Source organism: Seriola dumerili, unplaced genomic scaffold (assembly GCF_002260705.1).
Source record: "Seriola dumerili isolate Sdu_G_001 unplaced genomic scaffold, Sdu_1.0 BDQW01000068.1, whole genome shotgun sequence".
Classification (NCBI taxonomy): Eukaryota; Metazoa; Chordata; class Actinopteri; order Carangiformes; family Carangidae; genus Seriola; species Seriola dumerili.
In genome coordinates, this window is record NW_019174323.1 from 10680250 (window position 1) to 10741197 (window position 60948).

Below are 60948 nucleotides of genomic sequence, written 5' to 3' on the forward strand. Positions count from 1 at the left end.
AACAATTGCACAACCACACAGTATTTACATTTTCCTTTCTTTTTTTCTTTTCTTTTTTTTTATAAAAGAGACATTGTGTAGTAGAAAAGAAATGAAGCTGTGGTTAAAATCCTAGATACTGGGGACTGGCTAATTTGAGTAAAATCCATGCTGCAAACAAAAAGTGCTGGAGAGACTGTACAGTAAACAAGACTGGAGTCTGAATGTAAACCCACAAAACTTCATAGAAAAATAACTATGTGGCCATCCCTCTCTGTAACAATGTTTCTAAATGTATTAGTTGGCCGGGCCTTGTGTCACTCAGAAAGCAGTCAGCCAATCAGAAAACAAGACTCATTAGACAGACACTAGAACTAGAGCTCCAGAGGCATGAGGAAGGATATGTCAAACTATATTGAGACAGTTTTTGAAGCTCAAATATAACTTTTTATGGATATCAAAACTTGTGTAGTGGAAAATAGGGAACCTTTAATAGTAGTTAAGATTGATGAAGTATTTGACATGTGTCTTGCTTATCCTTAAGAGGATTTTTTGATTTTCTCTCAAGGCTCAATGACATTTCCAGGAAGGTAAACACCCAGACAGGTACAATGTGTCTGTTCCTTTTTTTTTTTTTTTCCTTCCTTGCAGGAGTCAGGAAAGAAAGAGAATGAGAGAGAGAGAGAGCGAGCGATAGAAAAGCAGACATAAAGGAGAGGTGAGATGGAGGTTGTCCATGGTTGTAGATGTAATGGTCATTATTGTAAAGTCAATGTTTCGATCTCCCACAACAGCCATTTTCTGCTATGTCCTTGAACAAGACACTGAACCCTGCTCGCCTCACTTTTAGTCACTTTTAACCATGGTGCCTGCTACACACCTTTGATAATGGTGATGATGGACAAAGGCGGACAGAAATGACTATTATCCAGCTTCAGTATTGAAAGCTCTATGGCAAAATCTGGCAGAGAGAGAAAGATAACAGTAATTAGTGCAAGGTGAATGCAAATACTCCGCTAATCATGGCTGGCAACATGGCCAAATATTATCAACAAACAAGGCCCAGCGATTGCATGAATTTAAGAGGGAGGATCCTCCAATCAGAACAAAACCAACCGTTTCATTTTCTGAGTTGTTGGCAACATCAAAGTAGCATCCTGGACTCTTTGATGAAAAGATGTTGATTAGGACCCAGAAAGCCAGGCCTGCAGTAATTCCAGAAGCAGGGAAGGGGCTGGTGCTGCCATCACCCATTTAACCACAGAGTTTTGGTTTTATGGATCTTTTCAAAAAAGTTTCAACTTCCCATGAGTGGATCCCACAGGCCAGTTTACCTGTGATATTACAACATGAAATTTTTCCAATTTCAAAAAGAATAAAAGGTATATCATTTATCTATCTAAGTCTATGTGTTCATGTGAAAATCACCTGTTTGTTTGTTTCATCATCACCCTTGTGGGGAGCCAGTTAACTCAGCCTCAGGCTAGATGTCTTTGCAAGGAAGACAGTCCATCAAGATGACTGACAAGTGTGTGGGATACGTAGATAGCATAGCCTTGCTCCTGCTACTGTTTCTGCAATGTGTTTGGTAACTACTGGATGATCCTGCAAAACCGTGAATTAAATTATGTGAGGACACTTTTGAATGTGCACTGCTAACATTTTAAAATAATTGTTTAAAGCCACTCTGCAGAAAATTTGATATATCAACTTTGGTGCCCCCCAGTGGTAATAGACAGCAAAACATATCAGTGTTGGCCATTGCCCTTCCCCCCCAGTAATCTGACCCAGGGTCAAATGATCTGAAACGATCTCAATGATCTGAAACAAACCCGGAGGATAAAAAGGGCCTCCACAGTGGACAGAGAGAAACAAAGAAAGTCAGAAACAAACAGACACATATAAAAGAAAAGAAAAGAACATACTCCTTATCAATTATCATCTAATCCACTGATTATTGAGGCTGAATGCAAAAGATAGACTGATATTTAACGGCCTAATAATTCCTCTGCACTTTTTAGAAGTATTTACTCTATATTTGGAGACTGTGATGACTTATTTGACAGTTGTGCCTGTCGAGAAGAATTGAGTTGAGTTTAGATAAAGAAATGCATAAGTGACAGAGAATGAGAAAAGGACAAAACAATAAACTGAAAGAAAAATCTGAGAGACAGTGAGTCAGAGAAACTGAAAGACAAGAGTCAGCAGAGAGAAAGAGAGATGCAGAGATTGTCGCTCATTCATCCAATCTCGCAAACAACGGAGTTACAGACACTGAGACAGACGAGGGAGATGGGGAAGAAGAAGAGAAAGCGAGGCAAAGCGAGGAGGATCTTGTTCGGCAGAGAGATCACAGCAATACAGATCTATTTACAGATTAAAAACGGTTCTGACTGTGTGTGTTTGTGTGTGTGTGTGTGTGTGTGTGTGTGTGTGTGTGTGTGTGTGTGTGTGTGTGTGTGTGTGTGTGTGTGTACTGCAGGCACCAACACATTCACACACAGGCACACACAATTACACATACACACACATGATTGCACAATCACACCTACACACACACACATACAAACACACACACACAAACACGCACAAACAGCAAACATAGGCTACCTTTGGCTCCTCATCCCCTGAGCAGAGAGCAACAAATTGCCACACTGCAGTTTGTTTGGATGGAACAGTGGTGTGTTTTATTATAGTAGGTGTTTTTGCACCATCTACAGGCCTGGGTCTGAACATATGACATTCACTTATCATAATTGCATATATAATGTTACTAATGTGTAGAGTAATCAAAAAATGACATGCATTCCTCAAAAAACAAGATGACTGATATGGTATCTGGAATGAAAAAGCCTGGAGCACACAATTGTAAATAAGGTGCAGTAAATAATGTTTTTACATAATACTTTTCTTCCTGTTTAATTTGGAGCACTGTGTTGAAGAGGAGGCAGCAGCAGTCAAGACATTTAAATAGTCTGAGCCCAGGCAGCTGTCACTCATAGGACAAACAGGTTGTGGGTCTGTGTAGAAACATCGATCATAGAAACACAGATGAAAGCCAACAGTGCTAAACAACGAGGTTACCCTGAAATTAACATCATGTCATCGATGTGGCCGGGCAGGGGCAGGTAGCCTAGCAACTCTAAATCCAGATGTTTGTTCTGGAGATGACAGCTGTGCCCCTGTAACACAGGGCTGAGACACAACATGTAGAAAACTGAGCAAAAGCAGTTGTCTTTCATCTCTTTCAGGTGAACAAAAGATTCACACTGACATCCTTTCTCTTGGTGTCGGCCCAAAGTGTGCATTGAAAGTTGTATGATTAAGGGAGAAAAACAGTCATTATTAGTACTAAATATTGTATTTGTAGGAGATTATCAATTGTGTTGCCTGTTTTTGTGTTGTTTTTGCTATTGACTGTTTACATGTTGACATTATATATGTAAAAGCCCAAATAGGGACAGGAGTCAAGAAGAAGCATCATCTCTGTCAAATAAATGAATAAACTCAAAAAAATGGACTAAAAACCAAACTACAACGTGGTCAGAACAGCCAAGAGTGAATGTCTCATCTTAATAACAGCTGCGCCCTGAGTAATTTAAAGTTAAGGTTTATGGTCACATCAGAAACACCTTGACTATTGTAGATAAGAAATGCCAAGAGGAATGGATTTGATCAGCATCAAATATGTATTACCTAAGGAATTATCATGTTTAAACAGGTGGACAATCAATATTACAAGAAATACACAAAAAATGTTGAACCTGAAAAGTAACAATCAACAGTGGCTACGTTTGTATCATTTTTGCGAGTGGCGGGAGTCACATTTATAGGCCTTTGAGGATTTTTAAACAGTCATACTGTTTTCATTCCTGTTACGTTTTCACCTGTGTCTGTTTATTTGTCAGCAGGATTATTCAAAAAGTATCTGCACCAAGGATGGGGCATGGGCTGTGGAAGAACCCATGAATTTGAGTTGTTTTCTCTGAAGTCTGGTGCTTGTTGTTTGACATTGGTATTGGTAGAAGTCTGTGTACTCTGAGTGCCTTCCTGGTTTTTTCATTCATTCAACCAGCAGCTAAAGGAGACTCTACACTGGCAGCTAAGCTGCTAAACTACTTGTTTTACCATGCTTTTTATATTGTATGTCAACTTGTTGTCTTTAGCCTTTTTTTTTACCTAATAGCTCTAAGCCTTGATCCTCACTCACTTCCTTCTGGAACCCATTCAGTGACATCACAGTGTTCTACACACCAATGTGACATCACCAGTTTTTACAGATTGCATTGTAACGTTCCAGTCTGTCTCAGTCAGTCTTAGCCTACTGAACGTCTATGTGGACACAACTTCCATTTGTTAGACATGCATAGACAAACTCAAACAAACAACATGGTGGGAAAAATGCAGAAAAGCAAGAATCTCACCTTCATGCCAGTTCCCCTGACAGCAGGGGAGAAGAGAGATATTTATCGGAGGCTCAGTGAACAGGAGCCGGTGGTTTTTGTGGAGCCTTCAGCCTCCAAAAGGAAGAAAACAGATTCATCAAATCTGAGGAGCCGAACAACAGGGTTCACTCTGAATAAGTCGATCGTCTTCCTGAACTCTGCCTACCACAAAAAGCAACCAGACGCCAACGTTGCGTTCGGATTTTTATCCACCGAGAAGAGGCAGAGGACAGGCCTCAAAGAGAGCAACGCTGCCGTTTCGTTCAACTCTTCAGCCTCCTGCAATAAAGAAGCATCCACACGTCCCACCAACATCAGGAGGACGAAGAAGGTGCCCGAACAGAGGGAGTGCAAAAATACAGCTCCCTCTGAGGAACCTGAGAAGCAGCAGGTGAAACCGAAAGACCTCATCAGCTACGTTACCAACATCATCCACAGGCTGACTCCTGAAAGCTTTCAGGATTCACTAAGACAACTGAAGGACCTGAACATTGAGGCAGAGGAGAGTCTCAAGTCAGTGATCAGCATCATCTTTGAGAGGGCCTTGCTGAGACCTAACTCATCTGCCCTCTATGCCAGCTTGTGCCAGTGCATCTCAAAGGTTAGGCATGCGACTATGATGGATGCTAATTTTTCTCTTATCAACTTAACTTGCTTTTTCCCCCCAGTTTTTTTAACACTTTTTTTGCTCTTTCTGACCTTAATTATGAGTTCACAGGGAGTTTCCAGTGCTGATAAAGCAGAACACACCGATCACTTTCCAAATAGATATCACTATGTTTTCCAAAGAATGTGAGTTGAACTTGTCTTAACAAGGCTTCCTTCTGGTTTTCTCCTCTTCAGATCCAAGTGTCAAGTACAGCTGACCCAACAGCCTCTGTCAGCTTCCGAACCTCACTCATGAGACACTGCCGGGCAGAGTTTGAACGAAACCATGGAAAAAATTACATCTTTGAGAGGAGGCAGAGACGGCTGGAGACCGCCAAGGATGTAAGAATTATGTTCTTTTTGTTGAATTATCACAAAGTTTTTATAAAAACATATTTTCTAACATGAAGAGTAAAGAATAATAAAAATAATTTGTGTTGACCTTGACGAAGTGTACAGTTCAACATGTATGTTTTTTGTAACATGTCAACAGGAAGAAGAGCTCGAGCAAATGAGGAAGGAGCTGGATGAGGCCAAAGCTTCCCGTCGCTCGATCAACAACATCAGGTTCATCGGAGAGCTCTTCAAGACAAAGATCCTGAGCGCAGCTGTCATGCACAGCTGCATCACGACTTTATTAAAGAACCGAGACGAGGAGTCTCTGGAGTGCCTCTGTGAGCTCTTCAGGAAAGTCGGTAAGGACCTGGAGGTGGCCACTGCGAAGCGGGACATGGACTTGCACTTCAACCGAATGGAGACCATCGGAAAGGAAGGGAAGACATCGTCTAGGGTTTGTCTCCTACTTAAGGACACCGTGGACTTGAGAGAGAGAAACTGGTCGTCTGACTTCAGTGTGACCTGCATTATGGGTAAGGGCACTGACAACCAGCCCTCAGCCTCAGCCGCACAGACAGCTGATCCTGTAACGTCCCCAGGACAGACTGGCTGCAGAGAGCCTCAGACTGAGGATGCAGACTCAGGCTCTGCCGCTCAACCCCATCTCACTGTGGTTGAAAAGTCACAGCTCACTCTGGACAAAAAAGAGGATGGAGACAAGCAGCTACAGCATAAGAAAAAGAAGGCTGTCCCCACTGACACCATTCCTTTGAAACACTCACAGACAAAGGACGACATGGAGAACATCTCTGAGGATATCATCAATGAATACATTATTACGAATAACTTGGAAGAAGCCCTGCACCAAGTGACAGAGCAGACCAGCCCCTCTCTGCTGCATGTGTTTGTCAGGTCTGCAGTGGACTTGACATTCGAGTGCAGCAGTGACATCCGGAGGAATATGGGTCTGCTGCTGCTGGAGATGCACAAATCAGGACTCCTGCCAGCAGCCCAGATCTTCAAAGGTCTCCAGGAGATCTTGGAAGTGGCAGACTACATCGCTGAAGACTTGCCTGAAGTCTGGCTCAGCCTCGCAGAACTCATCAGCCCCATGCTGCATTGGGGAGGCGTCTCCATGTCAGAGCTCCATGGAAATATCCAGGCTCTTGTGCCTCTCCCACAGGCTAGTGTGCTGCAGGGACACATCGTCTCTCTGCTGCCCAACAACAGTGCATCTTCTACCCCCCCACCTCCCTACCCCACCCCCCCACACCCACCTGAACCCCCATTAACCCCCAGCTTCCCCAGTCACGTCCAGTGGGGAACTTGTAAAACTTGCCACTAACCCCCCCCTTTCCTCACCTCTTTCACCCCCTCCTCTCTCTATATCTCCCCCCTCCCCACCCTCTTTCCTCCCCTCTCTCCCCCCTTCCCTCCTCTCTCCCCCCTCTTCCCTCTCAGTCCCTCTCTCTTCTTCTCTCAACCCAGCCGGCCGAGGCAGACGGCCGCCCCCCATGAGTCCGGTTCTGTGTGAGTGCTTGCTCATGGTGGTAATTGTTGGGTCTATACGAAAACCTCTGTTAATCTTTGGCCTTGTATAATTAAAAAATCACTCTCATTCCATTTCATTTTCTTGTCTTTTTTTTTTGTATAAGTTTAAAAAGGAGCCCAGACAGTTCAGTTTTGAGAGTAGATAGATATCTATGATTATGTTGTAAATTTCAGTAGTAATCAGTGGATTTAATGCCAGTCAGTGAAGTATGATAGTAATCATCATGCTCAAATCATTAATACATTCAACTTTATTTACCTATCTTCTCAGCAAAATGGGTGAATTCATTTCCACCTGACAACAAACCAGCAAACCCGAGTGATTCTTCAGGTAGCTCATGAGAGCCTCAGAACAGTTGTAAGATTAAATTTTAATAACCACTCGGAGAAGTCTTTTTCAGATTCACAGCAGAAATTGGACACAGCCACAACAAAACACAACTGAATGCTTGATATAGACATGGACGTAGAAATACAGTATATGAGAAGCTGCATCAGCTCACCAGAGATGTGCTGTGTGCTGTTCAATTGGAAATTTCATTTAGTCTTCATCCTCTGCCTCGCTGCTGCCCCGAGGGTGTGCAGCTGAGCCAGCTGTGTCACCAGTTCAGTCATCCCGCCTGCATCCCAAGTCTTGGGGCTGGAAAGAAAAGTGCACTGACCACGAATAATTGGTCGAGCATGTTGTGCGCTACATTGTGTTGAAACACCTGAGCCTCAAGAGGAACGTGCTCTCTGCCCTCTCTTCTCTTGCCCTCTGCCTCTTTATTGTCAGATCAACAGTTGTTTATGAGCTTTAGCAGGTATACAGGTTATAGGTCTGCACTGGTTCCACTACTACACCTTGAATGGTGTCAGGTGTTGCTAGCATCCTTTTCCTGTTGACATTAAGCGTCCAGTGGCAGGATAATACCACAGTAGAACCATGAAGTAGAGACAAAAACAGCTCCAGGCTGCACTTTGAAAATGAAAAAACAAAATGAAGGCCACATGAACTGTATATTTCAGCTAAAAAGGGATCAAAAGAGATTGAACCATTTTTAGCACAAATGGTTATACTGAATAATATGGCGCAAGTACTAAGTACTCTTGGGGATGCTCCCCAAATGAATCCAAGCAGCATGTAACAGACTCTGCTGGGACTCCAGTAAACTTTCTTTTGGGTATACAGAGGATGCACAATGCAAGAGCTGTCACAATTATTATTAGCAACAGTGCTATGAATGATCAGCAGGGAGAAGCCATGAGCTGTTGGATCATTTGGTCCAACTAACAAACTAACTTGTTTGAATACAACTGGCAATCGAATGAGCTGCCAAACAGTGATTTTTTTTAATATAGTTAGTTTAGGTAATCACAGGGGAAGACTGTGGTATGGTTTAATGCAGAAAAACGTCACTGTGACCTCAAAACCATAATGTGGTCTCGCAACATATACTTACACACAGATCTTCTTACTACTACTACAACTTCATCACAGGAACATAAACGTATAAATAGTGAATTGAATTTGTCGGCTGAATTGGATTTTAATTCTATTTTGAGTAAGTATTATTTTATCATTTTTACTGAAAGAATCTTGTCTTGTCTATTAAAGGTGGTCAGTCTAAATTATTGGTCTGATGTGAAGCCGTTTCAGAGAAAATAAATATGTAGATCATCAGTATTTAAAGCGACTGTTGTTCTGCTGTGTAGCTATTGTTAGATTAAGAAAGCATCTTGTTGAGAAAAACAAGTGAAAATTAAATACATGTAACCCTGTGTATAATTTTTACTTTGTTGTTTAGCTTTTCCTCATCATTACTATATAATGAAACACATCATAAATGATCAGTTAAAAGGTTACATTTGTTCTTGTGTGGAATAATCCTCAACAACTTGACAATGAGTCTATGGTGAAATTGCTGAGCTGCTGTTAACATACTAATACTGAACATGGATAATGATCATCCAGTCCACAAGATATAATGCTCTGGAAAAAAAGGGCTGGTTTTCAAATAGAACAATGTATGGGAACTCTGCAATTAGACAACCTCAGCCAATTAAATCTGCTCCCTGGATCAAGCCGCTATAAGCTTTAATCTGCTGCAGGGCTTCCAGCAGCTGTCTGACATATGAAGACCGTGAGAAGTTATATTTAATTGTTAGTATTGTTCTCAGTTATCTATCTGCTGGGTGGGAGTTGGGCTTGGTAACTGAGGCGGCGACTCTCCTCCCCTAGCTGCTCGTTGAGATAAGAGCTGAAAAACCACAAATGTGACAGAAAACACCCCAGTTCATCCTCAGCTTCAAGGACTTGCACTTATTTACGATGACTGATTCAAACTCTTTGTAAGTACACCGGTCTTCTCTGTCCTCACTACAATTGACTGGATATCTGAATATCTAGATTGAACACAGGAATTATCGTCGCATGAATATGTCTTTTAGTGATAAGATGCTGACAGAGGATGATGGTGGCAGTCTAAAAAAGAGCAAAAAGAAGCAAAAGGAAGATGCCTGGAGACCAGAGGGACCCAAAGACCCATTTGCCATGGTTAGTGTCTTTGTACGAGTGTGAGTGTTAATATTCAGTGATGTAGTCATTTTGATTTGTGTGTCCGCACTCAGAAACTACTACTTAGTTGGATGTTCTTTATAGCAATGACACATGAAAAAAGTTAAAAGTGTCTTTTTTAACTGTCGGCATCTGTATTCAAATGTCAGTCGTCATCCTGTCCTTTCCCTGTGCTGTTCTGTCCTAGCTGGACTCTCTGCCAGAAAAGAAGCAGCAGGAGATCCAGAGAGCCCTCCACCTCTTCTCCTTGGGCCCAAGTCTGCCCAAGACCCTGCAGGAGGCCAAGAGACATACCTACCGCTTCTGGGAGACACAGCCTGTTCCCAGACTGGGTGAGCAGTAATTCCTCCTCCAGAAATACTAAAAAAAAAAAAAAGAAGTTTGACATTTTGGATTAGTCTTCCTTTGAGTATGACATGGCAAGTTTAGAGGAGCTAGCAGGTCAGAGCCATGCTAGCAGTTTGCTAGCAGTCTTTATGCTAAGCTAAGCTAACCGGCTGCTGGCAGAGGCCTTATATCTAACAGACAGAGATGACAGTGGTATCAACCTTAACTCTCTGCCAGATTATGAACAGGCATATTTCCCCCAAATGTAAACTTCTCCTTGAACTATTAAATGTGCTTTTCACTTTGAAGAAATATTGAAAGTCAAAACTTTTGCAAACCTTTTCTTGTGTATATTTTGAAACCTATTTTTACAACCACTTAGGGGCTACTTCTGCCATCTTATTAGCACATTCCTCCCTTTACCACCACATTACCACCAACAGCATAAATCGATATCATATCACCCTGTGTTGGTAATAATTGTCTACAAGCTTTTATGTTCAATTTCCCTGTAAGTTATGCTTTTTATATAAAATGGTAAAGAAGCCCTGAAATGCTCTGTTAGCACTGTCATATGGAAAAGTGTACATTTGAAAAAGTCATTACTCAGAGTACATACATCATTCACTATGATTAAAATGTTGAGAATCAATTTATCTGTATTGGTTTTTGATATATAAAAATCTCTTTTTCTTTATACTTATGTCCTCAGATGACAATATTACAACTCATGGCCCAATAGTAGAGGATGAGATCAGTGCCCGTAAGGAGCCCTACTCTCTGCCTGAAGGTTTTTCCTGGGATAGTCTGGACCTGAGCAGCTGTACAGTGGTAAATTAATAACTCATGTTGCAAACTTTTCTCTGCATGGAGTTCAGGAAAAATCGACTCAAATTTACTGTCAGATTCAAAGCTTTTCCATCTGTCATTTCAGCTGAAAGAACTATGCACTCTACTGAATGAGAACTACATGGAAGACGATGACAACACCATCAGATTTAACTTCACTGTGGAGTATCTGCAATGGTAAGAACACAGGTGCATTTAGTCACGTTTGATCTCTAGATTTTTGGTATTTGTATCTTTTTTTTAACCTTTTATTAACCATTTTATTCATCTAGTGGAGACTGAGCCACTGAAGGAATTAAAGCAATGAGTGTCTTTAAAGCAGAATATAATTTTCCCACTTTAGTTTCCAGTCTGACCCTCCAACATATTTTATCAGTACAAGCTTTCAACTCTAATCTCTTTGCTGCTGCATTTTTTCTCTGTGATCTGCATAAACTGTATCTCCACCTTTAGGGAACACTTACATAAAAACATAATAACATTTACTTTGAAACTAATAATTAACATTCCTGGAACTGGCACAAGTTCCTAGCCCCAGGGTTAACAGGACCTGCTCTATTCATTCAGCTTAGTCGACTCATGCTAAAATTCTTTTATTGGAATTGTGATTAATCAGAGTTTATTGAGCTACTCTTACATTTACATTCTTTTCCTGTTTAGGGCTTTACAGCCTCCTAACTGGCTGGCCCAGTGGCACTGTGCTGTACGAGTAGACACCAATAAGAAGTTAGTTGGCTTCATTGCTGCTGTTCCTGCTGATGTGCGTGTGTATGAGACGTGAGTATAGCTCATAAATATATGCATAGTTATGTCTTTATGTGAACCCCGATGAGTAATCTTAGTATTCAGAGCACTCAACAAATCTGTAGCAATTTTCCTGCAAATGTCTCAAAGCAAATGCTCAAAACGTGTTCTGCAGGCAGAAGCGGATGGTACAGGTCAAATTCCTGTGTGTTCATAAGAAGCTGCGCCTCAAGCGGATGACTCCAGTTCTGATCCGGGAGCTCACCAGACGGGTCAACCAGCAGGGCCTCCGCCAGGCTGTCTACACAGCTGGCATAGTGCTGCCCACTCCTCTCAGCTCCTGCAGGTAGTCGCTGCTGCACAGGGTTGATTCACATTTGATTTAAAGGGGAACTGGAGCCACAATTATCAGCATGTCACTATGAGCAACCGGCTTTCCACTCACATAATAAGCCAAAGTTCAAAAAAGAATGTTTTTTTTCAACATGACAGATTTCTGTTTTCACTTGTTTCAAGCAGCACTGTGCATTTGGAGAAAAGTTATATCAAACACCGCATTCAGCAACATTTTAAATCCAAGTGCCAATAATAAACATTTCCACCCAAACTTTAAATTTATTTCTTACTTATTCATGACTATTCAAAGCTATTAAAAAAAGTCTTTCATTTAAACCAAGTTTTCAGGGGCTTTAACACAATGAGGAATTAAATGAAGACAAGCTTCAAACAAATATCTAACAATGGAGGCCACAAATTCTCTTCAGATAGATATAGCTGTATATTTTTGATATTTGTCTTTTGAAGCAATGTCTACCTTCGCTGCTCCTGTCAAATAAACAGACTTATTATTTTAGATTCTGGCATCGCCCTCTGAATCCCCGAAAGCTGATGGAGGTCAGCTACCCGGGTCTCAGACAAAACATGAACCTGCAGAGAGCTGTCAAGTTCAACCGCCTGCCTGAGGTTAGTTTGTGCTGCCACCTAAAGGCAGAAACCTATTAGTGCCAGTACAGTTTGACTTAGGCCCAAAAACAATGACAAAAATATTGGACTGGGAAAAATATGGATACAAAATATCAAAAGATACAGATTTTAACCCTCAGGAATTTTTACCGCTTATCGTTTTTCATCTGTCCTGCTATTTCTTTCCTCCAAGGTGACAATGACCAAAGGTTTGCGCCCTATGACCAAAAAAGATGTTGTGGGTATACACTCACTACTCCAGACAAACAGCAGCAGGTTTCACCTCAGCCCCGTCTTGACTCTACAGGAAGTAGAGCACTGGCTGTTGCCACGGGAGAAAGTGATTGACACATATGTGGTTGAGGTCTGACTTTACACTTTTGCAAGTTACAGTGTTGATATCACCACCACCATTTTCTGAAGAAAAAACACCACATATTACGCAACAGTCGCTACAATAAGAATTCACTCACCTCTGCTCTCCGCACACAGGGTGATGACGGCACACTCACAGATGTGGTGAGCTTCTATAGCGTCTCCTGCAAGGTGCTAAATCACCCAGTGCACACTGACCTGAGAGCAGCTCATCTCCTTTACATCGCATCCTCTGCCACAGACCTGGCTGAACTCATGAAGGACACAGTGGTCCTCGCTAAATCTGTGAGTTATCTGTTTATTTTGGATTTATCTTCGTCCATGATTTGGCCTACTGACATAACGATTTTTCTTAGATAAGAAACTTTGGTTTTGTGTGCGTGTAGTGACAAAATAAATGCTCTTTTCTCTCACTGACAGAAAGCTTTCGACATCTTCTTCGCTCTGGATGTGATGGATAACAAGGATTTCCTGGAGAAGCTAAAGTTCAGCGCCAGTGACAAGAGCCTTCATTACTACCTGTACAACTGGGCGTGTCCTAATATGAGCCCAGACAAGGTACTGATTCCTACAACGTCATCATCTGTCAAGTCACAGTCATGCTATATATACAGCACAAAGTCCCGCCAGATGTAATGCCTTTTGCCAAATAACTATGAATTCAACCCTTAAAGTGGAATGAAATTCTTGGATTCAAAAAGGATGTTAGAAGACTGTAATCCTGTTTGGAAAACTAACATGCATATTAAATCATTGGTTATTTAAACACTTTTTTGAAATATATATCTGAAAATACCTTACTTACCTAACACGCCTAGGAAAAAAACATGCTTGAAAATGCTTTGAGATAGATTTTATTATGTGCCAAATTTAGAAAGGATATGGATACATGAAGAAAAGATGCTAAAATGCACCGATTTATAATGCTTTCTGTTATTTCCACACAATAAGGCTGGTGGAAGTGATCTCATTACAGCTGAAAAATCACTGATACCCGCAGCAAATTGTGACCTTTACTGAAACTGTAAACACAGACAACACAGCTGGACTACAAAGTGCAGCAGCAACATATAAACATTCGTGGAGTACAAGTTTTCAACCTCATAAATTTTGCACTCAGTGAGGATGATTATTGCATTTGATAGCTGTCAGTCATCAGTGATTCTTCCTGATGGGTGTGTGTTTTACAGGTGGGCTTAGTGTTTCCCAACTGACCTGCCGTTGAGAGACCGAGGACAGTGGGGAAGATGAAGGAAGATGAAAGGACCACGGTGATTGGCAGGGCAGTGGACATCAAACTGCATCAACAGCATGAATTAGGGTTCAAAAACAGCAAAAAACACACACAAATCTATGAAAGAAATAAAGAAATAAAGATAAAATTCCATTTTTCAATACATTCATCATGTGGCTGTCAGTTACTCACTGGGTTAAGCACTTCTGCAAAAGGAAAACATCATTTCTGACATGAAAAATTGAGTAAACAAATTCATGCAGTTCAGAAAATGCTCCATGTGTATGCAAACCCCAGTTTTTGTGTGTGTGAGACAGAGAGAGAGAGAGAGAGAGCGAGAGAGCACTAGTCTCTGGGTATTTCAACAGTCAATTCACATAACCATGAGTGACATGACACGTAATATTAGTGGGACCAATACACAAATTTTATTCGTGGACACAATCATTAATCATTCTCACACACACACTCATGTGAGAACACACTCACGCACACATGCCCATACAATCCAATGTGAGTGTGCATGCAGCAGTTACATAATGTCAGGTGCAAATGCAATCAAATTAAATCTCATCTAGACATGAAATTGATTCAAGATGTTTATGAGAGATCTGTTCCCACGGGTTTAACAAAGATACAGTATGAACCAATGAAAATGCTATATTGTAATTTATGCAAACTCCATGTCTCACGCTGTCAGAAAACATGAAAAAGAAGGAAAAAAAGTTGTTCACAGCCATTTGTTTATCATTGACTTAACCCACCTTCTTGTGTTTTAGAGAAAGCAGGCATTTTATTCTTTTTTTTTTTTCTTTGGTTTTGACCATGCAATAGCCACTGATTACTACTACCAGGCATACATATACTATACTGGAAAGACAGCGTTCAACGAAACCATGAGGTACATACATTGTCAAGATATGAACAGCAGGAGGCGCTGCAACATTAGCATGAACCTTTTCAAGCAGCAACTACAGAGGCACGGAAGGTGCAGTCATCACCTGCTTTGGTGTGGAAACACTGGCATGCTGCACAAATTAAGTTAATTTGGGGGATTTGGGGATTATTTCGAATGGAAATCTTTGTGCTCTAAATATGAACTGACTGAAAAAGCAGCGTAATAATGAGTACTAATAATGAGTACTTAACTGTTGCCCTTTGAATTGTGGTGCATTAGGAGTAAACAGGAATGGAAAGTAACTAAATATATTTATGCAACTACTGTACTACTTTACTTAAGTATTTCCATTTCCGTGTTAGTTCATATGCAAATATTGTACATTTTCCTTCACTACTTGTATTTGATAACTTCAGTTACTAGTTACGCAGATTCAGATTAATAATTCAGACAATAATCAATAAACAAATTATGATTTACTTTAATAGGTGAAGGCAAGATTAAGGTTAAGACTTGATCCCAGGGGAAATTCAGTTACAAGTTACCCAGCAGTATATACTGCCAATACAAATTCTTATTTTGAGTACTGATACAAGTGTCAACACAATCCAGACCACAGAAAAAAAGAAATAATAATGATAAAACAACATCCTGGACACATGAACACTCTTTTTAAATGCTGCAATATCTTCAGCTCTGCTGCTGATGTGCGCCTGTGCACAGTGATGACCTCTTTAGTTCAGAGAATTCACAGAATGAACATTTGTAATTTACCATTCAAGACTGTCTTCTGTTTAAACATGCATGTGATTTCGTAATTAACAGAGAATAGAAATGCCTCATGTTTGGCCTATTAATAATGCATTCACCTCATAAATCATGACATTTCTCCCCCTTACATGATAGTACATTAACTGCCTTTAACAATAAAATAACATTGTTATTGGTATATTGATATTGGTATTGATATTGACAACCCTGGCCCTGGTATTACTTGGTATTGGACTGAAACCAAATTCAAATTCAAATTCAAATTCACCAAAATCACCCATCCAATTTAGATTAGCTCCATCTTTCTCAGCTGCAACATTAAAGAAAAATAATCATCAATGCAAATTTTTTTCTAACTTTTTTCCTTGCTTTATTCCAAAGACAGAAACCGTGTTGTTGTTGGTCTGGTTGTTTCTGTTTGTGTGGGGAGAACTTGGGTAGTAATTTTTGGAAATAGGCAGTACCTTTTTTCTAATGCATCCTTCTGATGTTATTTTTCAAAATAAAAAAGAAATCTGAGTGAGTAACTTGTTTCTTGAGGTAAAGTAATACGTTTTTATACACAGTCTACAGCAAAAAAAAAAACAAGACTCCACAATCAAAGGGGGCGTTTACTAGAAGCACGTGAACGCAGCACCGCCGTGAGTTTTGGCCAATAAGAAGCGAGGAGCATTTTAAGTTTGAAGTTTCTCCAGAGCTGCAGCAACAGAAGCAGTTCGTCTCACCCCCGCTTCTGCACCCTGCCTGGGCAGGACGGAGTCCTGTCTCCCCTTAATTTCGGTGGAGGATGCGTAAAGAAAGCCTAACTATTTTCGAAAGAGGACAAGAGTCGATTTATTTACATTTCTCTTTCATTCTCGTCGACGACTCGCTCTAACCGGCGAAACTTTAAGTGCCGAGTTACTGCGACGTGCTCAGGTTAACGTTAGCATTTTCACGGACTTTCCAAAACACAGCTAGTGTGCAGTTTAAGTTTACTGTGGTTTCGTCGTATAACAGCTGTTTTACAAGGGACTCATAATAATATCTCAGTGGATTCCTCACGAGCAGACCTCCATAAACGATTGCAGGTATGTTATCTTACATTATGTTGTATGTAGCGACTACGTTGTTACAGTTGAACTCCTGTTGATTAGCACAAACGGAAAGCTACCTGTGAACCATTTTCAGTATTTGATAGGTGTACAAGGAAGTGCTCATCTGTCACAGACTTATTGTTTGGTAACAAATTGTTACATACAAGGATGTGATACGTAGTTTTGTGTCGAAACACGCCTCACACTCACACGTTCTGACACACACTCATACATACTCACTTATTGTCATTACATTAGTCAGCGTGGTTTCCTTCCTTAACCATTAGTCTAGGTCTCACAGTTGGCATACAGTAGACACTGGAAGTAACTTTTTATTTAACACTACTTAAGCCTTATGCTGTTTACTCTTGCACTTGAAAACCTCTACTTGATATTTGTGCCTTTTTGTTAAGGCTATGCCATGCATAACTGCACCCTGTGAAGATAACATTCAAAACTATTACATTTTTCTTTTCTTTTTTTTTGTTAAAGCCAGCTGTCTTTTTCCTTTCACCCACTGTGTCACTTTGGCAGACTGGTAAACAGAGAGTTGAGTGGCTTCCCTGCCCTCTTTCCACAGCCAAGATCTAACCCTGACCAGTCCCTTTGCAAACAGCTGTCAAGAGGAGTGAGCATTTAGGGCTGTGTTGTGCAAAACCACTTGTGAAAACAAAGTGATAAAATGGTTTGAAAACGCTGAAATATGCTTCAGGCTCTACTATCACTATGTACATGTACTTTTCCAACTCTGCTGTTGTGAGAAAAGATTACACTAATGTCACTGCAGACTAGATTATGAAAGTTGGCACAAAATTGTTTGGAATCAAAGTCGCGTTTATCTGTGTCAAACTAACATCGCTATGCAAATACTTGCACACTGCCTGAGTACTGTGTACACTGAGGTGGATGAGACTTGTTTGATTTCTTTTTGAAATATGGTGACTGTACTCTTTGTGAGGTGTCGCCTGTGTTTATACAGTGTGCATTTCTTTCAACAGTCATTTTCCTATGTTTTTCACTGGGCATGGCTCTCTCCACCTGCCACCAGCCTGTGAATTGCAGTGTTTCTGTACAAAATACTGAGAAATTATGTAATCTTTAGTTCATTATACAGCATATTTAAAATGTGCTGTTTAAAAATGTGTTCCACACTCTACTTTCTCCCAAAAAGTACTACAGTTAATTTTGATTTTATGCTATCAATCATTTTAAGAGTAGTTGTTGCTTTTTTACCTCAGATGTTGAATAGAATGAGATTCATTGAAGCTTCATATTTGAGGCCTATGCTTTTTTAGGCTTGCCAAATTGTAATTTTCCTACTGTAGTGGCCTGTGTCACAAAAGGCTTGCCAAGACCTTCCTCGGCCAGCTGGTGTTGAGCAAGACAATAAAAATGTATTGTATGCCTTGTTGTATGCCTTGATGAAACATGCTTAGTGTCTATTTGTCAGGAGAGCACATGTTTGTGTTACTCTGCAGCTCATTAATAACGGAGCATGCTGCTTTGTGTCACTGTTATGGAGTTGGGGAAATAACAGAAAGTTGATGGACAAAGTGCAGTCGCCACTGAGCATGTTTCCAGCCTGTGCAGAGCAGCTGGAGCAGAAGCAGGGAGTGGCTCTTGTCATGCTTCCTTTTCTCTCCCACCTACATAATTCTGCTGCTCTTTACCTGCCTTTTCTTTGGACCGTGTAAAGACCCAAAACAAAGAAGCAGACACTCCATTGTTGTTGAGCAGAAGTGAGAGTTGTATGGTTGTGGTAAGTGTTATCATCCACCTGAACGCCTCGTGTCAGTCAGTCTGGGTGTGGTGCTGTGTTGCCCTAAGCAGGGCTCTTGTTACTCAACGCTGGTGAGAGGGCTTTTGTTGAGTGGAGGAGTGTGCTGTAGATGAGGGCTCCTGCTGCAGGGACTTTTTCTGTACTGGAACGTCAACTTTTTTGTTTCTCTTTTTTTATTTTGCCTTCACAGCAAGTTCTCATGAATGCAACGGTGGATCAAGTTTCAATTCTTGGATCACTAACATAACAAGAAAACAATAGAAAGGAGTGCTAAGGTCTGAACCACAGCTTTAAACCCCTCCTGGCCTTTTCTCTAGAATGATCCTGCATTTCAGAGCAGTTGTAGCTTAAGAAGTAGTAGCTTAATTGGGAAGGTGATCCCATAGAAAGAGTTTTATCTCAGTTGAGCAAGCATCAGTATGACTCACTGTACCCTCAAAAACTGTGGGACCAAAGCCCTCTCTTGTTGCTTGGTGCATTGCAGCTCATTATTGGGAGCCGTCAAAGGACTTTCCCTCCTCTTTAAGCTTCAGAGCAGTTGATAGTCTCTCATTAGGCCTTTATTTTGTGTATTGTGCTGCTGCTTGCCAGCATGCTGCCAAAAAGGTGAAAGATGTTTGGTGCAATGAGCGAATGTACCTCCCACAGGGTGTTGCTAAGCTGAAAAGTAATTGAAGGGATGTAAAAAAAAAAAAAAAAAAACACTCTTGTTAAATTAGGATTGTAACTTAGATTTATATGGGTGATTAAGGTTTTTAACAAGGCTCTAAAAGAGAGAGGCCCAAAATAAGTACACTTGTGCACCTGGATTGTCTCAGTTTATTCTGAAATTAGCAGCTAACTACTTTTATGACTGTTTTTGGGTGCCTGAAAGATACCTAGACACACCTTTGTAGTGAATTGTCTTTATTAAAGCTTCTGGTATTATGCATTTCTGCACCTGGTGAGATTAAGCAAAATATCCATGGAGGCCTGTAAGGGTTATTTTTTCATGCTTGTGTTTGTGACCACATTGTAGTCATAATATGAAGAAGGCTTAAGAACCACTTGAAAGTGTATCCCACTTGCTCTTGTGTAAAGGTTTTCCACAATGAAGTGCTATGAAGATACTTATGTACAAAGTAAGACAGCATTTATGAAATAGAAGAAATGGTTTTACACATGGTCAGTGAGATATAAGTATTATGAGCAGTTCTCAGTCTGAAGCTGTACAGTACCTGCCTGTGTTACTTAACAGTTAAGTAACATGCCGCAGCTGAACCGCAAAACTTGGCTGCAAAAATGACAGGCGCAAGATCCACCCTCACATCCCAATCTCCCTCTTTAGGTTTGACCCATCATCTCTCCTCAGCTCTCACTTGGGTTTAATGTCGGCTGCACAGCAGAGAAGTCCTACAGTACAAATATTTATATTAAACAGAAGGGATGTGACAATATGAGCAATAGGAAGTCCACAGGGAGGAGTGCTCGGGGTTACCCTCAGGCTAATCTCCGCTAAGACATATTTATAAACTTAGCTAGCAGTTAGCATGGACCGCTTCCAGCTTCAACACCAGGATACTAACTGTATTTGGTCAGTAACTGCACAGCCAAGGCCCACGTTAGTGATGTCTTTAACCAGTGTAATATTTGAATGGCACATAAACATATGGTTATACTTCAGACATTCATTTAATTTGTGCACGCATAATAGTTTCCATGCGTAGGGGCAGCACAAGGCCTCTCTCCATACTACATTTCACTTTGCTTTAGCTCTGTGCCAGAGCCGAATTTCTTCTGACACCATCGTCAACTCAAAACAAAGCCTCTGGATAAAATATCAGAGGGTGTTTTGAATCTGTGTTCAAAATGAATGGGTTTATGGGAAACCCTTTCTGTGCATGTCAACCAGGGTTTTATTATCTTTGTGTCCATGTGAGTGACAGATGTTGCCATGAAACAACCATTAATAAAACATGCAAACAAATGTTTCTCTGGTAAACCATATGCAGGGATTGTGTTTGAAATGTTAATGTAAATTGAAGGGGGGTTTAAGGGTTGCCTTGAATTTATATTAATGGGACAAGTTTACAGCACAAATGCAAATGATGCTTCCCTTTTTCATCTTATCCTCAGTTTTATTACCATTAGATTGCAGTCCATATCCTAAACAGTAGTTCCTGTTTCAATCAGGTTTGTGCCATAAAAATGTAACATTCTCAGAATTTGAAGAACCAGTTTTATTTCAGTTGTGTCCATGTGAATATTAGTTCAGGAGAGAGGTTTGTTGATTTTTCACAAAGGGGAGTTCTCATAAGCCACCTGCAACATCAGCCACAAAACAGTCACCCGTCATCATTCTCCGCACACTTCACACAATGAACATTTAAACTAATCATAAGGCAATTGACATTTTGAAATGTATGCTTATTCACTTTATTGCTGAGAGTTAGACAAAAGGATTGATGCCACTCAAATGTTTGTATGGTAAATATGAAGCTACAGCTAGCGGTCAGTTACCTTAGCTTAGCTTAAAGGCTTAAAAGCTAGCATGGCTCTGTCAAAAGATAAGAACATTTGCCTGCCACACCTCCTAAAGCTCTCACACACAAACCCTGTTCTTACGCATATTAGTAGTTCTCGTAATATTATATGAAGGGGCAGTACACACTGTTTCTGCGCACCGAAGCAAACAACAAGTTAGATTTATCGTTTAATCATCATTTTATACATTTTCATGTAGACACTATACAAGATATAGAAAGGACAACAACCCCAGTTGCCTCAGTATTGCTATCTGTTCATGTGTTTTTTTTTTTTTTTCACTTAAAACAGTTTAGTTCATCTGGCTTAGTGATAAGTACCACTACTGTTAATACTCCATCTCTCCGCCATAACCCATCCCCCCCAAGATAGGAGACCCCCTTAACCCCTCCACCCCCTGCTCAGTAGCATTCCAGCTGGCCAGATGGTGTCTGCTCCGCGCAGTGGACACCAGAGAGCTGCGAGGGAGAAACCCCGCGAGCAGGATCTCTGGATGAGACATTCCACCCCACTGATCCCACCCCTCCTCCTCCTCCTCCTCCTCCTCATGTCGCCTTCTCTCTCTGTTCAGTCTTGTCTGTATGAAGACGGTGATGAGGACCATGTTGATAAGTTGTTGACAAGCAGAAAAATCGCATTAGAGGGTTTCCAGGGGGAGACTGCTCTGTAGTTACTCTGTGGTAAACTGTGAGTAAGAATGACAGAACACATCAATAACCTCTGTGTTTAGCTCAGAATATTTGTAGAGAAAGTTGGGGTTGCATGCTTTTGATGTTTAACATGCATGTGTAGTTACACTGCCATGAGTGAAATAGCAGTTGTATGTATTTACTTTGAAAATAATGTGAGGCCATGTATATTTATATCATTTTATGGCAATTGAAGTGTATAGTTTTGATATACTGTATCTAAAGTCATGTCATTTGTCTGTTTTTTTCCTCCTTGCTGGCAACTTATAAATTTAACTTTATGGTATGCAAGTTACATGCATATGCAAATTTGATAGAAAGCGGCTTCAAGAACTTGTATAATAAATCCTGGAAGTACACATGGAAGAGGACGAATAAATTAAACAAAACATCAGTGCTATTCAAAATGACTGGCCTCGTTCAACTTCAAAAATAGTTGGCACATTTTCCATGGAGTTTACTGATAAATGCACATTTCTTATTCTTTTCGTCAAAAGTTGGCAAATTTAACGCACTTGAAGTGTTGCTGCAGCAAGGCAATGCTTTCCGTATGTTAGTGTACAACAAAGGGTAGCGATTGGTGTGAGGGTATGTGCTTTAACTATAGCTACTACAGTATATCTGACCCATAAAAATACCTGCGTGTGTTTGTTTCTGGCCCACATTAACGCTTTGGAAAGAATCCAATTCAGCACATTGTGAGGATAGATGCATATTATACCCCACCCTTCCTACTCACCACTGCTGCTTCCATGATTGTAGCCCTGTTGGAGAGTCAGTGTGTGTATTCCTGTTGCCCTGTTTTCACGATTCTTCAGTTGTGTGTCAGTTTGCGCTGCAGTGTGTATTTCTGTGTGAGTTTGCTTGTTTGCTTTCCCATACGTCACATTTAATGGGTCCTTTGAATAGGGCGAACAGAAAGCCGGAAGCCTGGGACAAAGAGCTAGCCTGTAAACGATAAAAAAAAAAAATAGAGGAAAATACAGCATGCTCTTCTGTCTTTAACCTCATAGCTTTGTTGAGATTGAATGATGATCCGTCCCCCTTGTCAAAGATTTTAAGGAGGGAAAGCAGCACTCTTTCTTTGCCTGGTGGCAATCGTAGCTCTGCCTCAAGCAGGTCAGTACAGTTTTTACAGTGTCAGTTACTAAGGCAAAGCAGAGTGCAGGCATGAGTACCCAGGGGGGTGTTATGTCAACTGCCTTTCGGGTGACTGGTTACAGTCAGCAGGACTTCTGGTAAAAGGGATTTGAGGGACTTTGTGTCTATGTGAGAACGAGAGGGGAGACAGAGAGGGAGGGAGAGGGAGAGATGGATTAGTCTCCAGCCCTGTTTTTGCCCCATCCTCCTCCTCTGCAGCAGCAGCAGATCTTGTCCTCCCTCCGCCCCCGTACCACCAGACTGGGGCCCCTTGGCACCGTGGAGACACATGCCCCACAAAGCCATCACATCCACCCCCTCAAAAGCCCATTCTCTCCAGACTCCTTTCCATCTCCTTTCCTCTTTCCCACTTGCTCTGACCTCTGCAGCTCTCTCAATTCTCTTGTTGTACCCACTCTTCTTTGCCTCTGGACTCTTTTCATCTACCCTTCATACTCCTTTTCCTCTTTCCTCTGCTTTTCCTTCCTCTGTCACTCCAACACCCCACCCCCACCCCCCATTTTCCTCCTTTCTTTGCAGCTGAAATCCAGGGAAGATTTGAGTCATGTGAAAGAAGGGCATTTGCCATGTTAGACAAACACACCTCTCCTGTCGGAATCACCCTTTGAAGTTCTCTGGAAGTGGGGGCCCGTTTCAACAGGATGAAGTGTTGTGAGCGTCTACAAATGCAATTAAAACTTAATGCCGCCGTCTTAAATGCTGAAAGATTGCTTTTTAATGAGAGACACATTGACCACTCAGTATGTGGTTGATTGTTGTGTGAGGGTGGCTTAAAAAAGTGTGACACACCCTGGACCCGCCCCCCACCCCACCCCTCCCCTCCCCAGCTGTTTTCTGATGCATTTGTTTGGTTGAATAGATCGGCTGGAAGCTGATGCTTAATGTCCAGTATGTGGAAGATAGAGTTATTGGATTAGGCACTGGTGAACCATACTTAGGCCTATCTGATTTCAATGGTTGATCACATGACCTAGTCGTTGTCACACACACTCATGCAGACAAACATGCAACACGCTGTTTTCTGGACAAATCAAAGGACACGAGCCATCCTGACAATATTTTGATTATTAGTCAACAGTAGCCTGGTATGTCACTTTTACTGGGTGCATATTGTACAGAATAAAGGTAAGATTACAACTTCCTTTAACCATAAATAAGATTTTTATTGTGGCCGTCTTAGCACAGAGATTTGGGATAGTCATTATGTGACCGAACCTCAAAGCAAGGAAGTCACTCAGATACCCTATGCAGTGAAACCGTCACTTGCCTCTTCACTCAAGAGTACTTGATACTTGCATCTTTTGTTTTGCTCCTTTATGGTTCCTGAACGTGGCTGAAAATTTCTCAGAACACCAGCTGAAGAACCGGCAGTCTGTTTTTACACTGGCACCTGGTTTTCTCAGTGGAGCAAAGTTTCCACTCTCCACCTTCTTCCCTCAGGAAGAATGTGTGTCAGGAGTTGGCTATATCTTTAACTGCCTCCTCTGTTTTTTTGTGCAGCAAAGGAAAATGGATGTCTTAAAGTCTCTCTGATGCTTGTGGTTTCTTTATGTGGATTCCTGAAGGTTTCCAGTGGCAAAATGTTGTCATAATTGTTGTAGCCGAACAGATACCTCGTGTAGTGTCCTTTTCAAGTGTGACTACAACTTTACTGAGGTGTCCATTGTAAACCTAAGAACTGTCAAAATGCTAGAAGGTTCAGGTGTAAAGCTCTGTGGTGATAACTAAGAGTTTCAAGGTAAGATGAAAAAAAAATTATATAGATGATGCAGACCAGTGGAATTCCAGTAAAGCTGAACTGAAATAATGCAGAAAAATTGCCGACACATTTGTACAGTAATTTGTTAGTTGCAAGCTCTATATCTTCCATTAGTGCTGTGACCCCTGTCATTAAATTGATGAGTTACAGAGAGCTGTGGGTTCGGTGGTTGAACCAAAAGGCAGACTGTCTATCCTTTTTAAATGTTTGCTAAACAGTGCTTGAATGAACATTGCTTGGTCCTGGGCCAATGAAGTGACCAAGGTATCACTTTGGCTCTTCAAGCTTCAGTGTGTCTCACTTTATGAAAAAGCCCCTGATTTCTTGTTTTTATACAGTCAAGATCCCTTACCTTTCCCATGCAAATCCACTGTTTATGAGTAGGGTGTAGCCTGCATTCCTGCTCTGTCCTCTTGTGTGGACACGTGATTTCTGAAAAAATACACACTGGTGGGCTACAGGTCAGCCTTTGCCTCTGAGGCAGCTTTCTGGCTAGCCCTTGTCTTGGAATGAATCAGTGAGTTAATGTGTGTGTGCTCCCTATGGATCTGTGTGACAGGTATTCTTTTTCCATAAGCAGCCTGCTTCCCATTGTTTCCTGTTGTAATGACATCAGTGGGCTATGAGTAAGAATGAAATCATTAAATTTAAATGGAATTTTTTTTTCAGGTGCTTTACTTGATTCACATTTCATAATGTTAAAACGAACTTTGCGCAATTCAATTTTCCCTGTTCTAACCTCTTTTGCATATTTCCTCATAGTATTTCTTGCCTCAACAATTCCTATTGAGCAACAATACATTTTTTCTGTGCTTTGAGAGCTGCTGTGTTCCTGGTGTACACAAGGATGTTGATAGAACTTTGTGTTGGCATAACAAGACTTATCAGATAGTGTATTTTGAGAGCTTTCTTATTCTACTGGACCTCCTGTGTCTGAAGGTTATTCAGTTTCAAGTTCTCACCTCTGTGTTAAATCAGAACACCAACACATTCAGAGTATAAGGACACCATAGATGCTGTTAAACTATAGTCAGTAATTCCCAACCAGGGGTGCTTGTCACCCAGAGGGTACTTTTGCAGTTGTCAAGTAGCACATTACATAAAAATTAGACAGCATCTTTTAATAGGAAAAAATACTAGCTTGTTGCATCTGCTGTAACACTTTAACAATGTGTGTTGTGATGGCTGTGTATGTGGAAACCAGGTAACAAGCAAGAAGAGGTCTAAAATGCTAAAAGTAATGCATAAGCATACATGGTAGAAATAGTTTACTAAAATATATAATATATAATATATGGATAAATAAGTAAATGTATTGGATAAGTGGTTGAAATAGTTTGGTTTAATGAATTAAACAGCAATTAGTTACCTAAAAGTAATAGATGAATGGTTTAAATGTCTGGTAAATGGGAGTAATACAAATGCAACCAACCTAAAACATCAACAGTTCACATTGTTTATATAATGAATAGTGTGAAATAACATCCAGTGTAAAACCAATTCAAATGAACATATTTGGAATATAAAGCGTGGTGTTGATGGAGGCGTGCTTGAGTTTATGTGACAGAGCTGTGGGGAGACATAAGACCAAAAAGGTTGGAAGCCAACAACTCCCCTCACGCATTTCAAATCATCTTTGAACCGCCTCCCGTGTTGAAACTTCTGCATTTGTGGTTTATTGCAGTTGTTAGTAGGCCTAAAACAGATATTATATAATCTAAACTAACTGCTTATAATGACTGGTGCTCATTGCAGAGAAGTAAATATTTGAAATATGACCGCCACAGAGCACTTAGCCTTATAAGAGGAAATTATGATAGTAAATCTGATACTGAGTGCAAAGGGGATGTCTGGCTTTTGAACCCATTCAAAGTTTTCTCACTGCCCTTACCCATCCCGTCTCAAGAGAGAAATGGACATTTGCCAGGTTTATGAGTAACATTTCCTGATTAATGGGGTTTTGTGAAGAAGGATATGGGGCACAGCCAGGAAGTGACACATTTGGCCTCTGTTTAGACAGATCTTCCTCTTGTAGCCAGTACGAACTCCCAATGGGCAACAAAAGGTCAGATAACACTCCAGTGATTGGAAACGAAGGACTCAGTTTGTTTACATGCCCTAGAGGAGCAGAAATAATATTGCCCGTATGAATTGGCAAGTCGAACTGGTATAACTGCATACTGAGCAAGACAGATGCACTGTCGTCAGTGAAACAAAAGCCATGTGTGTGCTCAGATATGTTTCTCACATTCTGCCCATCAACAAACTTCTCAGTTGTGTTAAATGTCACATTGAGTGCAGTCAGACCAAACAAGCTTGCTTCTCCACTTCAGTCTGATACTAATGGAAGCAAATACGTTTCTCCCCTCCAAAACCACCTTTATCATCATGTACTTAATCCGCACTTGCACAATTGATCTTATTCAGAGCCCTCTTGTTGTGTTTTGGTCCTGCAGGTTTCTGCCTGCCTGCACTTGTCTGTATTTCTGAAGAAATAACCATAAATAGGTAATGGCACCTCTGGCTATTGTGGCTGTGCAAATCTCCTACCAAAACAAATATTCTTGGGTGAGTTCACATTTGCTGATAGGCATGATGATTTTTAAAGTATGACTCACAACTGTGTTTTCAGTCCCCCTTGTTAAAATAACAGAGGCAGCTCCAAACAAAGCAGCCCTGATGTTCTGGGTCTCTATGGACCAGCTTTAGCATACTGTTTAGCACTCCTTTTATAGGTAATGACCTAGGTGAATTATGTAAGCTTGTGCATAGTCCTGAAATCAACATCCAAACTCTGGATCGTTTTGCCTTCATAAGGTAATTCACAGGCATTGGAGTGACATTCAGTTGAAACCCAAAAGTTTTTGCATTCATTTTTGATGAGGAAAATGGCTCTCTGCCTAAGATAGGTCAGAGAGCATCACAATTTACTGTTGCCTCAATCTGAGTTTTTTACCATTATTATTTGATGGACTTCACAACCAAAACAAACCTTTTTGAAATGCTAACTTTTTTAACCCTAGAGCAAAAATGTAACATATCTCCTGTGACATCCTTTTCTTATCAAGCTGTGGAGCTCCTGAAGGCTTGAAGCTGGGTAGCAGTGGATTTACCACTACCAATTGATTAGGCTTGCCTTTTTAATAGGCCATTTGGTTTTCCTGTTATGCAGTCAACTCCATTTAAAAAGCTTTAGCCTCATCTGATCCTGGTTACCTTCCTAGAATTGGTTCTAGTTTCTGTTCTGGCTGTTTGATTGGCTATGGATACTTGCTCGCTGGACTAACAGGAATGGAAATTAACTGTGCTGATTTGTTAATTTAACAAACAGATGGTGATTTTTTTCTACATAGGTTAGAGCATATATTTCCCACAGTGGATGGACAACATGTAATAGTCTAGCAGTTTATGGTTTAACTGCATTTAAATTTACACAAGGGAGGCACTGTGGTCCCTTATTGTTTAGCCAAGAACCGTTATGTTAGGTAGAGGAGGGATAGGAGAGGTCAAGGTGAAGACTGAAACACACACAACCACTTAAACACACACACACGCAGACACACAGACACACACACACACATCCCCTGACACGCACTGATTTCCTGTCTAATTTTTCAAAGCCATAAATTTGAAGTGGACCGAGAGTCCTAATTCTGAGCTGGTTTTTATAGCCCAGCAGGTGGTCAAGGGTCTGAGGGATGCAGTTGAGATTTGTTCAGTCTTGTCATCATTACAGAAAAGGCTCTTACGACCAGGGCAGTCTCACATCTCCTGTCCCTCTTGACTTGACCCATTCTTCACTTTCCCTCATTGTTCCTGACTCTTTAATTACTAACACTTTATAGACAAAACACCCTCTTGTATATTTTCCCCCTGTTCCCTGGCTATAAATGTGAGAACCAGGGTGCTGAATTAACTTATGCCCTGCCATTTAATGGAAAACAGGGGGCTACATTAACCCCCCCAACCTCTCTAACATAAATATACCTCCTTTTTATTCATCTCCTTCTCTTCTGTTTGGCTTTCTTCAGACAGAAGCCCCAAAGCATCGTAAGCATACTTGTGATGTGAAAAACGTCTTGGTGTGGAGCAGTGAAAACCTGCGCACACACAGTTTTCATTGCTGCTGTCAGCTGGTGATGCATTTACATAAGTGCAATTTTCAAATCTCTGCATCTCAGCCATGTGTGGTTTTCTGCTCTGTGAATACTTAATGGAACAAAATGAGCTCAACTCAGCCTCCTAATTTTTACCTCCTAAATTTAACGCTTGGTATTGAAAAGTGAAAAGTTATTAAATAGAAAATGTTTTATTGTACAAGAGGTGGAAAGATGCTTAACAGATTTCCCTTCTCAGGGACACAAGAGCCTGGAAGGCTATACCAGAGTCACACACTGGAGTAAGCGCACAAATATAGACAAAACACATTCACACTCACACTTAAGGGCAATCTAGACTTTCTCATGTACTGTGTTTGTAGTAAATACAGAGTCATTATGGGGTGGGATAATGTTCAAGAGGTGATTAGCCCAGGCACAAAGCCTCAACTAAGTGAGGAATAAAATGGGATGAAGATGTTATTTGATGTGTGTTTCTCACTTTCTCTTACTTCCTCCTCCCTCTTTCCAGCCGGCTCCATGTGAGTCAATGGAACAGAGGTTATATGAGAGTCTCGCTGTGGTGGTCGGCTGTCTTTGAGCAGAGCTGGCTGACATCATTCTCACAGGGGGGTGGGGTGTGTGTGTCTGTGCGGTGGGGGGTTAGCTGGGGCAGGGCAGAGCTTGGCTTGGAGCTCTACATTTAAGGCAGTTTCCTATGAAAGCTGGAGAGGTAAATGTCTCGGTACATCTGGTTTTACACAGTTTTAGAGAGCCTGTCTTCTGACATTGAACTCTATAATCATAACGCACTAATGATCTCTTCCTTTCTTGTTTGCAGCTCTGGGGTGATTTTGATGGAGTGAGACATTGCTATCGAGGAAGATCTACAAGAAACTTGGACACCATACCAGTTGAAGAAGCAAATTTGAATCTTATCATTTAAACAGTGTTGAACTGCATAATGGATGGAATAGACACCTTGCAGAGCTCAGCCCCAGAGACCAAGGCTGAGCGAATTGCCCGCTACAAAGCAGAGAGGAGGAGGGAGCTTGCTGAGCGCTATGGCAACACAGAAGAATTCACCTCCAAATATGTCCGCAGGGACAGGAAAATTGCTGACGCATCCGAAACTGTGTCTTCAGTAACCAAGGAGAAGGAAAAATATGAGGATAATGGAGCAGAGCCAACATATAGCAGGAGGGGCCTCAGGAATAAAGTAGTAGAACCTGTGGAGCAAACTAATGATGAAAAAGAGGCTACCACTCACCTCAAAACAGATGCAATTTTATCCTCCAAATCAGAAGCTGTCTCCTCCATAAAGACGACCTCTCATTTCAGGTTAGTTTATTCACATTTCACACGTTTAAACAAAAGCACACTCCTTTTTACTCATTGTTTGTGCAAGACCAGTGACACTGTTGTTCTCAATGTGACATAAACTTGGCCGTAGACATTAAACACTAAGCTGACCATAGAGACTCAGAATGCGAGTGCAAGTGGCCCAGGCTAACATCTCAGGAATAGACTTCAATAAAATCAGCATTTATTGTTTAGATTTTCTTGTATGTATCTCAGTTTTGACTACGGTAAGAGTACGGATAGGGCAAGGCATTGTTCAGAAATTTTCGAAAATCGTTACTGATGCAGACACCTTCACTTTGATACCAATTCTTAACTATACTTTTTTATGTTCCAATTTTATCAAATCCATTTTAACAAAAAGAAAATTACGATACAAATTGTGGTCCAAATTTTAGTTTTACTTTAGTTTTATTTCATCGCTTGGTCTCTTTAAATACTCTAACATGCTTGTGTAAATAAACAGCCAATCATCAGCATTATTGGATTTTGGTCTTAGCATGCTACGTGCTTATTGGCTCACTGACGCTGATGAGATTTAGTAATTTACATACATATTCATATTACATCCATAAAAGTATGAAACTCCGATCCCTGGCTGTAAGTGCGGACAGAGTAATGAATAGCTATACAGTCTATACACACATGACGTACAAATAACTCTGCTGAAACTTGGAGCATAATGATCAGATCCACGCAAAAATTGCCATTGAACAGTAGCTCTTTCTGAGGTATTCCTTGATTTAGAGAACATTTGCAGCTTGTAAAGACGTCTATTAGATTATTGTAAAATGGCTTACTGGCTTCTAATGAGTGAAGAGGACGCAACAAGTCTGCACATTTGGAGACCACTTAGTGCTATCTGCTGTTTGAAGTAAACACGGCTGCTAACATTTCCAAAATTGGCCATGCGTGCAAGGCAGAGAACTGCCACATTTATTTTGCCATGGTATGCTTTGCAGTGATGATATGCACGCTCCTTGTTTTGGTTCACTTTAGAGTCATCTGGGGGTTCTCACATGTTTAGCACATTTGGGAATAACAAACCGGTCTTGTCAGGATGACTTGGAAGACTTTGGAGTTTTCATATATGCTGCCAGGAATGCTTTTCTTAGAATTGTGCATAGAGTAAGACATGTCCAGTCGTGGGTCTGGGGATGTTTCAGCTGTAATCAAGCAGGGGATTCTGCTGTTTGCACATAGCCAGACTTGTCTGCTCTTGTCTGCTTTTTGAAAAACAGCCTGAGGGAATGACAATAGAGAGCGAAGAACTGAGGTGGACAGGGCTTTAAGATAATTTCAGAGTTTGGAGCTTGCGGGGGAAGGGAAATTGAGCTTTGCCAAGTTTTCATGCCCTGTGCTTAATGAAGCATGATATCTAGATCGATTTGATTGATGGCTTGTTAGAACCGTTTACTTCATAAGACTGGGAAAGACATGTCTTGTGTTCTAATAGACCTTCAAAATAAATGCAGTACACGCAGAACAAAGTTTCATCAGATCTTATCTGATAATCTCTCATGGCAAAACTGTATTAGTTTAACAATGAAATGTATTTTTTTTGTTTGTTTTGGATATCGTCCTGTTTATATCAGAATGTGTTTCATTTTTTCAGTGCAAAATTTCGTGTTGAAATGGATACAGATCATAAATCTTTTCAAGCATAAGGTTTGTGCTTATTTGTGGATATAGAGGAAGTTTAAATAAAATTGTGTTTTGCAGCAACGTGCGGTGGGAAAGGAGCTGTTTTCTTCCAGCATCGGTTAACCACAGCAGAATGAATATTTGGCAAAATACAGAGTAAAGTCACACACAAAGATATGGATGACATTTTTAATTACAGAGAGCACGAAGACGGGTTGACGTGTTGATGTGTTTGTCTCACATGCCTGTCACGTTATCTACTAATCTTGTCAGTTTTGTTATGAGGTTTGCTGCATGTCAAATTCCAGCTGTGCAGTCCTGTGTACATGCACACTCGTGTCACTCGGTGACACTTGTTAAAACTCATCGGCTGATCCCCCCACCATATATAAGAGGTTTATTTGTATATTATGCTTTCACCATCAGTTCCAGGGAGTGATTGGAGATATTTGTGTTCTTTCAAAGTATCCTTACAGCTCATTCTGAATTTCATATCAGTACAGTATATCCCTGATTCCTGGCTGACTTGCATGTACTTTATGATTAGAGCTTCGCAAATATTCACTGAGCCTTGTTAGGCAGTGTGTTTGTGTGCGTTTGTTACAGAAATAGCATGAAGGAAACTGGAACTCATCTGTCCCAGTGATAATGAAAACTGTCTGTCAACAGGTTTATCTGAGGCAGCCAGGAATCCTCCCCACGTAAAGTCACACTTGAATGGTGACATTCCAAAACACTTCACTTTGACATTTACAACTGTCACTTAAAATTCACCCTTCAATATATGATATATACAAAAATTTAGTACATATGATTTTTTTCAACAGCGGGGGCTGTAAGTATTTTCCCTCAATAATGGAAGCAAGCAAAATTATTTAATTGACTTGAATACCAAAAGTACACTTTTTGTATTTTTTTCTGTGTGCATTTATTTGATAATTGTTATTTTGACAGTTATCACAATGTTGATACTGAACAGATACTGAAGGTTGTTTTTCAAAAATGTAGTCAAAAAGCTTAAATTACTGATATGATATGAAAGAAAGTTCAGTTGGGAGAATGCCACCCTGACAGTGATATGACGGGAAAGAAGACATCTCACTCTGTATGAACTAAAGAAAACACTCACAGTTAATTTGTGGTTGTACAGCAGTGTTACAGAGTGGAGCTTCTTCCCCCACAATTTATCTCTGACAAGTGCTAAGAGCAGCATGTAGCGAGCACACAAACAGACAACAGCCAAGTTTAATTTAGGCCTGACATCATGTTACTGACAGAATTAACATTAATTAGTGACAGCTGATACAACGTACCACCAGTAACGTTTGTCATTTTAACCACTGAAAGTGACGCTCGGAGGGTGAGTAGCTGAGTAGCTGAATGATTTCTACACTGCTTTGCTAATGATTATTAGCATTGTGGCTTTATGAATCTGTATTTTTCTAATCTCAGTGTCTGATCTGAGTCTGTCACCGCTGCATCAAATGAATATTTCACTGTATTATGCAGGGGGATAGTATGGAAAGCCGAACCAAGCAGGTCGTCTGGCCAGTTTTGAGCTAAGCCAGCAGGCCACAGCAAGACTGCACCTCTGCGAAGTTGTGTAATGACATGACAGGGCAGCCGTCGCAAAATGTATGTAGCAGGAACTGTATGTACTAGGGTACTGTACTTGTGCAAACTTATCATGCTTCTTTACACATAGTAGTGTAAATAAGTAAAAAGAATGATATACAAAAGTAAGGTAATGGGAGTTGGATTCATAGTTAACTGTACACAATACTGTACGTGGTACAGTTTTTACATCTATTCCTGTTACCTGTCACAGTATACAGAATGTAGTTGATTTGTAGATTTTATCCATTTATGGGAAATTCATATGTGTTGTACTGTGTAGTAAATACCAGCAGCTGTGCTACTGGCACAATGGTGCTGGTCAAAAGCCTTGGATTAGAAACAAGACTGGATGACATTTGGCCTAATCTTTGTTTACATGGCTGAACTATTGCAGATTTATTGTACCATTTATATGAGGGGGGCAAGATTTCCAACAGTTAAATACACAAATTAGAGGAAACAAGAATTAAATCTTTTAACCATGTCAGAGTCATGATTATATCCATACTATACTCTTATTTCACCCCCCTCTCCCTATTTCACAGTGTCACTTAATGCTTTGTGTGTATGCCAGAATGTAATGGAGCAAGAATGAGAATGTTTACCATAAATCCTGAATACTAAAAGCCATTTACTTTTAACTTCAACTTCCCCCATTACTGTATTGCTGTTTTTCTTCTCGCCCAATCTCTGCACTCCACTCTTCTTATCTGGTTTTATGGGAGCATAGCAACAACATGTGTGGCCCCTCTCCGTCAGCCAGCAGTCAAAGTGTGGGTGGGGTTGATGAAGTGTTGCTGAGCCCTGCAGTTGCAGAGTAGAGCATTTAGTCACCAAGATTGCCAAGGTCTACAAACAGACTTTCCAGTAGCTTTAAATGGGTGAAGTTATGTAAATTATGTGACACTGTAATAAGTTAATTTTAAAGTTCATGTGTATATTACACAGCCACAGACTGGTGTGTATGACATCCCTGATATTGGTAACTCCAACAATTTGTCTTCCATCGCATTTCCCATCTCCAACTACACCATATTCACACACCATAAGTACCTTGGTCTGGCATATTTTGACTTCCCACAGTATGACAAGGCTTCGCTAAGGCAGTCCAGCCGAAAACTGACACAACTTTCTGCAGTAGCCAAACCCAATCCTAAAATTAATGTAAAAATTACTTTTCAACAGTGTTTTGGGACTCAAACAAGGACAAGTTAGATGACACTGAGTTGGATTCAATATTTAGTTATATTTTTGTTTTTCCCTCATAACATAGTCCACACTACAGTATTCTTACTTTTATATTGTTAAAGCGTTTATTTGATGTGTTTGACAGCTGAATAACTGCATTAAGATATGTATTCTACGTCATAGGTGTTTGATGTAATATTTTATAGAATATCCTGTAGTTTTTATTTAATCGTTCATCTTCAAAATGTCACTAAAATAGACACAAAGTGACTCAAAGCAACTCAGCTGCCATTGCTCACTGACACGTTGTCATGTGGTCAGTTGAAACTGTTGCTGCTGTATTTTAATGGAGCACAATGTTTTGTACTTGAAGGAAACACAGCATTTTAAATGGACCTGGCTTTATTTAGACAATGGTCCCGATCTCGATTGGGCAGATGAGCTTGGGGCTATCTCCCCTTCTTCAATAACCTTTGACCCCTTCCAGATGTCCACCATGATTCTCTATTGTGTTTAAAGCAGCCCCCCACCCCCCTGCCCTCCCTCTCCTGTTACATCAGCACTGCTGCCCCACAGGCAGCTGCTGTCCCCATCCATATTTAACGCCCATTACTTAGAGATGAATGGCCATCTTCAGATGCTACACAGGCATTGCTGTCTTTGCTAACAAGGGACTGGAAGAGCAGTTTGAGTAAATGTTGTGGGGTGCATAACATACAAGGGAGTGTAAGTTTCTTTCTTCATCCCTGTTCGTTTGGTTTATGTTGCATCTTTTTTAAATGTGGCTTAAGTGTACATTTTTGGATTATAGCTGTGTGATTTAGACTTCATATACTAATTTTTATGTCAAGCTTGTAAGCATCAGTTGTAACAGCTGTGTAATCCTGTCATCACCTCAGTATGTTAGAGTGACCTCATTTGTCTCTCTGTCTCTCTCTCTGTCACTCTCTCTCTCACTCTCACTCTCTCTCTCACTCTCTCTCCTAGGCTGCTGGAAACTGATGACACCACGGAGCCACAGGGTAAGACGAACCCTCCACTTACACCAGACTCACATCCTATATTGTTCCACGGACTGCTTTATCCCTTAACTCTTTCAAGCTATCTCTATTACTCAGTGTTAAAGGAACACTGAGCTCATTGCTGATGTCAGATCACCTACCTGGTTTATAGACCTTTTCTTTGTAATACTCTGCCACTGAGGAGGAGTGAAAGAAAACAGATCTATTGATGTGCTTGGACGTGTTTTATTGTCTAATTTGAAGTTTATGTCGAGCCTCAGGCAATGGTTTTCTTTCTCAAAAATAAGGGAGATAATGTTTGGCACGTGTTTGCAGAGTTTTTGTTCAAAGATCGGGCCGTAGGAGGTGCGCGCATACACTCGTGTGTTTTTCTGTGCAAATGTTTGACTGTATGCAATTACACTGGAAGCTTGTTTCAGCCAGCTAGCATTATGAGCTAATTTTGGAGCCTGCTACTATGGAGAGAAGAAAATGGTTAAGTTTACACATGGGCTACTGGCTGCTTTCCTGACTCAGTCAACCACCTGAGCCCACAGCCTGAGAGTCTGTCGCCTGTCTGTCTGTCTGTCTGTCTGTCTGTCTGTCTGTCTGTCTGTCTGTCTGTCTGTCTGTCTGTCTGTCTGTCTGTCTGTCGCCTGCCTGGTTGTACAAGAAAAAAAAGATAGCGACAAAGGGGTGATAGGAAGGTACCTTTAGCAAACAGCAGGTATGTCAGTATTTCAGGATGCGTGTTGCAGTGTTGTGTAACATTTTTTACTTGCAAACAGACGTTTCTACCTTTTTAAGTCAATCAGGAAGTCTGGTTGAACAAGTCTAAATCATTTTCAAACCTAATCAAAACAAAAGAAGCAAAGAACTAAAACTGGAGTCATAAGACTATAAAATATCGAAGCCATTATCTTGAGGTTACAGTATAAGCTAGTTCTCTAATCTAAGACCTTTTATGTTGAAAGGTTTTTCATTGTAATCACTGATTGAAATAATGCATTGTTCCTATATTTTCTAAATGTCAAAAGTGCAGAACACACATAAGTAGTAAATGACAGAGCTGGTGTATCCAAATATTATTGGATTATTGTATTTGACTGAGCTTCTAACTCATCCACTGCCATTAGTGGAGCTTTTTTGTTGCAGCAACATAGGCTTTATATGGGCTATACCATCATCTCAGTAAACTGGGTCTGATCTATGATGAGAAGTAAAATTTAATTCCACAACGTGAAGACAAAAATGAACAGTAATAATCTGCTACATACATTTTTGGAATCTTGGAATTTTCTGGTCCTTTAATACAAACATGACTTTAAGTTATTGTATTTGTTTCCTAATTGAATATTCCCCATTTGTTTTTACCATTTTATTTCATTTTTAATGTATTTTCTTATTAATCTTTAATAGTTTGCAAACTATTTTCTAATGTTCTACTTGAAAAACATCCAGTATGTTCGGAAATATTTAATATATTTATTTCATTTGAGTAAAATTTAGCCTGTTAAACCAAATCATTGATTTAGACCAAAAATATGAAGACAAAATAATACTGAATACTGGGGATTTCCTTTGCTCTGATGATTATCTGTCAAACATGGTTTGTAGAATAACTAGACTAAAAGAGACCAAAAATAACAGTGTATTTTTCTGGTTGGAAGAGAAACAGATACAGAAAGAGAAAGAAAAGACGGTCAGTGTTCATCTTTAATAGAGATACAGTATGTGCGTGACAGAGCCACAGAGTATGAGAGCACTGGCAGTGCATTCACAGAGCTGATGGAACTTCCTGTCCAAGCTGGCAGAGGAGTCAGTGCTCAGAGCCAGAACGCCTCTCATGGTCGCATCGAGGGTTTCCCTGACCCTCCAGCTTTCAGCTATCTTAACTGTTTCATACTAAGGCCTTCAGTTAGATGTGTTTCCACTGTGCAAGTGCAGTTTGTCATTAGTGCATTCAGAATGATTTCAGCTCACCATGACTTTGCTGGAAAGGTGCTACATCTAAACATATTTAGAACCCTTTTCTCCTCCATAATCATTGTAAACAATAGGTGGCCATATACATTGCAGGTGCAGTGTCTTCATTCAAAGCAAATACTCCTAGATTTTCCCTCTGGAGGGAGAGAGTCGGTGCTGCTGTAAAACATATTGTGCAGATTATATGAACTCTACTTTGTTTCACCATGTACTCTGATATGTGCAGACTCTATTGGCCATTAAAAGGTCAAACGCCCATCCAGAAAGTTCTCAGCAGCTAAAGCTTAGCAGTCTTGTGAGATGGATGAAAACACTTATTGAAGAGTCAGTGAACTTAAGTGGAGGTTTTTCCGTCTCTTGAGTTTTTCTTCTCTCGCTCTCTCTCTTTCTCTCTCCCTCTCTTTCACTTGGATGTTGGATGGATGATGATGTAAAAAGATTGGACCGGAGTTGAAAACTAAAGGAGTACAGTCTGAGTGGAATCAGCAGTCTGCAATGCTTAATGTTTCATCATCTGAACTAAATCATGCTAAGTTCTGGACAGCAGGGGAGCATGGAAACATAAATCATAACGAGAGTATTAGCCCTAAACTGAGCAGTTTTTTCCAGTGCAGAACAGGGGTTTTTCAGAGACATGCCATTATTTGGATTTGTTTGTTCCTCTGTTTTCTTTAGAGAGGGGGGCCACCTTGGCTTGAAATGTTACATTGTCAAGGCAATAAAAACAGATTTAGAGCTGGAGAATGGGATTGAGTGTGCTGACTTAAGAAATTTGTGTTGTTTTGGAATATCATTAAATTTAATTGTTTCCTTTTGTCCGGATTAGAAGATTATTATATTCTCAGGGCTGGTTTTGATTAGACAGCTCACATGAGAAATTATTTTCTTTCTCTTGCACACATAAGCACAAACACAAAGTAAATGTATTCCTCCCACATATCCCACAGTCGCATATCTTACTATCACTCTTTTATGTCAGAGTGACTCTCTGAATCCACTGGTGCCTGGTAACTTCTCAGACTCACCCTGAGGCCAGTGCACATATCGCACTTTTCCTTTTCTGATGCAAAGACACCTTAGAAGCACGAGTGAAGCCAATAAGATATATCCTGTCAATCTTCCTGTCTGCATTTTCAAGCTGTCCACGTCCACTTGACCTGAAAAGACTGTGGTGTGTGTGTGTGTGTGTGTGTGTGTGTGTGTGTGTGTCTGTGTGTCTGTGTGTCTGTGTGTCTGTGTGTCTGTGTGTCTGTGTGTGTGTGTGCGTGTGTGCGTGTCTTGTGCCGAGTTCAGCGTTTACATGCGATTGTGTTCAATGTTTACAAAAACTTAGTGCCAGACCAGACAGTGCATCATGTTGTGGATGCCAAACACACACCATCCATCTTAAACCATCTTTCTAACGTGACACTTTGCCCGATCATGTGCGGATCCAATTCTCTGCATACATGGTCAACCTTGTCTGTGTGTGTTCTTTTCAGTTAATGAGACACCTGTGAACTCATCCAAGAGGTCTGCTTCATCCAAAATGTCTCTTTCTAAGGTACGGTATTTTAGGTTTGTCTTCTACCTCCCCTTATCCAAATGTTGTGTATTGTGTGATTTATTGCATCTGTGTGTGTGTAACACAATTGATATTGCACAAACATTTAATCGTGTGAAACACTTTGTTGTTTGTCAAGGTTTTCATGGCTCAAAATATGGCATATTATGTACCAACTAAACCTTGATTAATTACTTGTTTTTAATGTAGAATATGTTTAAAGGATCACAGGTCCAAAGTACATTTACAATGCCCAAATTATCATAGAAGCATGTTTGCCTGATTCACACGTGTCTCAGCCACTTTCCAGCCTCCCCCTTTTTTAATTTAAATATCATTCCTCCCAAAACTGCCAAGATGACAGCACACAGATTACCAAATCCAAACTTCAAATCATCAATGTCTAATCGTATGAGTGATGTCACCGATGCTATATCCATATTTTATCACCAGTCTATGGTTAATTCTTTTTATATCCCTTGCTGCTTTAGTCAAAGCCCTTTCCAGTGCAGCTGGTGTATGCTTCAACCTCCCTCTGGAAGTTTGCTCCATTAATAACAAATTGAGCTGTTCCATACAGCTCTGAGCTGTCCTGCACCTGGATACAGGCTTGGCCAAAGTCATGACTTCCGCACACACAGTCCATGGAGGTCTCAAAGCATCGGTGGGAAGAAAAGTCTAGAGAGCCAGAAGATGCACTCGGAAACAAAAATTGGATAATGTCCCCAATCCTTAGGGAAAGCTACATGTGTGCTTAAAAATGAGCTGGGTATCGGGCTTTCCCAGGCTGGTTAGGTTTCAGAAGTGGTTGGGTTTCATGATATTGGATGTAAATAGCTGTTCAAACTTGGCCTTCACAGACCAGGAGCAGTGCCAAGGTTGGCCAAGTGAACGCAGATGGCAGCAAGACGCTCCAACCAAAAAAGTGCTGGGAAAACAGGCTCCCACAAAGAGGCTATCTCACAATCACACTTTTTCTTTATCTTTTTTTGTCTTCTCTCTCCGTCAGTTGTTCTGTCCTGCATCTCTGTTATTATAAGGTCTCTCACTTGAAGGTCATCAGCAGTGACAGATGCTCGTTTGCTGTCTTCACTTTGCCCTTATCACTCATTTCTCCTCCACAGTCACTGATGAAAGCCAGTGAATCAGTGTCTCCAGCAGGAGAGACCAAGTAGGAGTGAGGTTATAGTGTGTCTGCTTTCCAACACGGATGGAGGCAATAAAATGTGTGCATGCAGAATTCAGGAGAAAGATACAGCTCATTTATATTATGAATTTTATGACTGAATTTCCAGACTAGTATATAAAAACTTGTTTTGCAGAAGGGGATATATTCCTGCTGGGTGGAAAATAAGATCTTTCTTTAAAATCTATGAGGATCAGTTGGTTTCTAAGAGGTCTCTAATTGTGTAAGCTTCGGTATGTAATTTTGTGAAAAAACAGCATTTGATTTACATAGCTTTCCTCACAGCAGGAGATCCACTTATCTTCACCAGGTCACCCCAGGGCACCAGCAAAGTGTTTACTGACAAAGCTCTCACACAGCTGCACGGGTTCACACTGTATCCAGGTTTTAGAAAGTCTCTGACTACAAGTAGACCTAAAACAAGATGTGCAGAGATAAAGTGAGACTTAAATTACGTCTTTTTTTAATGGATCAAACTGATTGAGATTTTGTGATTAGATAAGGTCCCTTTCTCTTTTTCTATTCATCTTTCATTTAGCTGGTATCAAACAGGACTATCCATTTCAGGTTGATAGTGTATCTCCAAGTCTTGAAAAAAAAACCCTAGAATGCATTAAAAAGGTCTTAGATATTTATTTTTCCCTGTTATAAAATGTTTTGTATCTGATTGTGGGCTGTTAGAGCTAAAACCTGTCTTTATACACTTTTATAATTTTAGTGTACGACTGAGCATTGATAACTAGTATTTTACAAATTACAGTTTTTTACTTGATGAATGTGAGTTATACCACTGAAGTGTGACAAATAGCCAAATGGGTTTTATGTCTAAAAGAAAATGAAAAAAGACAGTGGGGATGGTGGGTAAGTTATGTAATCAGTGTGTGCCTGAACACTGTGTAACACTGATAACTCTGACTACTGCAGCAACCCATCCATTTTATGTTGCGTACTACACCCAGGTCACATTAATTCATTATATCATTAGGAATTATTGTTATATACTGCTAGGAAGTACTGAAAAATGTCATACAGTAATAAATGTTTATAGGCCTTATCATCTTTCATCATACTCTCAAAAAGGCATTAAATTGCATCCTATGTGGTATTAAAAAGATCATAAAATGTCTTAAAACTTGGTTTCTGCAGAAAATGAATAACTATTTTGTTTGATTTGCATGTATCACTCACTGTTTTAATTGTAAAAGGCCTATGAGAGAGTAATAACCCTACATCATCAACTGTATCTTACTCTCTGATCTTAATATGGACAGTGAGTCAGACAGTGGACCCAGTGAAGCAATGTTTAACCTTTACAGAAGGTAAAAAAATAAATAAAAACAAACCAAAATGGTTCCCTCGAGGAGACTTTGCTTTAATGTGGAAAATACAGCACTGGCAGTGCTCATCTGTCTCCATTTTAGTTTGTACTGTATGTACTCAAGGTGTGTAGATTTCTCATACTTGCTCCAATCCAGTAAAACCCTCCTTCTCAGTCACTCATAAACCACAGCCCTGACCTCTGAACAAGTGGAGGGGTGGAGCCTTATTCATTCACTCACTTCCTTATCAAGATTTGTTTCTTACAGCTGGTGTAAGGCTTCAGCATTATGTCTCAAAAATCCAACCCCTAACCTTCACCCCTCTCTCTGCCTGTAGGACCTGGATGGGACAGAGGATGGAAGCAGCGACAGACATGCTGGTGACGGAGTAAAGCGTCAGCTAATGAGCAGTGACGAAGAGGAAACCTCTACCAGGTAAGCAGGTTCAAACTGCTTTTCATGCCAGCATGGTCAGATCTTTTTATTAGACCGACTACATTAACACTTTGGAATGGAGCTGTGGGTTTTTTTTTTTACCAGTCAAGTGAAATTTTGTGGACTGTGATATATTACGTATACTACAACACAAGCAGATAGAACACCCTTGAAACCGACTGACACTCTTACACACAGACTGAGCAGACTGAAAGGAGCACAGAGGTAATTACAGAGCAATTGAAAGGCTGTCCATTGATGTAAACAGCTGCAGAGATAAACCAGATAAACCTGCAGGGCTTGCCTTTAATAACACACTCTCTCTTACACACACACACACACACACACTATGTGGTAGCCATGGTGATGCAAACCAGATTGAAGTTGAAGCAGTTACAGCCAAACTTTACTTAGCACTGTAACCACTGGAGTAAGAAGTCTGGTAAGAGTGTCTCTTAAAAAATAAATGTAATAATTGTTTCCACCATCTTTGTCTGTATTTTACTGATATTTCAGGCTTCCTAAATCTGATGTAGGCAACACAATGGAAGAGAGAGAGGCCACCGGTGAACCTTCATGGAAGGAGCAGCATGAATATGCTGCCACTGCAGAGCAAAAAAAGGTTAGTTTTTGAAAAACATCACATGGTTCCCATAAGTCTCAAATATAAAAACAAGTCATCTCTGTGGATTTTGTTGGGAAGGTCATATTTTTGACCAATACTGCTGCACCACTGCATGTAAGCCAATTCCATAGCTCTTACTCACCTTAAATTTGGCTGTTCTCATCAGATCTGTTTTAGTTTAGCTTTTTGTTTTTCAAACATGATATGTAGATTGTAATCTGTCACTTATATACAGTTGCCACACAAACATACACGTTCTTTTCTTCATCTTGACAAAATGCGATTACGTCACCCAGATCTTAAAATGATCCTCACAAGTCATGAAAGTATGTACACATACTCTACACCACACACTATGCACATGGTGTTTTTCATTTAAGCACACCACCTGGTTAGCATTACACTTTAACACCAAGCCGCCCTCAGTGTATTCATATTCCTTCATCTCCTCTTAAATCAGCACTCCCTCATGACCTTTGACCTGTCTGTGGGACGTCTGCTGTTGTTCCAGCTGCTGTTGTGCCATCTAAGCAATAGCGTATTGAACACGCACTAGAGGATTTGTTTTTATGCTTGTTCATTGAAGCAATTTACTGTATTTTGAAGCATGTATTAGAACAGTTAATTTATGATAGCTTGTACTACAAAAGGCTTTGTGTCTCACAATTGCAACATTACTTGGCATATGTTTTCTATTGTGTTTTTTTCTTTTTTGAAAAGCACAACAAAGCACATGCAATCTCCCAAACAATGGACAAATCCCTCACTTTCTTGACACACTGTTTGTTTCTGTTTGATTCTTAATCCCTAAATCCTCCATATTCATTTGCTTATCCCCACCTTTATGTCCTTTCTAACCACCTTTCCTGCTCCTCAGACCTACTAACCCTCAGCCTCTTGATAACAGCAGTAGGTCACTGAAGGCATCGACAGTAGTAGTTGGAACAGGAGTATGTGTTTGTATACATGGAAACAGTCCATGAGACTTTTAGACAAGCAATAAGAAGGTTTTTACCATTTATGAGGAAACTACCGAAGAGTTGCTATTGGGAAATGTTGGTCCGGTCAGTGAAAGTTACATACTATAATCAAGCAGCGCCGAATACACTTATTCAAGTGGTGCTGCAACTTTAATAGTTTGTTCCAGATATTATAAATATAATTCCTGGTAGTAAAAAGAACTTTGTCCTTTTTTCTCCCGCTCTACATCAGCCTTCCAGTCTCCTCTCTGACAGCAAGAACAGAGACGCCTCTCCTCCTCCCTCTCCTCCCTGCCAGCCTCCCTCGCTACAGCGCCAAGACTCAGGGCCTCGAGGCATCAAGGGAATCCTTAAGAAAAGCCGCTCTACCAGTGTGGAGTCCGACCACAGCGAGGGCTCTACGCCTGAGTGCCCGCCAGCCCGACAAAGCAGCGTCACCCTCAGCCACCCTGAGAGTGAGGAAGAGACAGAGGAGGCATATGAAGAGGAGCAGGAGCAGGAAGAGGAGGAGGAGGAGGAGGAGGAGGAAATAGAGGAAGAAGTCAGTGAGGAAAATGACAGAGAGGATGAGCCATTAACTGATGATGTCACAGACGGAGGGAGCTTCAGCATCGACAGACAAGAGTGTGGAGGAAGCAGCGGTAGCAGTAGAGGGAGCTTTGAGGAGATGCGAAGTTCCTCGCCTGATGAGAGCCTGGAGAAGACCTCCACAGTGTCAGAGGATGTTGAGGAGCTGGAGAGCAGTTTGGATGGAAGTCTGGGCTCGTCACGCAAACAGAGGTCATTGGATAACAAAAAGACTGCGTGCATTATGTTACAGTCGGCGTAATTTGTGTGTCCAAAGAAAAGCGAACAAAAAATATCAAATATCTTAATAAATCTCAAATATTATACAAAAGTGTGAAAGTGAGTGACAGGCCTTTTACACATAATAATAATAATTAATTGATTAGTAGCAGTTGTATGGATTTTAGCTAAAGCTGACAAATAAAGATAAACTCTATGCTTATGATAAATACTGAAACATGAGTACATCCTTTTAATATATTTAAGCGTAGTTTTGATTCATTTTTATTTGAGGCATGTGACCAAAGCTGCCAAAAATTGAATATGCTGAGCATCATTACGCGCAAAAACAGTAAGTTTAAAAGTCTGAGTTTTCCTAAATATAAAGTACAGTACTTAGTACATTAACTTATGACTGGGTAACATTCAAAAATAAAAGCCAGGGAACTCAACCTTTCTACATCTATAATACTCAGACTGGCATAGTAAAGGTAAATCAGTCAGTATGTTTTAATACCGCCTTAAGAAATTAAGGAAAATAACTTATGTGTGTTTTTTCCCTTTTCAGTCTGGCAGAGTTGACTGGGAGAGACAATGAGAAGAGGGATACACCGAAGAAGGCCAAGCCATCTGAGCTGATCCAGACATCACTGGCTGATCGCTTCAGTCAGCTCCAAGATTCTGAAAATGCCTGGAGGAAAAAGGTGAGTGAGTTTTTACTGAACCTTTCCTTTGTGTAGTGGGGTTAAGTTGTTGGTCAGTTGGGATGAATAACAGGTCTACAAGACTTCTTAAAAGTAAAATTTTTGCTGCAACATCATTACTGCAACATCAACTATGTAATGAACAAATCCTGCCATATGTCGAGGCTTCCCCTCAGCTTTGTGTGCCGGGAAAGAAAGATTTGGCCGCGAACACATTTCTTCCCCTGCTGAATCAGCTTATTTCCCCGGGTGGCTGCCAAGAGGGTGTGAGGTTAGGAGGGCTTTGGGGGGGGGGGGGGGGGGGGGGGGGGGGGGGGGGGGGGGGGGGGGGGGGGGTGCAGCACATTTGGGAGTGGTGATGCCAAAGCCAAAGATCCAGGGCTTAGCTAGCCTCCCAGAGAGAAAGAAAGACACACCCCCTTCCCCTTGTAAAAATAAAATCCTACACCATGACAAACACCTGCAAACCGTCCGAGCTAATGCCTGCTTCCTTTGCTGGGTTTTGCACTCCTGTCTCTTCTCTCCTCAAGGTTACAAAAATAATTCTCTCCATAAATAAGCGTTCTTCATAGACTTTCTTGTTTCACAAATGTACATAAACATCCAGGTCAGACAGTTTTACAAAGCTCAGCTCAGGGTTTAATAAACAAACGCTGAGACAACTGACATTTTGAAGTGGTGTTGGAAGTACGTGCAGGTTTCATGCTCTTCTCCTACACAAACAAGGCCACCCTCTCTGAGTATTCAAGTGGAAAAAGAACATTGCACTACATAATAACGACCTTACAGACCTTACACACACTGTGCAAGAAAAGAATGATGCTACAGCAGAGGAAAAACCCTGTGTGTGCCACATGCACAACAGCAAAACAGTCAATTTGACAGTAAGGTTGAAGTGATGTCATGTTTATTTGTATGAAGCATCTCTTGGCTTGATGTTTGTAAAGACCAGTGATCCTCTTGGGGGATTTCTGGTTTGGGCTCATCCTTCATCCAAAGATGACCTAACCTTAGAATAAATTCACTCTTAGTCTGGAAAAAGCCTTTTTATGAGTAAGTACAGACAGCCAAAAATGTGGACGAATCCCCAGTCAACTAAATACTTTAAAGTGATGTCATTTTACATTTGGTCTGTCTTCATTGTGATAAATCAACACGAAGTCCGTAAAATTTAGTGTAATTCCATTAATGGCACAAAAACTGCATCCTCAACACTCCTGGACGAACGAGGACCAAACTGGTGTCCAAAAAGTCTGCGGATTTCTCCCTTTAACTGGATCTGAGGTTATTGCTTGTGAATTGGTCTGGAACCTGCTGTGAACTGTGGCTGCTACTGTAGAGCTCTAGGAAACTGACTCACATCAGAGATGTAGATAATGCATGCTTTGGCTAAATTATTGGCAATGATGCCATGTGTGCATTAGCTATGGGGCATTTACTTGCATGTGACTATTCTTGTTACATTTACGTTTCCCTCTTGAGGGAAAGGCCGTTGGTTTAGGCATGTCAATTTATCTCAGACACTGCCAAACTGGAGCAGATGTTGTTGCTCTTTGGTTGATATGTGGGAGACCAGGGAATGTAACATGCATGGTACACACCATGGTCATCTCCAACCAGCTCCAGATGTTTCCTGTTAAGCTTGCTAAGCTGTTCTGTTCGCCATACTTATGTTGTAAAATGAGGCCTTGTTGTAAATTTAATTTAAAGAGGGTCTGTCATGTCCTGGATAATGATCGTTAATCATAAGTTACATTGACTCTTTGCAGCTTGTTACCAGTTAATGATTAAGAGTATACAACTTTGTCAATATGAATTCAGTTTGAAGTTGCAAATGTTAAAGTGTCCTTTACAAAATCCATACAGGCATTGAAAGAATATTTGAAAACCTACAGTTTTCTTTCAAATCCTCCAGGATTTACTTAATGCCTAAGTTTTGTTTTCCAGCAATGAGTCACTGAAGACCAGTCTGACATCTCTCCACAAGTCAAAACACTGACACTGAAGCTACCCCCACAGAAACTTTACTCCATTAAGACTCGGCTGGAAATATTGTCCCTGGAGTGTTGATTCCCAGAAAACGGATTAGAGATAATCAACTAAAGATGAGTTGATTATCTCAAATACATTGAGTGTGTTGAAATAGGCTCTCTAAATAGGCATGATCCATGCAAAGTTAATGCACTGATGGGAACAAACTTTTGCCATTAATTCCACCTATGGGGTGAGACATTTTCACTTGAGCCCAACTAAATCATGAAGCTAGTCCCATACCGTCATAAACCGGAATGATTCACATCATCTCAGTTTATGGTGTTTGATTTCTCCTCATGCATTGCTATAAACAGTCAGTTTCCCTTTTCCTTTCGCTTTTCCATTCTCCCAAACTTTATGCCAGGCTTTAAATGACCCATATCTGTTCTTCAGTCTCCTGTGCTGAAACCTGCTCACTCCAGCTGCTGCGGTCCAATGTCGCCCTGCCATGCTTTTTCTTCTCCGTTCTCCTCTGATAATTTTCCTTTCCTCTTCTCTTCCTACTATTCCTCCTCCCTTTTACCCTCCTTTCCAGTTTCCTCTGTCCTCACCTGTGGAATCTACCCCTTTTTTTGACTTTGACACCTGCCTGTCAGCCTTTCCCTGTCCCTTCAGGTGAGTGTTTGTATATAAATATGTACCATAAGCGCCACTTTGCATGGACTCAATCGCTTAATATTTTCCCCCTCTTTCTCTACCTGTGCTCTGGACAAACTCCCCCCGTCTGAAGATTACCACTGAGAAATCAGAGCTGTCGACACACTTGCCGTTGCTACATGAATGTGGTTTGCTGACCCTCAGTTGCTCGATATCTGTGTCAGTGGTTTGGCTGAGGTGCTGTCTGCACCATACAGTAAGGCAGGGCTGAGAAAAATAGTTTCCTGTGGGGGTTTGAGGCCCAGGCTCTTTCCTCTCCTCCCCTCTCTCTGGGGTCCTGTCAGGGCAAGGTATTTCCCTTCTCTGATTGACTCCAGAGATGGGCTGCTCGCTGGAGGGGCTGTGTCAATATGTGAGAATGCTTCAGGACTGTGTTAGATGACAGATATTGTGGTTTGTGTTGGAGCATGACTATGAGTATTATTGTACTAGGAGCTTGTTGTGTACAAGCATTTTGAAGTGGTGTTTTTGAATGTTAATAGTTCAAAGAAACAGGATTTCCTCAATCTTGTAGTACAAATAAAATGAAAAACTCACATACGCCCTCATGCTACATTCAGGACGTGTATGTGGAGAAACATCTCTGTACGTCAGATGTGTCGCATTCTCTCATGTTATGAAATCAGCAAGAGCTCGCTTTGATGTTTAGCCCCAGTGTGTTGTCTCTGTGTGCATGCCAGTGTGATTAAATGTATTTCTTTGAACTTTTCTCTCATGGCAGGCTAATATTTGACCCCATGGAGCAACATGTTTGACATTAGAGTGCAAAAAAAAAAAATATCTGTTACCACTTGTTACTTTGCCATTGTGTGAGTGAGGGAGAGACAGATGGAGAAAGAGAGAGGGGTTTGGTGTGTTTGAGTGGAAGATTGTTTGAAAGAAACTGGTGTTTTTCCATTCATTCAGTACATGGCTGTTTGTTTATTTAAGCATGTTAATTGAGGACAAATACAAAGAAGTCCTCAGACCGTTTATTTAAATTTTTACTCTCCATAGGAAGGTGGTTTTACGGCAGTGCAGTTTCTAGCTGTAAGTGAGTAAGCGGGGATAGAGTGTCTTGCTTAGGGACAGTTCAACAGTAAATATATTGTTGGAACGGGCTGTTGTGTGCATTCAACTTTTGACCTTCTAGTCTCTGAGTCTCTCCAACCACTGGGTTATCTTACTTCTTGTGTAGCAACCACAGGTTCTGACCTGTTTGATTCAGATCTGTTTTTTTTCTCTTTGGGAAGGTTTTTTTTTGGAAATACCCTGAACTGTAGTTAATGCTGTAGTGAGTGTTATAGTTGATCCACAAAATGAATATCTGTTTTAATTGATTTGGATTAATAAAATGTATGAGGTGGTAGCTATAAGAATGGAATTAATCAGTTAGTAACCTTTAACCTTTGAAAGTAGTGTGGTAGAGCTGAAACGACAAGTCAAATAATCGATTATCTATGGTCAGAAAATAGATTTATTTGATGATTAATTAATATTTCGAGCAAAAAAGCCCAAACATTTCTTGGTTCCAACATCTCAAATGTGAAGATTTGATGTTTTTCTTGATACATGCATGATAAACTTAAACATCTTTGGGTTTTGAACTGTTGGTCAGATAAAACAAGCAGTTTGGAAACGTCACCTTCAGCTCTGGGAAATTACAATGAGAAATTTTCACTATTTTCTGTCAGGTCAAAAAGATTTATGGGGGAAAAAAATACAGACATTAATCATTAGTTGTAGTTCTATAGCATGGTTTGTTCAAGGTTTGTATGAGTTACTGTCACAGTATCCAGGCATCCGCTGGGTAAGAGGCGGAGCACACCCTGCGCAGGCCCCCTTTTCGGGCTCTACTCATGATATTGCTCATTAGAAATTCACATCAACAGATTTGGAAATGTTGTGACCTAATTCTACTTCACAAAACACTGAAGTTACAGTATGACATATTATTAGCTTTTTCCTGCTGTCGCAGGGCTGAACAATTCATTTTGAAGCTGTGATACCAAAGTACAACTTTAACAAGCTGTAGTATTTTTAATAAAAGTACGGCACCAATCATTTATTTGCTCGCTCTAAAAGCAACTGCAGCCAAAAAACCTAGTCATCTGTAGCTGATTAAGGCTAATTCTGGGAGTTGGCAAAACTAGGATATTAAGACTCCTACCTGTTGTCTGGTTAATATGGTCTTTCCATGCCAGTGTCTGTACTATTAAAACTCAGTAAGGAAGAACCCTGCAGGTATCTTGTTTATTACCACATAGACAACCAGGAAAGGCCTGGAGATAATCTATAAAAATCACAATATTGGTAAAAAAAAAAAAAAAAAATCAGTTAGAGGATAGACTACTTATTTTGCAAGGAGACTCTTCCTGTTCTAATGCCACGCTGACATCAGTCTGACTGCAGTTCACCACTTTAGCCCAACATCTTTTTCTCTTTAAAGCTGCTGACATCTGTGAATGTTTAAGTTGACTCTTCAGAGCATACAGCAAAGATGATGTTATAAGTTATAGTATGACAGTCAGCAGATCACACACAGGCCATCTTTCATCCACAAAGCACATTCCTCTATGACTGTAACAAGCTATTTGGTTTTCGGGAATCCCAATCATTTGTTTGCCATTTACTTTAATTTCATGCAGCACAAACTGTCCTGCTGTTGCCCTCATATGACTAAATGCTGGATGTTACACAGCACATAGAGCACTAGTACAAGAATTGTTTTGGCTCCTGCCTGCAGCTGTTCAACAATTGTCCTCTGCATAATACTGTTTGTCTGCTTGGAATTTATTTTCTGTGTTTCTCCTGTGTAGTCATTCTGCAGAGATGGGTTTTCCTTTGCGAGACTAAGCTGCGTGTAACGCACTGCAGAAAGGAAGTCACCACTCATGCTACATTACACATAGTGAATTGCTCATTATAAGTGAAGGAATAAGGGGTGGCAGCCAGTAAAAACCCAGGCAGGGCCATAAAACGCTTCAAATATTTAGGAGTGGAATATCATTAATTACTGTAACACTGCTCCTGGGGTCCAGTGGGACCAAGAGGCCCAGTAAACCTCTGCTAATTCATTTTTAATGATGGAGTTCAGGTGCAAAAATGGCAGCAGGAGTAAATCACGATAAGGAAAGCTCTACTGAGTGGTGGGTGATGGATGGCCTTGTTATATAAACAGGGGTTTTGGTGTTTTATTGTAAGGACTCAACAGCCTTCATGTTTTTTGTTTTAAAAATAAAGTTTGAATGACACAGTAAAAAACCGCTGCGGAAGTAGTTGTTTTTGGAAGAAGCCACCCTCCTCCAGAAATAATTAAAAGTCATGGGATCGTTCATAGTTCACTGTTAGATTAATCTCTGCCTGTGTGGTTGCTTCACTGTCTTCTTTCACCATCACCAATAGTCTCTTTTATCCTCATGCAACCTCTCTCACTCATGGTTACATCACTGTGTCCTCATAACTGTCTGTTCCCATGTGAAATAAATGGACAGTAGGATAAAAAGCTTTTACTCTTCAAAAGATAGTCCTAATGCTATGTCTGGAATTTAATTATTTTTCCAACAGAAGTCCAACCTAGATGTGGAGCCCAAGATGTCGCTGGTAGAGAGGATGAAGATCCTCAAGCAGAAGGAGGAGCAGTGGAAGAGCAGAGGCAAAGGAGCAGCCAACGACTCCATCCAGTTCACTGTGGCTGGACGAATGGCCAAGAGAGGTGAGTTTACTCTGAGTGGCCTTCAGCTGGTATGAGCATGTTCATTGTTCTGCTGTGATAGGCAAACTCTCCATTCAGCTGCATGACTCCTTCAAGTGTCTCTCAGGTCTTTTATTTGCCTTTTTATACACGCACACACACACACACACACACACACACACACACATACATATATATTTATATATATATATATATACATATCATTAGTCGTCAATTCTCCCTTTGTGTTTCACCAGGTCTTGTGTCAGACACAGGAAAGGAGGAGTCACCACTTATCTCTCTCAAGAAGTCTAATGCCACACCCGTGAAGCCGCATGAAGGTATATGAGTCTGTGAATCAGATAATCAATCAGCAGATGTTATGAATATTTCAGATATATTGATACCTTGAACTAGACTCTTGCTCTCATGTGAGTCACTAGGTACCACTAATTCCAGAGGACAAAGACTTCTATTGAATTTTGAAAACTTGACATTAATGCTATAAATGAATCTTGTTCTGAAACACTGAGTGTACTGAGCCACAGTTTATCAGACCTCTGTTTGTTTGTGCTGGACAGAAATCTCCAGTAGAACTGATGTCAAAGTGGAAGGAGATAAAAGACTGGACAAGCTTGAGTCCTTCCTAGACAAGCTCCACAATAAAGGTACAACCCACCTGTTTGTTATTGTTTTCCACATAAGATTATATATAATTATATATTGTGTGATTAAGCATTGTATATGTTTCTTTTACTGCCACATAGCCATAGTGTACATTACATTACAGATCTCAATCATTACAGAACTTGTTCTTTCACTATTCACCCAAAGCACAACTCGGCAAAAAAAAAAAAAGCATCATTGGCAAAAGCCCTAGTTTACCACTTCCTGTTCCTTCCCCTCTGTTTCCTCATGGTGGTGGGGTCAGGCGTGAGCAAAAGCAAGACATCCACGATTGAGGTGACGGCAGAGATGGAGAAAGAAGTGATGACCCTGGATGATGAGGAGACCTTTGGCAGCTTTTACAAATCTGTCTCACCCACGACTCTGCAGGACTCCAGTGTGGTCCTTACTGAGGAGGACCTCAGCCAGATTCAGGCTGATACACCAAAGTTAGTTTGTGATAATCATAAATTAGTTAGTGGCATCTTTACCCCTCCTTTGAAGATGTTTACACGATCATTTGCCCCCGATTATGTCTTAACTATTTTCCTTAACAGTATTAATACATTTTAACTTACATTTAACTTATTTCTTGAACTTGAAAGTTTGTCAATTTCAGGTCTTAAGTTGCCTGTCTTTATAATTTTCTCTGTTTTGTGTATGAATGTCTAAAGGCTCACCTCAGCCGTAGCAGAACACAAGCGTGCAGTGCGACCAGCCCGGAGAAATCAGGGCTCCAGGAACCCTCTGCGGGCTCTGGCTGCCCGCAACGACCTCCGGCAGGTGTACACTGAACAGAGGCTTAATGTAGCCACAGTGGAGACCAAGAGGATCCAAGTGGAGAGGAGTAAGACTGCTCTAACTTACCTACTGTGCTACTGCTAAGGTTCTTAACCTAGCTAAAGTTAAGAGTCTTAGAGGGCTCAGCAGCTTGAAAGGATCAACAAAAGTTAATCCCATAAAAACATTGATAGAAAAACTAGCAAAAGAATGAGATTATACCCAATAAATATAGTGTCCTTTCAGTATTTTAAATTCAGTCTCATGATAGCAAATTTCCCATCAGTTCATGCAGGAAATTGGACAATGACTTTACATGTACTGTAGTAACCCATTAACTGTAGGTCTGTATATACTGTACGTGCAGAAACTCAGATTTCTTCTTACCCCAGACCAGAGTTATTTGGGAGCCATGACTTGCTTATTTCAAGGATTTAGACTTACAGAAGCAATTTTGTGTCAGTTTCAGTTGGCCTTTTAATTGAAGTATTCTGAACACAAGGATGCATCATTTCATATTGCTGCATTGCTGCACTGCTGTCACAGTGATGCTAACTCCAGCTGAAGTCTTAGGACCAGTAGAAATTTAGCTGGGGCAATTTCTCAAGCGCCCAACCTGATTTTAGGTACAAGCAGCTCTGCTTATTAGTTACCTGATATATTCTGTTTGTCTGTGTATTCTCTATATTCAGTTCCCCTCTATAGACTGGGCTGACCTCAGAGACTTTTCTCATTTATGCAAGAGGAAGCAAGACAGTTATATATACCCTGTCAAGTGCAGCTCACATAAAAGAAGAAATAAGAGAACACATCCTGTCTTTTATAATCTATGCTAAAGCTTTGTTTGTGTTTGTTTTGTTGATGGCAGATTAAATCACGACACTGCATTAGTTCAACCTTTAACCTGTAGTAGTTGATAATTGTCATAATTGTCATTTTTGCTCTCCCACCCAGTGGCAAAACACTCCAACCTGGCCGATGTGGCCTTGGCAGGCCTCGCCAGCAAGGAGAACTTCCGCAAGGTCAGCCTGCGCAGTGTCAAGTCCACCGATGTCGTGACCAACAACAGTACACTGCCTTTCAACAAGCTCATGCTTATTCGCATCAAAGGTCAGAAACACAAGAGAATGTGCTGTGTGTTTGTTTTCTATAAATATTTGTTGAATGCTGCTGTGATGTGTAGTGATTAATCACCCAGAACCATTTATTATAAAGAATGACATAACACTCAAAACTGCAGCTAAGAAGAAGCTCTCAAATGTGTTTCTTGTTTCTTAAGAATATGAAGTTAAAAACCAAAAAAGAAAATAAAAATTTTAACTACGGATGAGATAAACGCTATTAAGTCTGGTTGCAAAGACATACAAGCTGCTTTGTTGCTGTCCGTAGGTCGGAGGCATGTCCAGGTGCGCTTGGTGGAGCCCACAGCCCACTCTCTAAACAGTGGCGACTGCTTCCTTCTTATAACGCCGAAGCAGTGCTTCATGTGGAGTGGAGAGTTTGCCAACGTCATTGAGAAAGCTAAGGTAGTGAATCTCACACATACTTGGATGCTTCAGAGCTAGCACTGTCAAGTTTAGACAGGTACTGCTACATCTTGATAATGTTGAAATAGAAAAAAAAATGCTGCAGAAGGAAAATTTCTGCCCCAGGTAAATCCATATTTGCGTTTTGATCAACATGCCCTGACTAAATACAGACTTCTTACTTCTCTCCTTGCTGTGCTTGCTGAGATAAATGTTCCACCTCTGTACAGTTGTAACATGTTCGTTATTCTTTGTGTGACCAGGCATCAGAGATGGCCTCGTTCGTTCAGGCCAAGAGGGACCTCGGCTGCAAGGCCCCCCAGGTGACGGTGCTGGAGGAGGGTATCAACACCGAGAGCCGATGGGCCAAAGAGTTCTGGAGCCTGCTGGGAGGAAAGACCAAATATAGAGGTACATAACACACACATTTACTATGTACACTGAAGGATGAATGCCAGCAAACAAGGTGATCTCAGCTGATCACACACAGGCTTATACACACACTGAATAGTTCACATGCTCATGATCATCATCTGCTTTCTCTCTGTCTGTACCTCTGCTGGGTAACAGTCAAACTTTTATTTTGGTATTTTAGTGAAAGTGAGTGAGAACTGCAGTTCTTGTTTATACTTTATGCTATAATATAACACTGTCTAGTAGAGCTGTTTTTCTTAAGAGTACGTCAGCTGTGTTGATGCTTTCTGACTCAAAGGCTTTGAAGCTTGGCTTACCATGTGAAGGTAAACCACTGCTGTCATACACATAGGCTTATGTTGGTGTGTGTGTGTGTTTATAGGGGCAGGGGAGCCGGAGGAGGATGAACTGTATGAGAGCGGGGTGCTAGACTCTAATGGGGTGTACAGACTCCAGGGAGACAAACTGTTGCCACATGAAGATGCCTGGGCCTCCATCCCGAGCGTTTCCTTGCTCAATTCTAAGGAGGTAACACCACCTTAGAGTTGTGACCTCAAAAAAGATGATGAGGATGAAAGGCTAATGTGAAAGTTAGAGATGTTAATAAGACATCCCTAATACTCATTGTACACATTTATGATTATGTTTCTGTTGTGTTGCATGTTGTAATAACTGCGATAACACCAAGACATTTCTCTGTTTTCTCTCCACCTTCCTGCTGCTGGTAATACCCCACACCAGGTCTTAGTGTTTGACTTTGGCAGTGAAGTGTACGTATGGCATGGGAAAGATGTGCCCTTAGGTGATAGAAAAGTGGCCGTCAAACTGGGAAAACAGCTTTACAGTGGCAGCTACGACTACAGCAACTGCAGAGTCAACCCTTTAGATGCCTCCTGCACAAATAAGGATGTGCCTCAGTGAGTATGACCGACAAATCCCACTCAACTATAAAAGAGATTTTGTTAGATTATTTGTTGTGTTATTGTAGCCTCTAGTGGTTTGATTTTGCCAGCACATCTGCACAAAGAAGCCTTTTTTTTTTTTTTTTCAATTTTTCAATGATAACTTACGTGTCAGTGTGTGTGATTGTGTAATTGTGTGTGTGATTTCCAGGCAGGGGGAGGGTCGTCCGAGCTGGGCTCTGTTTGGCCGGCTGTCAGAGCACAATGAGACATCGTTGTTCAGAGAGAAGTTCCTGGACTGGGCTGAGAGGAAGAAAGAGGAAGCAGCTCAAGCTGAGGAAATCAAGGTAGAGATTAGACTCACTGTAAACAAAATATTAGCAGTGACTGTGGATATCTGACAATCTGTTTTAAAGGAATTAAGTTGAAACACTGCTCTGCTCCAGCTCTTTAATTAATGAATATACTGAGTGAAGTAACACATTTAAAACTGACTTAAAAACATTGTTTGTGTGCTCAGAGTCCAGTCCACTCCACTGTCCGCTCCCCACTCGAATTGGAACTGCAGCCATTCGATGCCAGCGCCCTGCTGGACAATGAGCCTGAGCCAGTGAAGGCTGTTCTGGAGGGAGTTGACGTGCAGCGGGGCCACGGCCTGGTGAGGACCGAGGATGGTAGGCAGGCAGAGTTGGCTACAGTAGCTGTAGACGCCTGGCACATCAAAGAGCACAGTGAGGAGGAGCTGCCTAAAGGGAGTGTGGGCCAGCTACACGAGGGCGATGCCTACATCATCCGTTGGAAGTACTCTGTCACCACATTAGGTGAGTCATGCTTGTAATCCAGCATTAGCCTGAAGAATAAGAATTAGACTTGTGAAATAGGAGGTTTGAATATGATGAAATATTAGTAAAACATGGGAGAAAATTAATGGCAAGAGGAATTAGTATCTGTCTGACTTACTCAAAATACTTAAATCCAATCTATTTGGAAAGCACATGTATGAGTGGGAACCATCATATCGCTGAAAAGGTGAGAAAATAATCACATTTAACTGTGGATGACAAGGTTTGAAAGAAGAGAGGCTTTAGTGTTGCATTGAGGGCCTGTAACTGTCCAGATATGGAAGCAGAAGTCCTGATTTCAAGCCCTGGGTTCACTCTGGTTCTGTTCTCTCAGTGGGGAAGCGGCAGAAACCCGGGGAGCTGAGCGCCGGAGCTCCTGGAAGAGAGAGGACCGCTTGTTTTTTCTGGCAGGGCCGGCATTCCAGCATCAGCGAGAAAGGAACCTCAGCTCTAATGACAGTGGAGCTGGGAAGCCACCGGGGGTCACAAGTGAGCATCAGTTCATCACAGTCGCACACAAATCGAAATGTTATTATCATTCTCCGTTATTGTTATTGGAGGCATGGTTCCTGTTTAGCAATGGAAAAAAAAAAGATTTGTGTGGATACAGGTGTTGGTGAGTCAAGGGAAAGAGCCGCCGTGCTTCCTCCAGCTCTTCCAGGGAGGTTTGATCATCCACAAGGGCAGCAGAGAAGACAGTGCCAACAACACAGGTGAAAAACAAAAGAAGATGTTTGTTGTTTTCAGTGATGCTCTGTACTACTGCTGATTGAAGGCTTTAACTCACTGTAAAATATTGTATCAAACTCATCAATACCACATGGTGAGTTCAGACTTCTTGACCACTTGTGTTAACGATGGACTCAGATTTGTCTTACATTTTTTTATGTCACAGTAACACATTGAATTTTTAAAGTCATATTCTCTCGTCCGTGTTCAGATGGCTGGAGGTTGTTCTGTGTCCGTGGTGAGGCAGATGTGGAGGCCTCACTGGTGGAGGTGGACTGCCAGCGTGCCAGTCTGCGGTCACGCGCCAGCTTAGTGCTTCTTAATGCTCAGAAAGCTCAACTCTACTTGTGGCACGGCTGTAAATCACACACCAGTGCCAGGCAGGTGGCCAAAAGAGCTGCGGACAAACTAACCCAGAGGTGTCCCTCAGAGTTAGGTCTGAACAGCACCAGCAGCGTGAAAGTTGAGGAGGTGGAGGAAGGAGCTGAACCCTCAGAGTTCGTGAAAGCTCTGGGCTCGCAGGACAAGAAAGCCTACGACTGTATGCTGCAAGGTGAGTCCTCACAATCACATGCTACTTAAACCCACTGAGCAACTTCCCAAATTATCAGCAAGAAAGATCATCAATGATTTGTGTGTGTGTCATCTCTAGATCCAGGGAAGTACAACTACACACCCCGGCTGTACCGGCTGAGTGCCAGCTCTGGGCTGTTTGAAGGGGAGGAGCAGCTGTATCCTGCCCGGGTGATAGAGGGAGTCATGGCGATGCCTTTCCTGCAGGAGAACCTCTACGCCACACAACAGCCAGGTACCACACACCTGGAGCAATGTTACAGCTCAGTGAATTATATGTTTATTATTTGCCTAATACTTTCTATTAAACTAAACATCCCACTTTGTTTCTGGAATATAAGTCGATGTAAAACTGTGTCTGATATGTGTGATATGTTTAGAATAAGATGAAAGAGCCAGTGGGAGTCAATACTGGAACAGAAATATATCTACATAATATTTGACCCTTAGTTGAGGAAGAAGACATACAAAATTAAATTTGTGAACCAGCAAGTGGACAGTATTTACATAATAAAAATGACTCCTCTTGTTAGGTGATATGTCAGTGGCTGTACTGTAAATCCAAATTCAAAATAATTTGTACATTTTAGAGATTCATCCCTGATCTGAATCAGAAAGATTTTGCAAAAACAAAGAGTTTGTCTTGGCAGGTTTCTCATCCAGGACACAAAGAAGCAGCAGACAGAAATTACAAAGATGTTCAGTTTCACATTGTTCTCAGTTTGAACCTTGGACTGATGAAAACTTAACAATAAGGTGCTGGAGTTTAAAAGACTCTTTCACATGCTTCTCTGTTGATCAATATGTTTTATTGTTAGGGCTTCATGTGCAACCTTCTAGCCTTCACAACGCCTTCAGTAGAACATATTACCCCATTGTGCCATTGGGTGTAAGTGCTCTACCTTCCTATCTCATTCTCATGCCATGACTTCTCCAGCTCTGTTCCTGCTGGATAACCGTATGGAGGTGTACCTGTGGCAGGGCTGGCAGCCTGAAGACACGCAGTGCACCGGCTCTGCAAAGATGCGCTGGGACAGCGAGAGGAAATGTGCCATGGAGACTGTGCTGCAGTACTGCAAAGGTCCGAGTTCACAGACAGAAATTTTGGCTAAAAGCCCAGTAGTGCTGAAATGTTTATGTACTGTAATCAGACAGGCGCTCTCATATATTTCCTCTCCAAAGTGATCATCTATGGTGCACATAGAACACAATCATTTATTAAATTAATTATTTTAATCTGAAATAAACTCTGTGATCCTGTTGCTTATCTTGCTGCTAAATAATGATTTGTATGCTTTTGTGTTTTAAATATTGATTTATTTTATTTTCAACTACCTATAGTAACTGACACTAAGTACTTAATTCTACCAAAAACACAGTTAGTAAATTTATACTTCCTCCATCCAGTAGCATCACCACCTTTGCATTTTAGTTTTCATCTCTTCTCCAATTCTTTTTTGTATGATTTACAGAGAAGAACCCTCGGCGACCCCCCTTGGCTTACCTGGTCCTAGCAGGCTGCGAGCCCCTCACCTTCACCAACATCTTCCCATACTGGGAGAAGGATACCAGCATCACTTCAAAGGTAGGAGCCATGTAGTTGACTCCAGAAAGAATCTAAATCATTTTACTCAACTGTTCAGATAAAGTGCCATCGCACAGATGCGTCTATTAAAAGATGGCATGCAGAATCACATTAAGTGTGAAGTGAAGAGTTGTTGGGGAAAAAACAGACTTCAGTGCAACAGAGGTTTGATCTAATGAAAATAAGAATTTATGTGAATTTTAAATGCTCCCTTAGACTGAAACCAGTGACCTTTCAGTTTCCAAACAGCCTCATTAAACTCATGAACAATGTAATATATTGCCTGGTGGTATGAATTTATTTGCACATATTTACATATTATCTATTTAAATCTGTTGTGTATAATTTAAATCTTAAATATATAAATGGAAACTACAGTAGTTAAATTTGACATTTGTTTATTCTACTGTAATTCATATGTGCATGCAGCTTGAGAGCTCCAAGAACAAGGTGATCTTGGTGAAGGAGGCCCTGTCCAAGCTCAGTAAGCAGCAGTACTCCATCGAGGAGCTGACCCGCAAACCGCTGCCGGAGGGAGTGGACCCTCTGCGCCTGGAGGATTACCTGTCTGACGAGGACTTCAAGGTAGGACACACCTGGTGACTCCTGAAGGATCACACAGCTAAACACTTACTGTTAGAAGACAAGAGGAACATTTAACAGCAATATTCAAACACAACTGATCAGCACCGATAAGAAATGCAAAGTATGAAACTTAAAGGTTTAAAACAACAAAAATCATTTTTGCTTCCATCCAGTAGAAGCTTCCTGGCAGGTAAATGAGTTGTGTGTTTGCTTTTGCTGATGAGACAATCGTACATAGTTATTTAGTGCATACCTGACAATATGTTAGAGCTGATAAACATGTATACAGATTTGAAATATTCCATGGAAAGAGATCCAGTCTATAACTAATGACTGTCGAAAACCTCTGTGCTTTATGTTTTACATTATAATGTTATTACAGTGCCAAAATATTGTCACGTTATCTGTTGTGTGACATTTTTCCTCTTACTTTTGCAGACACTTCTTGAGATGAGTCGAGTTGAGTTCAACGCCATGCCAAACTGGAAGCAAAAGAACCTGAAGAAAAGCAAGGGTCTGTTTTAAAACTAATCTTTTGTACACAGGCTTTTCTTTTCTTTATGTTTTCTCAGCAGCTTTTCTTACATTTTTTTTTATTCTAAGAAAAAAAAGAAATAATGTCCTTCTTTTGTAAAGGATAGGAAAAAAAAGCAAATGTACAATTTTGTTCAAATGTTGATCTATTTTTAATAACAGTGCCATTTTTAATGTTTCTCTGTGTCATTGAAATATTTAGCCAACAATTATGTGCAATTGTTAATCTTTTTGATAGTATGTTTTCTTTGTATGGTAAGAATAGTTACCCCTGCATTATAAATATGTAATATACTATAAATGAATGTGT

The 60948-nt window shown here is 40.8% G+C and overlaps 2 protein-coding genes across 4 annotated transcripts; both read left to right on the top strand.

Annotated features, from left to right (window-relative positions):
• Positions 1-9208: 9208 nt before the first annotated feature.
• On the top strand, positions 9209-14132 carry LOC111220251 (glycylpeptide N-tetradecanoyltransferase 2-like). Of its 2 annotated transcripts, XM_022743274.1 has the most exons (12): positions 9209-9290; positions 9390-9495; positions 9704-9848; positions 10556-10674; positions 10778-10869; positions 11353-11469; positions 11612-11782; positions 12291-12399; positions 12593-12763; positions 12892-13059; positions 13195-13332; positions 13965-14132. In XM_022743274.1, exons 1-12 carry the CDS (start codon positions 9271-9273, stop codon positions 13986-13988), a joined length of 1380 nt encoding a protein of 459 aa, XP_022598995.1. In that variant the 5' UTR covers positions 9209-9270; the 3' UTR covers positions 13989-14132. The 2 variants fall into 2 exon arrangements, with proteins under 2 accessions (XP_022598995.1, XP_022598996.1); XM_022743275.1 differs by lacking the exon at positions 13965-14132 and having other exon boundaries at positions 13199-13324.
• Positions 14133-29644: 15512 nt separating this feature from the next.
• Positions 29645-60708, top strand: LOC111220249 (supervillin-like). Of its 2 annotated transcripts, XM_022743272.1 has the most exons (27): positions 29645-30103; positions 35561-35595; positions 39042-39103; positions 41946-42043; positions 42560-42665; positions 43881-44428; positions 45003-45138; positions 51376-51523; positions 51760-51843; positions 52084-52170; positions 52434-52617; positions 52843-53015; positions 53903-54058; positions 54338-54474; positions 54738-54885; positions 55271-55416; positions 55630-55805; positions 56002-56137; positions 56311-56611; positions 56967-57121; positions 57243-57345; positions 57573-57914; positions 58014-58169; positions 58872-59015; positions 59407-59519; positions 59949-60104; positions 60543-60708. In XM_022743272.1, exons 1-27 carry the CDS (start codon positions 29727-29729, stop codon positions 60627-60629), a joined length of 4494 nt encoding a protein of 1497 aa, XP_022598993.1. In that variant the 5' UTR covers positions 29645-29726; the 3' UTR covers positions 60630-60708. The 2 variants fall into 2 exon arrangements, with proteins under 2 accessions (XP_022598993.1, XP_022598994.1); XM_022743273.1 differs by lacking the exon at positions 52434-52617 and having other exon boundaries at positions 52854-53015.
• The last annotated feature ends 240 nt before the right edge of the window (positions 60709-60948 follow it).

What these genes read in the sequence shown, in the direction of transcription:
- LOC111220251 (XM_022743274.1), top strand. Translation starts at nt 9,271, where the DNA reads ATGACTGATTCAAACTCTTT. An exon ending in ATGACTGATTCAAACTCTTT is followed by an intron (nt 9,291 to 9,389) that starts GTAAGTACACCG and finishes TATGTCTTTTAG; the next exon opens with TGATAAGATGCTGACAGAGG. An exon ending in AGTTCAACCGCCTGCCTGAG is followed by an intron (nt 12,400 to 12,592) that starts GTTAGTTTGTGC and finishes CTTTCCTCCAAG; the next exon opens with GTGACAATGACCAAAGGTTT.
- LOC111220249 (XM_022743272.1), top strand. Translation starts at nt 29,727, where the DNA reads ATGGATGGAATAGACACCTTGCAGAGCTCAGCCCCAGAGACCAAGGCT. An exon ending in ACCCGTGAAGCCGCATGAAG is followed by an intron (nt 51,844 to 52,083) that starts GTATATGAGTCT and finishes TGTGCTGGACAG; the next exon opens with AAATCTCCAGTAGAACTGAT. An exon ending in GAAGCCACCGGGGGTCACAA is followed by an intron (nt 57,122 to 57,242) that starts GTGAGCATCAGT and finishes GTGTGGATACAG; the next exon opens with GTGTTGGTGAGTCAAGGGAA.